This window comes from Hirundo rustica, chromosome 16 (genome assembly GCF_015227805.2).
Source record: "Hirundo rustica isolate bHirRus1 chromosome 16, bHirRus1.pri.v3, whole genome shotgun sequence".
Taxonomy (NCBI): Eukaryota; Metazoa; Chordata; class Aves; order Passeriformes; family Hirundinidae; genus Hirundo; species Hirundo rustica.
The window spans coordinates 1994020-2065120 of NC_053465.1; the positions used below are offsets into that span (position 1 = coordinate 1994020).

The 71101-nt window shown below is 48.1% G+C and overlaps 1 protein-coding gene across 1 annotated transcript; it reads right to left on the reverse strand.

Moving 5' to 3' along the window:
* Positions 1-19585: 19585 nt before the first annotated feature.
* BCAS1 (brain enriched myelin associated protein 1) lies at positions 19586-48415 on the reverse strand. Its single transcript, XM_040080292.2, has 10 exons — positions 48409-48415; positions 47250-47767; positions 42025-42177; positions 41407-41451; positions 39174-39314; positions 36261-36296; positions 35650-35850; positions 31130-31297; positions 24172-24420; positions 19586-20639 (listed from the first exon to the last, which is right to left on the reverse strand). Exons 1-10 carry the CDS (start codon positions 48413-48415, stop codon positions 20565-20567), a joined length of 1593 nt encoding a protein of 530 aa, XP_039936226.1. The 3' UTR covers positions 19586-20564.
* Between the last annotated feature and the right edge of the window lie 22686 nt (positions 48416-71101).

Consider the following 71101-nt stretch of genomic DNA (forward strand, 5'->3'; position numbering starts at 1 on the left):
TACATCAGTTTCTTTAATGCTTCCAGGGTAATTGCTAGCGAGACAATTATTTCTCTTGCCCAGCGATTCTCCCTCCCCTGGCGAGCACTGTTGTACTCAATGCTCAGAGCGTGATGTAATTATTCGGAGCTCATTAATAGACAATATTTCTTGGCCTTTCATTAAACCAGATCTGTGCATCTGTTTGCGTGTGAGCATATGAATCAGCAGCCGGGCAGTACAAAGTTTATATTATTTTTTTTCACTGTTTAGAGCAATATGAGCCTGGCACTCTTCAATAAACGGAGGAAACCTGACTCTGGCGGTGGGAGCAAACCTCTGTCTCTCAGCACATCTGCTCCACTTCGCTTTCCCACAAGTCAGGCAAGGACAATTATTCCCCAGCCTTGCAGGGAGCTCTGAGAATGTAGAGCTGGGCAATAATAAATTACTAATACTCTTTTTAAAGCCCTGCCAGGCAGTACTGAGCAGCGATAACACACGGTGATAAGGCCAGAGGGACGGTGCCTCTGCAGTCCCAGGGGCTTTTTGGGCCCAGCAGGGGAAGAGCTGTGGCAGAGTGGCGGAACCCTGGGCACTGAGAATTCCAGAGTTTCTGTGCTGCCAGGCACTGACCCCCAGGCAAACACTGCATTTGTGGAAAAGGTTCCCCAAAATCCAGTGACAGCGCTGGGATTGTGGGTGTGGGGTTTGGATAGAAGTGTGTGACAGCACACGGTGCAAAACTTAGAGTTTAAGGGTTTAGAATACAGTAATAGATATAAAGCAAGATGGAGGTTTTAGGGCAGAGGCTGAGTCCTCCTTTTTCACCATCTTCTTCATGGGTCTGGGTGGGATTTTGTAATTGGGTAGAAAAATCCACAGGTGGTTGGTTATTGGGTTAAAAGTAAAAATAATTTAGGTGTCATCTCATAATTGGACAATTTATCCTTAAACAGCCTTGAGGAGGAAGAGTTAGAGGCCGTTTTTCAATTTGCTAGCTGGAACTCACAGCTCATGAGACTGTAGCATAGATAAGAATTAATAAACATCTGAGCCCGAACACAAAACAACGTCTCTCGAGCATTTAATCCTGACTCTAACAGAAAAGAAGATAAAAAGCAACAGTGTCACCATCATTTGGGGGTGTCTTTTGCCAGCGGCACCCCTTTCCACCACAGGAGCTCTTTGAGAAGTCTTTCCAAGCGGACACCAAGAGCTCCTGGAGGGATCTGGGTGGGTGGAAGCAGCAGCGAGATGTTTCACCCCAGTGCGGCCACACTCCTGCTGGGGGATGCGAGGTTTGGACGAGGCTGAGGAGAACCACGCCAGAAAAGGCAAATCAGGGGAGTGCTCCCGTGGGTGACACGCACAGCATCAGCCACACAGGGAGCTCAGGGCACCTGCTGCACCCTGGAACACCAAACCAGCCTTGGCCCCTTGGCTCTGCAGGTCAGCAGGAACCTCATCCTGCCATTAAAGACAGTGTGCACCAATTTCTCTAAAACCTCATAGTCCTACTTTAGACAATTTACAGTTCTGAGCCCCTCCCAGCCTCTCTGCCCCATAAATCCAAGCCCTTTTTCAATTCAAGCAGCCAGAATGGTGGGAAAATCAGGGCTGGTGCTGAGCAGGGGAACTTTTCCTGGGTGTTCCACGTGGGAGCAGGATTTGCTGCCAGTAAGGAGAGAGAACAAGGTCCCACCTCCCTCTGCAGCCGGATCACTGCACAGAACTCTCTGAGTTTCCCCTGTACGGTTTTGCATGCAAGGGGCTGATAAAAATCTTCTCCTCCGGTTTCATGTTTGCCTGGTATTCTTGTGCAATGGCCAAACCTGTTTGGTTGCAGATCCCCCTGTCTTGGCCTGATTAATGTCCTCCTCTCTGGACCCCACGAGGGAATCTGGGAAGCTTTTGGTGCTTTTTAGGCCACTTGTTGCATTATCTGGGCTGTCATTCTCTATTTCAGCTCTGGGTTGCTCAAAACCCAGCGGTCTGTGCATTGCTTAAGGGTTTGCTCAGCTTCTCTGTTCTCCAGAGCAGCTTTTTTTGAATTGCTGCTGAGACCAATTTCAGGAATAATCAGCTGTTACAAGAGTTTAATGGAGATATCCCAAAGCCTGCTCAGCCAAAGATTCCGAGCCCTGTGCGTGCAGGGAACCAAGAAAAGCACAGCTGCTACAAACTCCAGACAATTTGGGCTTGTGAATTCCCTATCGACCTCCTGGCAGTGAACAGGAAAACTGGGACGTTTGTCCAGTTTTAAATGGAGACAGCACCCAGTACTGCAAAGAGCAAAATGTGCCGGCATCCCAGTGCCAGCGCGAGGCAGCGTGGCAGCAAAGTCTCTCCTGGGGGACAAAGTCACCCCCGGAGTGGTTGGGTATTCATTAATTCCCCACAACCAGATGAAAATAAGCTCAGCACAAAGTGAGTTACACCTGTCCTGTGGAGCTGCTGTGGCCTGGAGAGCCTGGGCACACGAGGCACGGAAAGGTGATTGAATGAAGCCACTTGGATGTGACATCCCCATAGAGACTGTTGCTGCAGCAACAAGACCTTTACTTCCTCAGTTCACCTAAAGGTAAATAATACCAGGAAAAAAGAGATTCTGCTCCCCAAGCCCTTGTGAGACGTCCAGGAAAGCACATTTCACCTGAGAAGAGCCCGGGGTGAGTGGTGGTGTGCACATCCAGCAGGTGTGCGGCACTGCAGGGCTGCAGTCACCTCCTTTTCCCTGATCCTGATTCTGAGGCAGCTCGTCATCCTCTCCATTACCCACCACCCCCTAAAAATAAATACCAGAGGAAAAGAAACCGGTGCATTTGGCTACAATGCACTATTTCGAATGGCTAACGGAGAAATGGGGGTGGGAAAATGAAAAGTGTATTTATCGCTGATTCTCACGATGAGATTTGACAGATAGCATTTGCCTCCAACCTTTCAAGCCAGAAGTGGAACAGATGTTCATGAAAAGCCAGTTAATTTCCTGCCATTTGTGAACTGATTAGAAACTGAAACATTAGCAGGCTGACACTTCTTTATTTTTAATCTTGCTCGTGTTTTGAAAGGAAAAGAGCCACCGGGAGCTAAGGTCTGGTTTTCAGACAGGAATAGCTGCACATTTTTATTTCCTCTTTTAACCCAAAACCTGGCTGTTAAGGAAATGGGGAAAAGCCAAGCTGAGGCTGCACAGGCAGTCACAGCTTGGTGCTGGTGCAGCTTTGCCAGGGAATGAGGAAGAGGAGGCTGAGCTTCCACACGCCCCTCGCTCTCGTTACAGCTGCTAAGTCCATGTTCAAAGGCTCTACAACCGGTTTCCAACAGGTAGTAAAGAGCCTGGTATGCCTGGACAGGCCACTGTCAAAAACGAGGCGTTCTGCCCCGCAGGGAGGAACGAGGAATGAGGAACTCTCCTGGCTTTTAGTTTTCAGCACTGTTGTCACTGAGCCTCTGCTTCAAGAGCTCCCAGACCAGAAATTCAGGCACAAATACAAATATGGGGGAAGCGGGGTTGATTCTATTCAAAATTGAATGATGGCTCCAGATCTAATTCAAGGAAACTACATTTATGGACTGCACTGAGCCACAGTGGGAGAACTTTAGGCGTGCATTATAAGTTATTTATACTTTCCTGCCCAAAGAAAGAGGATTTTACTTTCTCCAGTCAGATGGAGCACGTTATTCAAGAACAAAGCCCGGCAGAACGTTTCTGACAAAGCAAGGTTTTGTTGGGCAATCACGATTTGCCAAGCCTGGGACGTGTTGTTTAAAACATCCCGGGTTTGACGAGCAGGCACCGGGGCTGGGGCAGGTCCAGGGCTGGGGCAGCTGCTGGGCCACTGCAGCTCCTGCCTTTTCCCTGCTGTCCTTGTCAATATTCCTGCAGGGCCGTGGAGCTGCTCCGCAGGCAAATCGAAAAACTTCATCTTCCCGGGACACAAAGAGAGTTGGAAATGAGCGAGCAAACAAAAAAGGGAAAGGAAACCTTGGGAATTGCAACCCTCGCTTTTCAAGGCAACAGTGCTCAGGAGTGATTACAACCAAACCAAACAAGAGCTCTGTGTCTAAAACCAGGATTTAAGAGGAAAATCGGTCAGGAGAGATTCTGAACACTGGTCAATATTCTGCATATATATACACACATATATACATATACACATATACATATATATATACATACATACATACATACATACATACATACATACATATATATTTTTTTTTCCCCCAAGCTGCACTTACACCCAGTAAGTGAAAAGCACGAGATTTCAAGCATGGAACACAAACTTTGCCTATCAAGAGCCTGAGCAGCACGAACGTGCCCAGACAGAGGGTTCAGGGAGCAGTGGGCTGAGCCCGAGCTGTGTGCTCATGTGTTCTCACACGTGTGTGTGTGTGTGTGTGCACGAAGGCAGGGTACAGGAATGACAGAAACCCAAAGCTGGGGACAGCGGTGACAAAGTTCCCCGCTGAAAACCAGAAGTTCTGCTCCCTCCAGAAGCTCTCCCTCCGTCCCTCCCCCCGAGGAGCGCCTCTGGAGAGGTACGGCCGCTCTGCTGCCCGAGTTTCGCGTTTTAGTAACAGGTGGTTGGGTTAATCCCCAAAACCAGCGCGCACCACGCAAAGCCGGGCTGATTCTGAGCGCTGCTTTCGCTGCTCGGAATCAGCAACACGCCCAGCTTAAAGGTTATGAAACCTGCGCGGCGAAACTCTCCTGAGCAGCGGGGACGTTGCACAAACCATCTCCTGTGCGCCTCATCCCAAAGCTCCGGGACACACCTTCGCCAGGAGCCCATCCCCGGAACCCAGCCGGTGTCAGCAGCACCGCGCACACAGAATCAAAGCCGAGCAAAGTTCGAGTAACTGGCTCGCTGTCCTTATCTCCCGGAATTCAGCCCCCTTGCTAAAATGGCACAGTTCCCCTTTAAATCCCTTCCAAGTTTTCTTTACTTTTTAATTCCTTTCTTCTTCCTACTTCTGCCACCGCTCCTCTGCTTCCTCCCTCTCCTGGGGGAGGGGAAAGGGAAGAATAAATGCTTTGTTGTTGTTCCCTTCCCCCAGCCTGTGAAGTTTGCTTCTCGTTTCCTCCTTGGAAAAGAGCATTTCCTCCTGGAAAACAGCATTTCCTCATGGAAAACAGCATTTCCACCTGACAGTCCTGCAAACAAACATTTTTATCAGTGCCCAACACGCATTTGATTGGGGTTTTTCTTTTAAGGTTTCACTCATTATAAGGAGGTTATCACAAGGAAAGAACTACCTGGAAATTGCCATTTCCCACCATGTTTCTTGCTGTCCTATTATCCACAACTTTCATTCTGTCTCCTTTTCCTGCACAGGTTCATCACCACTGAGGGCAAGCACCTAGACTGGATTTATTCTGGCAATGAATTCTGAAAATAAATCAATACCTCCCCGTGGAAGCCGAGCTGGAAGCAGCTCATCACCAAATCTTGACCAAATTTCTCCGTCCCTGCTCAGCTCCTCGCTGCTGCCAGCTCACAATTTGCTCCCAAACAGCTTTTTATGGCCTCCTCTGGCTCATTTGGTCCAAAATCAGTGAACTTGAAGACAAAAGTGAGGAGGTTTGTGCCAGCCTGGCTCCTTTGTGGGGTTGGGACCATCCCGTGGTCCCCAGTCTGGGCAGGGGCTCCAAGGCATCCAGGATTGGGATTGGGAGCCTGGATCCAGCCAGGGCACTGCCCCACCCTCCCTGAGCACCCCAAAACTCCAGCCTGTGCCAGCCCTCCCCTCCCAAGAGCGTGATGAGCCCCAGGAAGCACTGGTGATGTTTTCCTGACAGAAACACAGCCCAAGCAGGGGATCCCACCTTTCCTAGGGCAGGCAAAGCCTCAGGAGATGGAATGATCTTTACTAGGCCAGCTGACAAATTGTTCTTCCTCTTTTTCCTTCCAGAGCGCACTAAAAAATGTGAATAAAAACCATTCTGGCTCTGGTGGCATGGCCTTTGTCCATCCATTTCATGATTTAAATTTGTGGAGAGTCAGAAAGAGATACCAAGTTATCCCGAGGTGAAAACACATCAGGTGTAAGCACAAGGACCTCAAATTAAATTTAGGGATTTTTTCCTAAATTTAGGGGTTTTATTGAAGTGTCTGCCCCCTATAATAACTGCTCTTTTAGGTAAATTGTGATTAAAGGCTTATCTGCTAATTGCTCCAGCCAGCAGGCCTGGATACCCACTGTAACCAGCAGAGAGACCTCAGAGCCGTGGTGCCTTCAGAACCAGTAAAGAACCTGCAGATTTGCCTCATTTACACCAAATCTGATCTGGATCCCTGACTCATCTCTGCCAGAAGCAGAGTGCTGACACGGGGTACCAGGAACTCCAGGCAGCAGGGGAGGAGGAGCATCCCTCACCTCTAAAAGGACAGCTCCAAATACACATCTTCCATAAACTGAAATATAAATTAGTCAGGTTTGAAAGGGTTTCAGCATTTCCAGTCTCAGGAAATCTCAGAGATCCTCCAAAGCACAGCCTCAAACTACAACCCTGACGTGCGAACTGCTGGGCAAAAGATACTTCAGAAAGGGATTCCTTCTCCAATTTATGCCAAATGTGGGACATTAAAACTTTTTCTTTGTGCTGGAAGCTCATATCTGCTAATGCAGAGTGGGCTTTTCAAACCCAGGTGAGTTTGAACTGCAGATAATGCTGGGAAATGATTTCTCAGCTACAGCTTAGGGTGGGACTGTGAAGGCTTTGGTCCAGCTTCTCCTGAAGGAGAAGAAAGCTTTTTTTAAAGCCACTGATTCCATGTGAGTTATTCTGCTGAGGTTACAGGCAACAAGTTAAGGACCCCAGTTGTCCCAGTGTAGCACACATCAATAACTCAATTAACTCAGTTATCCCAGTGTAATTTACATTAATAACTCAAGGATCCCAGTTACCCCGGTGTACCTACATTAACAACTCAAGGATCCCAGTTACCCCCAGTGTACCCCACATTAACAACCCAAGGATCCCAGTTATCCCAGTGTACCCCACATTAACAACTCAATTAACTCCCAGTTATCTCAATGTACTTTACATTAATAACTCAAGGATTCCAGTTATCCCAGTGTACCCCACATTAACAACTCAAGGATCCCAGTTATCCCAGTGTACCCCACATCAATAACTCAGCTGCTGGTGACAGCCATGGCTGCACTCCTGCTTTCCTCAGGCAGCTACGATTGCCCCAGCACCTAATTAATTAATTATGGCCATAACCAGGCAATTATGGATGTCACAGAGCGGCCGTGCAGCTCCCTGAGTGCTACCTGTGCTGAGAGCACACACCTGACTCTACAAGTGGAAATAAATTAATTTACGGCCCGTAGATCACATGTAGATCACAAATCGCTGCCTGTGCCTCCCCACGTTCCATCCTCAGCCACCGACAGGATTTCTGATTTGCACGGAACCCCCTCAGCACTTCCCACGGGGCTCCAGCTGTCCCGGGTGGGCGGCAGCGCTGGGGGAACCTCACACCGAGATGTTTCAGGGCTCGGGCAGGTCGCAGGCTGCTTGCCGAGGAGGCTCTGGAGAGAACAAGCAGCAGTTTTTCTTCAAAGCGCTGCGGTGATGCTCTCAGGTAAGCACGTTTCCTTCCCACCACGGGCTTTGTCCCTCTCAGCAGCAGCATTGTTTTAATTTCGTTCTGACTCTGAACAACGCCACATTCACAAAATTGACTTTCGTGTTATGGCACCGACCTCGTCTCTCCTGACCTTTTTGTCCCTTCTGCATTCGAAAGACAAAGGGAGAATGGACCGGGGAATATTATCTTTTCATATATATCAGGCATTCTCGTTTTTCCTCTCTCTTTTTAGTTTAAAAGCACTTCTGCGGTGCTTGCTTTGCATTTTTGTCAAAACGTGCGGAGTTACATTTTTTGTTTTAGTTGCATTATTTCTTTTTTCTTTCCCTGCCCTAAGCACCTCCGTTTTTGCAAGGATCAGTCTCTCATTTCCCCTTTATCATCGCACATTTCCCGGCACTCCTTGGCTTTTGTTCGCCCCACATCAGCTTTTATCCTGTGGGATCCCAGTAAAGGCGCCAAACGAAGCCCAGTGAGGCCCCACCAGTAACAAACAGGAGCTCCCTGGGGCAGGAACTGGGATGAAACCATCACAGGAACCCTGAGCAGAGATTACCAGACACAACCTCCAGCCTGAACTGTAAACCCTGGAAAACTCCAAAGTACCCCAAAAGAGCGAGCAGAGTGACCAGGGAAGTTTGGGAGGTGCTGAGCTGGAGCTGGGATAAGGTCTGGTTTTGCTGAGGCTGCAGAAGTTTATTTACCCAGAGCTGTGCAGAAATTGCTCTGAAAACATCTCGGAGGAGCTTTTCAATATCCTCCCTCCAGGATGAGAGAGAAAACAGAGGAGCTGGAATTCAGCACAAGGGTGAACCCTGCACTGCCACCCCCAGCTCCTCCCTGGGCTCCGAGTGGGATCCTGCATCCTAAACTTGGGATCACAAATACTAAACCAGGATCACAAACACTAAACGGGGATCACAAACCCTAAACTTGGATCCTGCATCCTGAACTGGGATCACAAATACTAAACCGAGATCACAAATCCTGAACTGGGATACTTCATCCTGAACCGGGATCACAAATCCTCAACCGGGATCACAAATCCTAAACTTGGATCCTGCATCCTAAACCAGGATCATGAATCCTGAACTGGGATCCTGCATCCTAAACTGGTGATCCTGCATCCTAAACCGGGATCCTGCATCCCAAACCGGGATTATTGGCTTCTTTGGGGTTTTCTCTCCACGTTTCTACGAGTGGGACGACAGGAAAATAAACCAAACCCAGAAAAGCGCTGAGCGCAGCTGCCGGGACAGAGCCCGAAGCATCCCAGAGATTAAATCCAGGTGCCCTCTGCTGGCACGGGCGAGAGGGATGGGGCTGAGATCGGGGCGGGAGGAGGGCGCGGGGCGGAGGGGAGCGATGCGGGACGGGGTTCGGAGGAAACTGTCACGGAAGGGACGGCTGGAAGGATGGAAGGGACGGCTGGAAGGATGGAAGGGATGGCTGGAAGGATGGAAGGGATGGCTGGAAGGATGGAAGGGATGGCTGGAAGGATGGAAGGGATGGCTGGAAGCAGGGAAGGGATGGCTGGAAGGATGGAAGGGATGGCTGGAAGCACGGAAGGGATGGCTGGAAGCACTGAAGGGATGGCTGGAAGGATGGAAGGGATGGCTGGAAGCACGGAAGGGATGGCTGGAAGCGTGGAAGGGATGGCTGGAAGGATGGAAGGGATGGCTGGAAGGATGGAAGGGATGGCTGGAAGGATGGAAGGGATGGCTGGAAGGATGGAAGGGATGGTTGGAAGCAGGGAAGGGATGGCTGGAAGGATGGAAGGGATGGCTGGAAGGATGGAAGGGACGGCTGGAAGCACGGAAGGGATGGCTGGAAGTAGGGAAGGGATGGCTGGAAGGATGGAAGGGATGGCTGGAAGGACGGAAGGGATGGCTGGAAGGATGGAAGGGACGGCTGGAAGCACGGAAGGGATGGCTGGAAGCAGGGAAGGGATGGCTGGAAGCACAGAAGGGATGGCTGGAAGGATGGAAGGGACGGCTGGAAGGATGGAAGGGATGGCTGGAAGGATGGAAGGGATGGCTGGAAGGACGGAAGGGATGGCTGGAAGGATGGAAGGGATGGCTGGAAGCACGGAAGGGACGGCTGGAAGCACGGAAGGGACGGCTGGAAGGATGGAAGGGATGGCTGGAAGGATGGAAGGGATGGCTGGAAGCACGGAAGGGACGGCTGGAAGCACGGAAGGGACGGCTGGAAGGATGGAAGGGATGGCTGGAAGGATGGAAGGGATGGCTGGAAGGATGGAAGGGATGGCTGGAAGGATGGAAGGGATGTCTGGAAGGATGGAAGGGATGGCTGGAAGGATGGAAGGGATGGCTGGAAGCTCCGCTGGGCCGGCAGAGCTGTCAGAGCCCGCGCTGCTGCTGAAATGCTCAGGACACGCCGAAGAACAAATTAAAGAATATTTTACCGTGTGAGAGCAGGACCAGGCGGGGCGTGGAAACTGCTTCTGGTTCGGGGGCGGGGAAAGGAGATAAGAAAACTCTTTTTGATGTAATGTCTGTGTTAGGACAGAATATCGCTCTATTTTTTTACATTTAAAAAAAAATTATTTTCGCCTTTTCAGTTTCTCCTTGGAGAAATCAGCTGTGGAGGCAAGGAAGAAGAAACCTTTCTGATTATTTAGCACTTCGTGTCGTTATTTTAGAGCTGAGTTGTGTAACAATGACATTGCCACACGAATCTGGTCCTGGAAGGAATTATATCATCTCTGCTTATGGGAACTGAGTCCCTGAGGTGCCAGGAATGCCGGGATGGAGAGCGCGTGCACACACTGACAAAACACTTGGTGGAAAATCCGTGTCAGGCAGGCATTTCTGCACAGAACAGAAATTTCTGCATAGAACATTCCTGCCCTGGTGGAAAAGCAGCATCTAGGATTTTATCGCTGACATTGAGTTAGCAGGATGAAGAAATTCTGTGTCAGACAGAACTGTAGGGAACTGAGATTTTATTGAGCTCAGTAACATTATCATAGATGATAGATTTATATTATAGAAATATGTTATAGATCAACTACAGTACCAACAGCAGGGCTACGGTTAAAAAAAAAAAAAGAAAAAAGAAAGAAGAAAACTTTGATAAACAGCATTGAGATTTTATTCAGCTAAGTGATCCATAGGATCCTCTCAACTGCCTTCATAAAGCTTAAATGAAACTAACATTAATATATATATAATATATGAGATATGAGATATCATGTATTATATATTATATATAATGTATCATGTATGATATATAATATATAATATATATTATATATTATATAATATATAATAGATAATATATAATAGATAATATATATTATATAATATATAATATATAATATATAATATATAATATATAATATATAATATATAATATATAATATATAATATATAATATATAATATATAATATATAATATATATTAACTGCAGTACCAACAGAGCTATGGTAAAAAAAGCAAAATTTAATTTTTTTTTTAAAAAAAGACAGCAAACTTTAATAAACAGAGTTGAGATTTCGTTGAGCTTAGTAATCCACACGATCCTCTCAAGTGCCTTTATAAACCTCAAACCAAACTAACATTATTATAGATTACAGATTTATATTATAGATATATAATATAGATTTACTGCAATACCAATGGCGGGGCTATGGTAAAAAAAAAAAAAAAAAAAAAAAAAAATCACAAATTTTTTTTAAAAAAAGCAGCAAACTTCACTAAACTGGTGGTTAAAAATAGATATAATTCTGGGGGGGTAATTTCCCAGTCGTGTAACAAGAGCAGTGACGTTTCTCAGAGTTTGTGCCGGGGATGGAGCCCAAAGAGTCCCGAGACAAAGGCGGCCGAGCTGGCCGGGACGGGGCTCAGCTGCGGCGGGGGAAGAGCTCGGGCAGTGCCAACATCGCCGGGGCTTGTGCCAGCAGGGAGGGGAGCAGCTGCCCCGCACAGCCTGCCCCGCGTCACCCCCTGCACCTCTGGGGCTGGGCCCTGCTCCCCGCGCAGAGCGGCAGCGGTGCCGCAGCTCCGCACGCCAGGGAACCCGGGAGCTGGCTGCGGGATTCGTCATCCCGGGAGATGATAGATGTGCAGGTAAATCTGCAGGTAAATGTGAAGTTAGATCTGCAGGTAAATGTGAAGTTAGATCTGCAGGTAAATTTGAAGTTAGATCTGCAGGTAAATTTGAAGTTAGATCTGCAGGTAAATTTGAAGTTCGATCTGCAGGTAAATTTGAAGTTAGATCTGCAGGTAAATTTGAAGTTCGATCTGCAGGTAAATTTGCAGGTAAATCTGCAGGTAAATTTGAAGTTAAGTTAAATCTGCAGGTAAATTTGCAGTTAAATCTGCAGGTAAATTTGAAGTTAAATCTGCAGGTAAATTTGAAGTTAAATCTGCAGGTAAATTTGAAGATAAGTTAAATCTGCAGGTAAATTTGCAGTTAAATCTGCAGGTAAATTTGCAGTTAAATCTGCAGGTAAATTTGAAGTTAGATCTGCAGGTAAATTTGAAGTTAAGTTAAATCTGCAGGTAAATTTGCAGTTAAATCTGCAGGTAAATTTGAATTTAAATCTGCAGGTAAATTTGAAGTTAAGTTAAATCTGCAGGTAAATTTGCAGCACCACTGCTTTTCTGTGCTCTGCAATTCCGCTGGATTCGGTTCGTGGAATCCTAGTGTGCACCCATTTAATGATTGTAAAAGCGAGGCACTTCTTGACATCTAAATCATCCTGCCACGCATCAAAACCTGCCTGAAAGAGTGACAAGACTTTGTGCGAGCCCAGGTTCACTCACTAGACTTTTTCATGAAAAAAAATGACAACTGCATTTTGCATTATTTTAGACCGGAATTTGTGAGAATCGTGCAGAATTCCAGGTGACCAGCACTGGAGCAGCCTAAAAAAAGCTTCAAATCTTGCTCATCTCTCTGATATAAAAATAAACCCGGGAGTTCCCCTGCTCACCAGCGGGCTCGGGGTCTCTCTCTGCCTGGAACACGTGCTGGTGTTTGATTTCTGCCTCTAATAGCGTCCATCTGTGACGGCTCTGCCCTGCCCATGTGCACGCACCGCGGCAGTAATCTGATTTCCAGCAGCCACCGTTGTTTTCTCCGCTTAGTCTCTGATACTCCACTGCCGACAACAGGTCCTGCAGCAGCTTGTGTGCAGCCCAGCTCAGGACACCTCCCTTGTGGCACCTTCGCTCTCCCACCTGAGCTGGGCTTTTCTGCAGGGCAGCAGCGCCAGCTTTTCCACACTCCTCATCACCTGGCCCAGCCTAAACCTCCCCGTGGGCCGGGTATTAAACCAGAAACAGCTCAGGACTGCTTCTGGTGATGGAAGATAAATGTGCAACAGGGAAAAAAGAAAAGGAAAGAGAAAGCAAAAAAGGAAAAGCCTGTCTTGCCTAAGCTTGGACACCTCTCAGCTGAACGGTGAATCAGGGCTCTGGTACCAGACCCGGCTTGTGGAGAAACAGCTGAGGTGTAATAAAGGAAATGACTTTATTAATTTCCTGGGAAAAGGAAAATTAAACAGTGGCCGAAGCTCTCTTATTGTCTCTATATCTCTGCCTTGAATGTTAAAAAAAACAAACCCAAGATGTCCAAGAAGGATAAATAAGTGTAGGAAGAATAAAGAATTCTCCTCCTGGAGGTGTCTGATTTGAAATCAGCACTGCATTAACTTGCAAAAACTGTTGATTTTTTTTTTTTTTTTTTCCTACAGATAGTTAAGAGCAAAATCTAAATTCAGGCTAACAACTGCAATAAAAATCTCACTTTAAATATCTGAGATGGCTGTTGGTGATTACAACCAGGCTGCTACGTTGGTTTTAACTATCTCAGATTGCAAATTGAGATTTTTCAGGAGTACTTTGTGTTCTCTTGTTGGCAGGGCAGAGCTCAGCTAAATGAATTAAGAAGTCGGATATAAAAAAGTGCTTAGATAAACGTGGTAGATACGTGGAGTCCAACAATAAACTGAGAACAGACAATATTCCACAAAGACAGTGATTTGTCCCCAAACTTCCAAATCCAGTTCCAAACGAACTCCATATTTTTCACCTTTCCTAGGAGCGAACAGTACAATTTCACAAAGAGCCAGTTAGGAGTAAATTCAAGGTGAAGAAGAAGTTGAAAAAGAGCTAGCAGTGTCAATTTGGGGTGACGGCCACAACATCTCACCTCCAAAGAATCTGTGTTTATAAAATATTCAATTCTTGGAGAAATTACAGGCAGCACCCCCCAAATTTGAAGCCTGCATAATCAGCAGTTGCTTAGGAAATTCTTGGCAGCCGTGTGCCCGTAAGAACAAAGCTACATCTGTGAACAACAAGCCTGAGGAACACGTTCTGCAAACCCCTAAATTCTATTTCCAGCCTCCAATACAGACATTTACAAGCAGCTCTGCCAGTAACCAGCAGTAATTTTAGTGCAATGTTTGTTTCCAAGTTCTTGAAAGCACCTAGTCTGTGTAAAGGGCTGGGAATAGCAACTACCATCTTTACCCTGTCTGCAGCAATCACATCTCTCCCCCCCTCAAAGCTCAAAAAACGAGGCACAGACTGGAGGGAAAGTGAGGAATTTTTTTTTTCTGAATTCTTCCCCTTTCAGCATATGGTTCAGTTTCAGGGTTTTTTTTTTTCCCAAGCTAGAACAATGTGCTGTTACAGGAGACAAGATGATGAATGCCTCGTTTTGGGCTCAGTTAAAACAAACAACTTTCTCTAAAAGCACATGCTTCGTCTCAAAGTGACGTTCGGTAAAAGCCTCGGTGTCCGTATTACGTTACATCACTGCAGGTCAGCTCCGTGACTGACACACAGCACCAGGGGGAAAAAAAGGAGATTTCCCTTAACCCTCCCCTTGCCACAGCCCCTGTGTGCTCTGAGCACAGAATCCAGGTTCCTTTTACACCGTTTCTTAACCTCTTTGCACTTATTAATGCAGTTTCAAACTTAAGAGATGCTGAGAAATTTGCTTGTCGAGAATTAATCAAACAGAGGCAATCCCCCACCAAGATCAACCCAAGAAGGAGTATTCCACAATTTCCTTCACCAAGAAAGCTTTTCTGATGCTGATGTGCCAAAATCCATCTTTTTTTTTCACGCCAAATTTCTCAATTCCAGCCCCGTTCGGGTCTCTCAGAGGCCTTAGTGTCACTTCCCCTCCTTCCCAGCACATTTTACAGGGAAAGACAACTTTAGAAACTTGTTATTCGTGTGCTAAATGTTCCCCTGCACTTCCAGGCTCCACTAAAGTCACATTTTAGCTTTGCCATTCACCTTTAAATATATTTAAGGGAGTCAAAGGTGTTGGTGCTTTCAGGGTTGAATTAAGTGGCCACGGGCACATTTTGGCTTCCAGCAAAAAGGAGGGAGAGCAGAGGGATGAGCTGGGGTGCAGGTGGGCAGCACCTCCAAAGGGTGGGGATGGAGGCAAGGAACTGCACAGCACTGCCAGGGGAACCACAGGGGAATCATCCCGTAAACCACAGGGAAATCGTCCCACAAAGCACACAGGAATCATCCCATAAACCACGGGGGATTCACCCCACAAACTGCAGGGGAATCACCCCACAGACTCCAGGGGAATCACCCCATAAATTCCATGGGGTTCACCCCAAAAACCACAGGGGAATTATCCCAGAAACCACAGGGGAACCACCCCACAAACCACAGGGCATTCACCCCACAAACTACAGAGGGTTCACCCCACAAACCACAGGGGATTCGAACTACAGGAGAATCACCCCACAAACTACAAGGGATTCACCCCACAGGCTCCAGGGGAATCACCCCATAAATTCCATGGGGTTCACCCCACAAACCACAGGGGATTCACCCCACAAACTCCAAAGAAAGCTGGAGCCATAAAACCTTATCAAGGGCTCCTGTCTCCTTGGGAAAGCCACAAAAGGACCGAAAAGGCACCCAACACACAAATCCACCCCGGAGCTGGCTGGGCACAGCTCTTACCTGCTCCTGGGAAAAGCCAGCCCCTCGTGCAGCAGCCCCTGGGAGCTCTGCCCCGCTCCCATCCCTTTCAGAGGACCAAACGTCCTCATCACCTCCCAAATGAACCCAACTGGGCTGACCCCAGAGCAGTCCTTAACCCCTTCTGGCACCTGCAGACCCCCTCAGCAGATTGACACGGGCACAATCCCATTTTTACTTGGCACTTTTACTGCGGTAGGACTGTGTGGAGGCAACGGAGGGGGAGAAGAGAGCAAAAAAAAATTATTTTCAAGCGTAGTCACAATGGCAATAAAAGCCTTTGCATGGGTTTAGTCTCGCTGGAATTAAATTTGTGTGGCTGTGTGTCTGGCAGGGCTGCCCCACTCGCTTCTGGAAGCACCAAAATCCGTCTGGTGCGGCCCAGTCCTGGGTTCTTGGGGTAAAGAGGATTTCTTCCATAACATCTAAGACTGGTTCTGCTCCGTGACTGGGGTTGTGAATATTGATGCAGCATTTTGTGGCAATAAACACGGAGCAATAAAGTAATCCAGCCATGATTACTGAATTTGATGAAGGGTTCCTGAACAAGGCATTTACAATTACATGCCTTTTTGATATGTGAAGAGGTGGTTAAAAATAAAATTTAAAAAAAAAAAATAGAAAAAACGATTGCTTCAGCTCAAATTTACAAGCAAAACTTTCACAAGAAATTCTTTTCCTTCACTCGTGGCAGCCATTGCCAGGGCTCAAAACTTCAGGGAGAAAACTTCCTGTGATGACAGAGTCCCAGAATTCCGGGCTACTTCAGTTTCATTCACCAAAGTAATAAAATTTCAGCCTATACCAGCTCAAATCTATTTCTCCAATGGACTCGAAAATGCTGACAGCAAAAAAAGCGAGAACTCTGCAGCTTGATCCCCACTTCCCTTCTGTGTTCCAAACAACTCCAGTGAAGTAACCACAAACATCCCTGAAATTGGTGAACAAAGATGAGTCTGCAAAATTCCACTTGTGTTTCGAACGCCGTTGTGCGCAGGGTCTGCCCTTATCATCCCCTGGGTGATAAGAGTAGAGGACCTTGCTGTGTGTAAAGGTGGGTGAAGGGGCACTGCTGGGTTCTGCTTCACCTGCTCGCTCTGGGATGCGATAAAGAAGGAATTTGGACTTTGTCCCTTTCCGGTTTAAAGTCAAACCTCGGGTGTTTCCTGTGCGGGAGGTTCTTTCCTCTGCCCTTCAGCAGGTGACAGATTTAATAGGAAATGATGAAGTAAAAGCAAAGAGGGGTGATAAGAGGTTTATTCTTCTCCGAGGCTTTTGGTGATTTGTTTTCAGAAAGTGGCACTTCTTTAAGGAATTTGTGTGCATCTTCAGCCTCCGTCAGGGCTGCTGCAGAGTTTCCTGTTTTTGTGTTCTCAGAACTGCTGAGCTGCTCAAGCTGCCAGTAAAGCCCAGGGTGTGTTATCCAGAAGAGGTGGAGTCTATAACAAATCCAGATTCTTCACTGATGTTCTCAGAGTGTGTGACAGTGCAGAATTCAGAGCTATCCCACCTCCGGCCTCACCACGGGGTCAGTGCCCACAGCCCACCCCCTCTGTGTTTATCTCCTGTCGCATCATCCTTCCATGCAGGAAACCGTGGATTTTCTCACATGAGTGGCTTTAAAGCCAGCTGTAAACATTTACATCTGAAAAAGGCATTGAGGTGCTCCCGAAACACGATGTGGGTGCAGAGCTGGGGAACACAGACCCTGGAAATCGGGTCCTGGCTCTGTGTGAGCAGACTCAGCTCCTAAAGGGAAGGATCTCCAACTCCCAAGGGGCAGGATTCCCTCCTCAGAGGGCAGACACGGGCCTGGCACGGTCAGCAGGGAGGGACTTGGTGCTTTCTAGGCACTCTCAGAGGGGTTTATGGCTCTGCAGCCCTCCCTGGGAATGCAGAGTGGGAGCTGGGCAGGATGGACGCCTGGCACAGAGAACCTCCCTGGGACCCTGCTCTTCCTGAGGGGCAAATAAACCTCTGTGCGCTCTAAGTCAGCATTTTGTACACCAAAACTTGCGGGTTTTGGATCCATTCCCTTTTATGTTTATCAGATGCTTAAAATCCTCCCCAAATTCCCACGCCCTGAGATCCCTGACCGGTGCGGTCTGCTCCAGTTGTGCTCCGAACATCCCGCGTGTAAAACCAGAGCGCATTTGTTAACAACGGGCTCTAAACGCCGTGTATCGCCTTTGGCTGCTCTTTTCCTTTGTCCTGGGCCTCAGCCTCTTCCAAAGCTTTGATTTCCAAATGACTTGTTAATCTTTCCTGGGCCCGGAGATGAAAGCTGCACTTTAATGTTAGACCACGGAAACTCGGCTGAAGCCGGGATGCTTCTCCTAAGACCTTTCTTCCTCTTGGGGCTCCACATGTGGCTGCTTTATGGGAAGGCTGAGTGGCTTCTCCGGAGCTGCTGGTGCTGCCACGAGCAGGAGGAACCAACCAAAACCCAACATTTTCTGCGCGGGGGCAGCGCCAGCTCTCAGCGTTATTTCATTCCATCCGCAACGAGAGCCCCGTGCCACGGAGGGCACCCACAGCCACGATGCTTGCACAAACGGAACAACACAAAACAAGCACAAACGGAACAACACAAAACAAGCACAAATGGAACAACACAAAACAAGCACAAAACAAGCACAAACTCTTGCTTGCTGCTCTGCCAAGAGCATTTCCTGACTCCTCAAATCCGCCCCTTTGCCAGGTGCTGGGGGCAGAGCAGGTGGGAACGCAGCGTGCCCTCAGCATGGGCCTGCTCCCAGAGTGGGAGAGCTCCTCTCCTCCAGAGAAGGCCTGGTCTGTCCAAAATAAAAGATTAGTTAATATCTACACAGTCTATAATGCAGTAATAGATCTCTAGATTCTATATTTTCAGCCTGGAAAAGAGAAGCTTTGCAATGACCTCAGTGTGGCCTAAAGGAGCTGCAGGAAAGATGGAGAGAGGATTTCCAAGGGATGGAGGGGCAGGATACAGGGAATGGCTTCAAACTGACAGAGGGGAGGTTTGGGTGGGATGGTGGGGAGGAATTCCTGGTTGTGAGGGTGGGGAGGGGCTGGGATGGAATTCCCAGAGCAGCTGTGTCTGGCCCTGGATCCCTGGAAGTGCCCAAGGCCGGGTTGGACATCCTGGGATAGGGGAAGGTGTCCCTGCCACGGCAGGGATGGAATGGAATGAGCTTTAATGTCCCTTCCAACCCAAACCCTCTGTGACTCTGCGCTAATATAATTGACCGTAATCATAATTTTCATTTGAAAATCACTGAAATACCCTTTCTGAGGTGCCCAGAGCAGTATGAAATCAGCAGATCACACTCCTTGTCCCTGTGCTCTGAGAACAGCCCCGTCTCACGTCTGGCACTCCCACACCCCTGTGGAACCACGGGGTTTGTCTCCCTGACTGCGCTTTATTCAATTCAATCTCATGTCATGTAGACAAAGCCGAATTTTATTTCTTTCTTTGTGTGGAGCAAAGCTGGGTATAACAACTCCAATCCTTCTTTCACACTGGGGGTGCACAGGAGTCACTGGTCCTGCCCAGATGGACAAGGAGGGGCCGTGGATCAGGCTGGAAGCCTGCGAGCAATCACCACGGACTGATTTCCCTTTGCAAGGCATGGGAATGCCAGGGAGGGGAGCAGAAAGTGCCATTGGTGCTAAAGAACCTTTGCTCTGTGCCCTCTGCACAGAACCAGCAGCAAGTCCTTGCTGGGCACCTCAAACATGCAGGTTTGCAGAACCCAGAGCAAAAATCCCACTGAACTGCAGGGGCTTTTGACCTCTGTGCCCTCTGATCAGCTAGAAACAAAATTCTGCAGAATTTACACAATTCTCCCTCGCCTTCCAGGTGTAATCTTCGCTCAGATGAAGAGAGAAGAACAGCTCTTCCCTCCACAGGCAAGGTTTGTCCATGCTGATTTATGCCTTAATGTCACATCAATCACCAGAGCACAGGCACGTAAATAACAAACTTTGTTTGAAAATTGAAGCAGCAACAGATTTTTTTTTGTTTGTTTGTTTCAAAGGATAAGTATTAGTTTATTTAAAGATAAGGATGTCAAAATATACAGTATTGTATCGTTAAGATCAGAGTGGATTAAAATGCCAGGCCCACGGCTCCCTGTACAGGCTAGGATTGAACGAACAGAAACCTTAATTTTCCATAGAATTTATTAACTACAGTTATTACAGGAGTCTTGTGAAGCAGAGAGCTGCTTTGGGCAGCTTTGATTTTGGTTTTTATTAGGATTAATTACAATTATGGACATAAACAGGTACCAGGAGGAGTAACTAATAAGTTTCCTACGACCTAAGGAACATTAATTCCCGGCTGGCAAGGCGCAGCCCGGCGTTAGGGACGTGGCTGCCCTCTTGTGTCCTATTAGAACCTTAAATAGCTTTTAATTTGTTATCCCATCGCCCGGCCGAGAGAGGAGCTGCCTCGATCACGTCAAGCCTTTGCATTTTAGCGTTTTAATTTACATTAATAACCGGCAGGAAGCAGGATTTGATCACCACGGGTTCTGTCGGACCGAAGGGTTCGGCTCTGATTTCAGCTCTATCGAAACCCCCCCAGAAGTGACTCGGCTGTTACTCCATGAAGCAGAAGGTTTTTCCGGGGGGATTTGTGCTTCTCCTGGCTGCCTTCGAGCTCTCCAAAGCGGAGGATTCGCCGCCCGTGCCTCGCCGCCCCTCCTTTGTCACTTGCTTTGTTTTTCTGCCGCGCACTGAATTCTCTGCCACCCTCGCACCTGACTCACCCTCCCCTCTCCACGCTCCCAGCCATCCGCACCACCTCGCTTCCAGCACATTTCTTGGGGAATCCTTAGAGCCGCCTTCTCCAGGTGAGGAACAAACCCTGCCAACCATGCCCCGGTGTTCGCTTCGGCCTCAGGCGTTTGCTGGCAGCCTCGGGAAGGAAAAGGAGCCGTTTGTGCTGCCAGGAGCTCCCAGAGAGCTGCTGAGCCTCCCTCCAGCAGCCGCGGCTGGGCGCTACTTGGATTTGCCAGCGGGGAGGATGGACACGGGGTCTGTCTGCACCTCTGCGTCCGACATCCTCTTGGAGCCCTGCGGAACGAGGGAGACGCCTTCAGAAACATTTCCAAGTATTTCAGAATGGCCAGGTCTGGAACTGCGGCTCAGGCTTTTGCTACCAGATATTTCCCACTGATTTAATCTCCCAGCCTCCCTTCGTTTGCCCTTCATTTAATATGAGCGGATATACGAGCACCATCCGCATCATGAGAACCGCACAAAGCTCCTGCCCGTGACTCTGCCTAAATGTGGGGGTTATTTTAACATAATTGTCTCAATCGGCGTGGAAACAATTGTTTTCAGGAACTGGGCTCACATACCAGAGCCAGGCTGCTGTGTGTCTGTAGTATTGGAGTTTTGGCATCACTTTCTTTAAAATTTCCCTGCCCTAAACGCTTCACTGCAACCCTGCTAAGAGTCCTTGGAGCATGATGAATGGTGTATTATAGCCAGCCCTGCTCTGCTCTAGGTTAAAGGAACATTAAATACTTTTATGCATGACAGGTATTCGACAGTGTTTGAGTGATAAAGGTTTTTTTACACTGCAAACCTAATTCTGGGTTTGGAACCGCTCCAAGACACTAATCCAGCTTAGATGAAGGAAATGTATAGCTCTAACTATATCGACTACATTTTTCACGAGCTGATAAAAACTTGGCTCTGGTTTAAGGTGCTTGACCTGATTTTGCTGGCCTTGAAGCTGCCAAAACTTCGGCGAAACGGAGCCACAAACAGTGTTTGAGGTCACTTCTACCACTGCGGGGTGTCGGTGCCGTTTGGAGCCCAAATCACGCCTTGCTAAGCACAAAATGCAGCATGACAAAGCCAAAGGTGACTCTGTGCTTTCCCCGGGATAGGAGCCGGGCAGAATAATGTGTGAATTGTCCTCTCCTGGAAACCTGAGTCACCACTTCAGGACGATGCTGTGTTACACGCGGAGAGTGAAAGGTCTCGACTTCCTCATCCCCTTCAGGGAAGTAAAAACAGCAAGGTTTTTACACTGATAAGGCTCCACCTCACTGATCTTCTTTTAATGTTTCACCTTGGAGCATCTAAGTATGAAAAAGAGCAGCCAAAAATCATAATGGACTGAAAAATCCCATCTAAAACTGATTGTAACCTTGTGCAGCTCAGCTGGCTGCAGTGGTTTTGCTTCTGTTTCCCCTGATGTTGAGTTTAGAGGATGCTCTAGAGCAGAATAAAATAAATAAAATAAATAAAATAAATAAAATAAATAAAATTAAAAGGGTTTGGCCATTTACAGCTAGCAGCAAATCCATCATTTATCCATCAACCAATACTAAGTGAGCTGCTCATTCCAAATTTAGCCAGAAACCCTAAGAACCTCCACATCAGGTGAAGATTTCCCACGTCACAGGAGTGATGGGGTCTGCCAGCTCCAGCTCCTGTCTGAGCATGGTGAAGCCACTTCTAAACTGATCTAGGGAATAAAATGATACAATTTGCCTTTCTTCCTATAAAAGGGTGGAGGGAGGAGACAGGAGAGGAGGCTCCTTGGAGATAATTCCCATTTTGCCTCGCTGAGCACCCATTTTGCAGAGGTCACTTTATTTGCTCACTGCAGGCTCCTGCTGCACCCATTTTCAAGGTGGCTGCTGATTACAGCAGGAAGATCAGACTGGCCCATGATTCTCGTTGAACTGGAATTTCCAAGCCCGGTGTGAAAGAAAGAACTTTGTTCTGCCTTTTTTTAACAGAAAAATTCCAGCTCTGCCCTGGGATTCAGGAGCTCACAGCTTCGTGACAGTGAAGCTGGAATGTGCTGGTTTGGGCAGAGGATTTTAAAGTGCACACAAAGAAAAGTCGAGGTACTGGAGTATTTTTTTTCCCCAGATTTTGCTCAGGAGAAGCCTGGGTCAGTGCAGCACACACTCTGATCAGAATAAATCCAAATACTTTCCACGTGCTGAGCTCTCCCAGCTCCTGACAGCTGCACTATGAGTTATTCCAGCTCAGGAAACAATGCTATTCATCTTTTTCCCCCTTTTCTTTTTCTTTCTAATCTAATCTTTGGAAGACTCCCTAAATACATTTGCTACAGCTTATAAATTAATCTCTTTTACCATAGGAACAACCTTATCTATGCTCAAACCCTGCAGCCAGGCAGTGATGTTGTTTGCTTGCATAAGCATCTCCAGTTGTAGCCAAAATTTCAGCATTTGTAGCCAAAATTCCAGCATTTTTAGCCCAGCTGGGAGCAGAGGCTGCAGCTGCAGTGTTTTAATCTGCATTCCTGCACTGTGGCACCCTCCTGCTCTGTGCCATTCCCAGGGGAATCAGGATCCAGGAGAGGATGGTGTTAAAATACAGAATAGGAGTTGTTCTGTGAGCACAGGCTGGGTGAGTTGCTGGATCCCCTTCAATGTCTCCTGCTCCCATTTTATCAACAAAAAGCTGATTTTTTTTTTCCTGCTGAATTGTTCCCAGACAATTGAGCTGTTATCTTGAGATGCTGGCATTGGTTGGTGTGTGTGATCTAATACTTTCAGATCAACAATTACACTTTCTGATCACCTAGGGAGATGAGGAGATCATTTTATTTTTTTTTAGCATTGCAGAATGAATTTCTTAGCTCTTGAGGATATTGAAAACAGGTAATAATTTTCCATGGGAGTTTTCCCACACGCAGATCTCATTGTTATGTGGTTTGCTGCCACTTTGAAGCACAATAAACTGATCAAATCAGCTTTACTGTTGTCAAAACCTCATTTTTTAAAAGAGTTAATGGGAAAGGGAAGCTGCAAGAGCACTCTCTATAATTGCAGCAGAAGATAAGGGACTGCACAGCCAAACTGAGATGAGCAGAAAAAAAAATAAATCCTACAGAACATCTCTACTTCCCCTCCACTGATTCTGATTTATTCTTCAAGTAGTCTTTTTACCTCTCACAATCTCCTCCCTTGATCTAAAAGCTGTTCTTACCCTTTCGATCTGAGCCGCCTTTCCTGTCTCTCTCTGTGTCTTTCAATAATTTTGGAAGTGTTTCCTCACTCCTTCACATCTCCCTTCCTGGAAGAATTCTAAATTTGCGTCTTTCGTTAAACTCCGCGCAGGAGTTTTGGTTTGGATCACCTCCCTTGGTTTGGACCCTGCAGGGTTTGGTTTTGCAGGGATTTTGTCTGTACCACCACGGAGGCAGGCAGGTTCCTCTGGTACATCAGCACCATCTCCACCTTCCCTTCGTGAGCGCCCTGTCATTTGTAGGAACACTGAGCCAAGGCACGAACTCCAAACCCAGAACAATTCCATCTCTCCCTGGGCAAACCATCCCTGCCTCAGTCATCACCCCGAGGCCTGAACTTTCCTCCCGTTCCCAAAACTTGCTGTTCTTTGGCATACCAAGGCCTGATTGTTCCTCCTTTCCCAAAACCTTGCTGTTCTTTGACACCCCAAGGCCTGAATTTTCCTTCCTTTCCCAAACCCTGGTGTCCTTCAGCATCCCAAGCCCGGCTGGTGAAGCTGACGCGCGAATCCCCCACGGATCAGAGCCCGCGTGCTTCAACCCGCTGGAAAACGGCGAAGAAAGGAAGAGAAATGAACGTACGAGGCCTTTGAAGAACCCTCCCAGGGACTGCCTCTTCTCTGTCTTCTTGTAGGAGGCTTCCTTGGCGTCTCCGCCGTTCTGGATGGAGTCGGGCTCCGCTGCCGCCTGCTCCCGGGGCTCCGGCTGCTCCTTCCCCTTCTGCTTGCCCAGCTCCACCGCGGATTTCTTGTCTTTGGAGCCCTCTTTGCTCCTCTGGCCCCCAGGGTCGCTCTCAGATGGGGCAAGAGGCTTCTCTGTGGCGTTTAAAGTCTGCGGCGGTTTCAAACAGGGGGTATTTTTAGCGGGGGGATAGGAAGGGTTCAGGAGATCCATAAAAATTTTTTTAAAAAATAGCGAAAGGCCGCCTGGCAGGGAGGGACCCTGCTGCCCAGCAGGTTTTCATTTACAGAGGTTGGGGTGAGCTCCTGCAGTGTTGGCTCAGGGAAGGGCTCCCAGGGAGCCGCTGGAATTCCGTGAGCAAAGACTGCGAGGTGGAACCACCCCTGAGAGGAACAACTGCGCTGCTGCTGGAGCTGCTCGAGGAGGCAGAGAACAGGCACGGAAAATCCCGCTGAAACATCTCCAGGGTTTGTGCCCCAAGCACGGGAAGCACCCAAAAAGTGCAAGGAAAAGATTCGAGAGCGGACAAAAACAAAGAGACCCCGTAAAGTAGAGGATGAAAACAAATTCCCTGTGAACAAGCAACACTCCACCCAAAATTCAGCAACACAGGGTTTGGCTGTGGAAGGCCAGAACATCACAGAAAACTCTGTACAAGTGCAAAGGAAGAGACAGGAAATCTTCCAAAAAACCACAGTCACAAAGCACCTGTCTAGAGTAAAGGGGAAGGCTCTGGAACTCAGAGAAGTTCAGGATATATCTGAAGTTCACACAATAAAAATCCTATCTGACAAACAAAGGCTCAGGCAGTGAAATTGCCACTATTTGGAAAGCAGTAAATGAGGGTGGTTTTGCCAGGAAAACTGTTTGCAAATAGGATTTTCCTTTTTTTCTTATTAAAAAAAAAAAAAAAAGACCCATATGGCTTTATTTATTACCATCATTAAAACAGCACAAATTTACCATGTTGAAAAGCTGGAAATCTCACATCTGCCCCAAGGCCATGGCCCGAGCTTAATGCTGTGTATTTTTCCAGCTTTGGGAATTTTACTATTAGTCTTGAAATATTTGGTGTTCTTCTGAAGGCCTGGGGTTGTGTGCTCGCACGCCAAGCTTAGCTTTCATTCAAAACAAAAACATTTTTAGATCTCATGATTTCAGAAAACCCTGAAAACAGAAACTCTAGAGAAAAAGAATGCAAATACACTTCTTGTAGTTAAAAATAAAAAAAATGTTCAAGCCTGTCTCATTTTGGGGAAACAAGAATGAGAGGGGACAACAATCTTACTGCTTGCCTTTTTTACTCTATTCACCTCCTCTCGCTACCCAATCTAAAAAAAGTTCCATATTTAAATCACAGAACCCATTTAATACATTCAGGCTTGACCAGGAGACTCAACTCCTCCACTATATATGAGCTTTTGGAATGATTTCTTTATCCAAAGACAGATATATGTGGGTAAATATTTCCTCAACACCTGGATTTCTGTGCTCTTAGATTTTAAAAATTCCAGTCAGCAGCTTGTCTTTGTGCAGGAGAACACGGAGGGGATCAGTAGATTTATGGTTCATCACGGTTTATATTTTATATTTTAGTTTATATAGTTTATAGTCCATCAAAGCAGACTCAGTGGGGTCAGAGGAGAGCAGAGGTTTGGCTGGGGCTGCACAGACACCACACACCTCCCCTGTGTCCTGTCACCTGGGAAATGACCCTTGGCAGTGCCCAGGGCATGCGGGAGCTCTCCCAGCACAAGGATGGACAAAAAAGAATCTGATGTTGTCTCTGTCTCAGTTAAACCCTGGGAGCTCTGAGCCGCTGCCCCAGCAGTTGGTTCCCAAGACCTTTCTCACTGATTTGCCTCAGCTCACCTCTGAAATGATTCTTGGGTGAGATTGCAAACGCTTACCTTGGCTGCAGCAGCAGCCACGGCTCTGGGACTGAGCCCAGGCACAGCCGAGTTCAGAGGGGCCAGGAGAGCCTGGAACCCTCAGGAACACCCTGGGAAATCTGTGGCTTTGCTCTGTGGGCGTAAAATTAGAGTTTTCCTCCCCACACGTGCCCGAGACAGCGCCGCAGCCAAAGCACAGCGCTCCCCATGGCTGAGAGCAGGTGGGGCCTTTGATGTCAGGTGGACAAAACACTTCTTAAAAAATATTCATAATTCATTTTCCAGGCAAAAAAAAAAACCAAAAAAAAACCCAAAAAAAAACCAAGAACCCAAACCCTATCAAAGAATCTCTTGGAGGTGTTTCATATTAACCTCGAAAGACAGGAAATTGGCATATTTGATATGGACGGGAGCAGCTCAGGAAATGCAGAGCGAGGCCTGGGAAAAATGAAAGACGTTAACGCTCCTTGCTCCAAAGGGAAGCTGCTCCCGGCGGTTTGCGTTGCCTCCCTCAGCGCCAGCGGTGCCACTGAAGTAAAAAAAGAAAAAGGGACGGCATTTTCCCCGTTATCTTACTGGAGACCTTGGCCCAAGGCTGATTTTTAAGCCCAGGATTTCTGCGGGTTTTGGAGCGGTGCTGAAGTTTCTGGAGGGCACAGAGGGGCAGGGATGGGACGGGGAGAAGGATCGCGGCATTCCAGAGACACTACAGCATAGTTAAAGGAAATCTTTTCAAATCCCTAAAAAAGGAAGAAGTCAGCAGCAGATCCTGTTTTCCTTGGGCTCCTCTGTGGAATAAAACTGTTCTAATTTACACCAGGGCAAGGCAGAGAAGGAGGAAGAACAACAAACTGATTTACAAAAGTGGAAGGAAGCTGGCTGCTCGTTAAAACATTAAAATAAATGAGCTGGCTGCTCATTTATTAATAAAATAAAGTCGATCCAGGGCTGAAACTTTTGGTGCCTTACCCAGATCACAAAAGTCTTGTATGAAATAAGAATTAAGTGTCACAAGACAAGGCCCTTCTATATTTAGGATGCTTTTAGAGACATAATTCATAAAATTTAACCTTGGTGTCATCAGACGTTGTGAAAAGAGGAAGAGGGGGATATAATTTTACAGCTGTTTAAAAAAGGAAATTCTGAAATGTCAGTTTTGAATGCAACTTCAGTTTTCCTCTGAAAGGAAACTGTCTATAGACAGAACCTTGTTTTATTTCTCATTACTGAGAGATTAATTATTCTGGACGTCTTCCCTTGCAGCAGATGAGGGTTTGGCTCTCAAATTAACAGAATTTATGTTGATGATGAAAGTATTATTTTCATAAAGCATTTTGAAAACCATGAAGAATAGAATGCAAATACCACACCCAAAGGTTGGGTTTAGATTTTATGAACACATGACAAAAGAAACAAAAACAGAACAAGAAACGAACATTTTCATGGCTTTTGTTACATCGCTCTGAACAGTTTTCATTCTCACTTTCATTTCCCTCTTGTAGAGTTTCCACCAAAATGATTCTTTCCTCAGAAGACAAGCAAATCAACAAAGTAAAAATAATTCTGTGTGTATTTAGTTCCACTGCCTGGGCCAATGTACTTGCAGAAAGCCAAAAAGCAGCAAGATAGAGGAAGAAGACTGAACATAAACCCACTAATTATTTTAAGAAAAGGAACACACCCGGAAAAATTTTTTTTAAAAAAAGTTGATTCTTTCTTTCTTTAAAATATTAATATTATGAACAGATGAAAGAAACAGACTTGAAGCTCAGTGAATGTAGCACTTCTCTCTCAATGACTTTTACATTTTAAGAGGTTGAGCTTTGTGGAAGGAGGTGACAAGAACCCAACACCAGAGGATGAAAAAGTCCAGGCCAGAAACAAAAACTCCACTTACGTGGTGTCTGGGGCTGGGACCATCTCCCACTTCTGAACTGGGGCTCCCTCCGTCGCCCTTGACTGACTAAAATAACAAAGGGTCCTGTTTGAGGCATTCAGACAGGGTGAAAACTCTCAGGAGTCCAGGTCTGAAGGCACTTCAGCAACTTTGGAGATATCCCCATCTCCGGGGTGGATTTTGCTGCTTCTGTTCTCTGGGACTGCCTCTTGCCCGTCAGGTTTCACATCAAGGCCTGAGCAGGGATCATTTCAGCCACTAAACCTCACACTGCTGCAGCCCTGCTGCTGGAATTTTCTAGGAAAGAGTTTTCCTTGCTTTTCAGAGCCAAATCTGTCCTACAAGACCTGGCGGGACTTGCTCTCTATTTATCCACTCTACTAAGTCCATGTACTGTGGGTAATTAAACCCCACTCAGCTTTAGAGATGTTTTTTATATTTTGTCAACAACCTCCATTTAGTCCTGATTTTTGCTTTCCAGTTTATTCCTGCAGTCCTTAAACATCTAAATAATAATTCTCCTTGATTCCCGCTCTTCCCAGCCAGGACAATCCAAGTAAAGCCTGAGGCAGCAGCACTGGAAGGTCACTCAGAGCAAACCCTGACTCTGAAATATCTTTTTAAGGTAAAATCCCCTGTTTCCATCTAGATTTGAACGTGAGGAACTCCCGTTTGACCAAACTGAGTAAATAGTTCAAGCTTTGTGGGAATTAGGTTAAGCTTAAGTTACAATTAGTGCCACAAAAGAGACAACAGGAATGAGCATTTGTGTTTAAAATCCTGTTGCAGAGTTCATTGTTTTCTCCTGGGTGCCGCAGAAGGCACAGAGCTCAGCAGCAAGGCGCAAAATAAACTCCAGGATTTCAGAGTGCCTGAATTTAAATGTCATTTTTCATTGCAAGGAGTTAGATGAAAACAATGAAAGGATGTGACTTTTGCTCTAAATTTATCTCAGGCAGAATTGCGGTTTGCTGCAGCCCCACATTTGTAACGTGAAGCACAACAGCACCAGCCTGCTCCCACAGACGGGGTTACTGCAGCTCGGACCCCGAGTTTCCTATAAACCCACAAAAATCGATACTTGGCAGCAGCAGGAGGGAAAATGAAACCACTCCATGACAATTCACGGCGTTTGTGGGGAAAATCCTGTCCCTGGAAGGTGCCAGTGCTGAGCCTGGCACGTGTTTGTGCTCCTGGGGCTTTATCTGCGCAGGAGGGGAGGAAGCACAGTGCGGTCTGTGCTGGAGACAAACCCGGTCCAGAGCGCATGAAGACGGGTTGTGATAAGATCTGCTCTGCATTTCTGCGTTAGCAAGTCCTCAAGTGCCTTTAGAAACACAAAACTCTGCTCTAACAGCAATCAGTGTTGCCTTTTCCCCTATGAACACCCCAAACCCAGACAAAAACCGCCCTGCTTTAGCCAACCTCTCTAATTCACCTCCTATTTTTACTATTATTGTTAATATTTTTAACCCAAAATAACAGAGTAAAGACCTTGAGGTCTAGACAAAGCTCCCTCTTGCTGCCAGCGAGACGAGGGTGAAACAATCCCAAGGATTTCTCTCCAGAGCGCTGCTGACCTTTTATCCTTGTCTCTGGTCACTGGGGCTTGCTGCTGGCCAAGGCTTCCCAAAAAGTTCCCTGCAGCGAGCAGGGTGGATTGGGATGTTTCCAAACGGAGGAGGGTGGGGACAGCCAGAGCCCTGCTACGTTTTCATGAAGGGTTGTGACAACATAAAATAGTCATTTATTCGAAATGTCATTTATTGCCTAGAACTTTGCTTGTGTGGGGAAGCAGGGCAGCACAGGGACCGCAGATGATTTGGGAACAATCTTCCTCTGGGCAGCAGGATCAGATTCTACTTTCTGCCTTTCCTTTTCTTCACAGATGGAAGGAGCGACTGCCTCCTTTCCTTTCACGTGCCAGTTTACCTAACCCACACAAACTGCCAGGAAAAACGTGTGCCACTAAAAATTCAACTCCCCGGAGCCGGTGCAGGACAGGACCCAGCACAGGGAGGCCTGGCAGGGCCGTGGCCAGCGGGAGATGGATTTGGAGGGGGTTTGGAGATGGGTTCCTCCAGGAGAAGCCCACCGGGGGATGGGTTTGTGAAGAGGAGCATCCTCGGTGTCGCGACCCCTGGGGCTCCCTGGGCCACCTGGGCGGGGAAAGGGCCGCCGGAGCCCTCGGGACGTTCCGGGAGGAGCCGCGAGAGGGAGATGAAGGACGGGGAATGAGCGGGGGGATGCGGGGAGAACTCCCAGCTGCGCATACCTGAGCATCGAGCATCCCTGAGCATCCCTGAGCATCCCTGAGCATCCCTGAGCATCCCTGAACACCGCTCATCCCTGAGCACCGCTTATCCCTGAGCATCTCTGAGCATCCCTGAACACCTCTCATCTCTGAGCATCCCTGAGCATCCCTGAGCATCCCTGAGCATCCCTGAACACCGCTAAACCCTGAGCATCCCTGAACATTCCTGAGCATCCCTGAGCATCCCTGAACACCGCTCATCCCTGAGCACTGCTTATCCCTGAACACCGCTCATCCCTGAGCATCCCTGAGCATCCCTGAACACCGCTCATCCCTGAGCACTGCTTATCCCTGAACACCGCTCATCCCTGAGCATCCCTGAGCATCCCTGAACACCGCTCATCCCTGAGCACTGCTTATCCCTGAACACCGCTCATCCCTGAGCATCCCTGAGCATCCCTAAGCATCCCTGAACACCCCTGAACACCGCTCATCCCTGAGCACCGCTTATCCCTGAGCATCCCTGAGCATCCCTGAACACCGCTAATCCCTGAGCATCGAGCATCCCTGAGCATTCCTGAGCATCCCTGAGCATCCCTGAACACCTCTCATCCCTGAGCATCCCTGAGCATCCCTGAGCATCCTCATCCCTGAACTCTTCTCATCCCTGAACACCGCTCATCCCTGAGCATCCCTGAACATCCCTGAGCATCGCTCATCCCTGATCCTCCCTCCGCCCTCCCAGACAAAGGCTAAGTGTTTTCCCAGCCTCTTCCCCCAGCCCTCTGAGATTCCAAAGGGAAAAGCTGCTCTTACCAGCTTAAAAAACTTCCTGAGGTTTGCCTTGGGCGTTTTGCTCTCCGGCCCTCGCGGTTTCACCTCGGCGCTTTCCGCGCTCTTGCTCTCGTCCCTGTCGGGAGCCGCCGCCTCGGGAGCCGCCTCTGCCTTCTCATTGCTCACGGCCTCTGCTTCTTCCGAGGAGTTCTGGGGTTGGCAAAGGAAGTGGAAAAGACATTCAGACTAATCTGTGAGGAGCTGGGTGATTTTTAAAAAAATTTACAATCAAAGAGGGCGTAAAACCTTCCTCAGCTTCCCTGTGCTGTTTGTGCTGCTCAGGAACTGGATTAACACCAACTAAAAAGAAGTAATAAAGTGTTAAAGTCCCACCAGTTTATATAAATGAAGGAAATAACTTTTTTTGAGTTGTTGGTTCCCAGTCACAAGAATCTAGCTTTGATTACAGTGTGAAAAGAATGAGAGTGAAATTACACACAGCAGTGCATGTCCTGAGGAGATGAGGCTAAAGTAAATCCAGTAAATATGAGAAAAATCATGGGAATCAGGAATTTGCACTCAAAAGCAGAAATAAGATTATTTAAAACATACTTTGGACACTATTGTTTGCTGAAATTAATTAATTAATTAATTGCCTTGGACACTTCCAGAGATGGGGCAGACGCAGTGTATCTGGGAATCTGTCTCAGGACCTCACCTCCCTCACAGGGAAAAATCCACCCCTAACACCCCGTCTAAACTTCCCCTGTGTCAGTTTGAACCCATTCCCTTGTCCTGTCACTTGTTTATTCTTATTTGTCACCACATCCTTTTATTTGGACTCTGCCACTATTATTGTGGGCAATGACATTCCCTGTTCCCCTTTACAGCCGTTTTTCTGAGTGCTGTTGCCATCTCCCTCTCTGAGCAAGTGAAATCCCAATTTATTCAGCCCTTCCTACAGAAGCCATCCAATATATTTATTTGATATCCTACTACACTTTTGAGTTCTATCAAATTTTTGGGTTGCAGGCAACTCCACATTCAGGAAGGGGACCCACCACAGACCCCTGCAGCAGCAGGAGAGATTTTGCTTTGTTCCTGACTCCTCTTTTGTGGAAGAAACAACATTTTTGGGGGTGGGGCAGCAGGGAGAATAATGACGAGGGAATAAATATTCCTTACCCCCTGCTGCCTGGGATGGCTGCAGCACATCCCACTTCCCCGTGGAACTGTAGATTTAATTTATATTTATGAACAGCTTTGAGATAATCAATCTATAATAATTTTACTCTGGATCTCTGCCTATTCACACATCCATATCATCAGTTCCCCATCTATGTGCTGGAAGGAAATGATCCAGGGCAGATCAGGAAACAGGGGCTCAGCAAAGAGGAGCTCGGGGATCTCATCTCTCCGATGGGGCAGGTGGGGATCACGCTGCTGAATCCCAAAGGAGCTTTGGCTCTGCCCTGGAAATGGGGGCACAACCAACAAAAAGCACCCCGGGACCAAATGCCAACCTCCAAGAAGCGCTGCCCAGTTAAATGAGGGTTAGTCAGCTGTTCAGAGATTGGGTTGTTTGGAGTATCAGGGATTTATTCCACATTTCTTCAGGAAATTCTTCTGCAGGACGAGGGGGAATGGCATCACACCGAAAGAAGGGAAATGTAGGTTGGATATACAGAGGAAATTCCACCCTGTGAGGGGGCTGAGGGCCTGGCACAGTTTCCCAGAGGAGCTGTGGCTGCTCCTGGATCCCTGGAAGTGTCCCAGGGCTTGGAGCACCTGGGGACAGCGAGAGGTGTCCCTGCCATGGCAGGGGTGGCCCTGGATGGGCTTTGAGGTCCCTCAACCCAAACCATTCTGGGATTCCCTGTTCTGCCTCACCCAGTAATTAACCGGTTTGCTGTGCGCACATCAGTAAAAAGAACACAATTTTCCTGCAGTTTCACAGCAAGAGCGGCTTAAAATTCAAGTTTTTTAAGCAAACACATCTGCTTTTAAAGACAGATTCCAGAGCAGTCGAAATAATGCTGCCTTGATCACCTTCCACCCTGGCCTGGCCTGCTTTGATCAGATAAATGTGAAGCATCATGTTTCTCTGCCCTGATCAGATATCTACCAGGCTTTGAAAGCAGCCTTCCAACACAAATACTGGAAATTGCCCTCTGTAATTCCCTATTAGTATTCCTTCTGAAAAAAAAAAAAAAAATAAATAGAGTAAAAAAATAAATAAAATGCTGGCACAGCAAATATTTGTGTAACAGTCCTGAAAATTCTCGTGAAGACTGATCAGGAAATGGGGCAAATACAAAGAGGCTCCCAGCTGAGAAGCTGAATAAGGAATTTTTCATTTTCCCGTTCCATATTTATTCATCTGCTGGCAGAGCAGCGGCATTTACTGCCACGTGTTGACAGGCACTTCATTAGCTGCACTTTGAAGTGAGAGCTCATCAGAAGATGGGTATTTAAGAGGCTGCCTGCAAAGAGGAGCTGGAGCTGAATCCAGGATGCGTTGAGTGTTGTGGTTGCTGTTTGTGAGTTCAAAAGCAAAGCTGCTCCTGACTCTGAGATCTCCACCTATTTGAGCCCGGATTCTCTGTCCTAGCAAAAGGACAGTGCATTAAATGTGCCAGAAAAACACAAATTCACTGCAGAACCCGCCACAGAATCTTCAAACCAAGCTGAGCTGGAGGCCAACCTGTTCTCTTTTGGGGTTTTTTGTACATCTCTCTTAGTTTTCTTTAGTTTCGAGCTGACTGGGTCATCAGGGTCTTTCACCAAAGGAAATATAAAATATTATTCTCTACCAAGAAAACTAACCAAAGCCACATCAGTCTTCTACAGGTAAAGGATTCAAAGCTCAAACAGGCAGAGGTTTTTGTTTTGTTCTGTTTTTTTAATTCTTAGGACCAAATTCAGTTCTCTACTGTACTTTTCTGGAGGGAATTTCTGCAAAAACATTTGGTCTCAGCACGATCTCAGAGCCAGTAAGTTCTAACCAAGCAGAAAGGAGATCCATGGACAAAGTTCAGATTTCCACAAGCTGTTGTAATTCAGTGAACTTGTGTAAATGCCTTAACCAGCCCTTGATGGTTTGGGATGCAACAAAATCTGCTTGGAGTGGCAGAGAATTCCCTACAAAACTTTCTATCCCCTGGCACCAAGAGCTGAGGGGGATGCAGGAGAAATTAAACCCGGCATTATCAGCTAACAGAAACAAAAGACAATTCTGGTCCAAGGTTTATACCCTGAGGTGCTGGAGACCCCAGAACTGAAGATTTTTACAGGGTTTGAGGTGCTCAGGGAAGGCACCAAGCCCTATTTTATTTCTGAGATTTGGGGAGCTGGTGTGGGCAGAGCCTACATTGCACAGTAATAAAAACCTCCATAATTAATTTGGGTAAAAATTTCAAAATCAGACTTCGAAATCTTACCAAAAGCTTATCAGATTATTTTAAACCAACCATCACCACTGATTTCTACCCCACAGGAGTGATTTTCACTATTTCTCTGCAAGAAAATTTCCCCTTCTTGCATGTTTTTTTTTTCTTATTTTTTTTAAAGACCTTGATACTTCATTATGAAATTCCTGATTTCAGACCGGATTTATTGCTGTTTTATGCTGAAACTACACACAGCAGCCTGCCAGAAGGGCTCTTCTCTCCCTTATTTCATCCTGATGTTCAGCACACATCCTGCTTCCCAAGACTACTCAGAGCAGGAGGCTTCTGTAGCAATAACAACTACAGAAAAAACCTCCCTCTCCTTCTTCTTCCCAACTTTCCTCTCATTCCAAGCACCTGATCCACGGTTCCCCAGGAAATTCAGTCCCAAGTGACAAATGCTTGAACCTTTGATCACTTTCAAGCATGTTTACTTTGTAAATATCTAAACACCTTCGTTTTTTAAACAGAAATAAAATATCCAAACTGCATCTCCCGTGGGAAAACACAGCTAAAGGGGCAGCAGCCACTCAGGGGCACCTGGGTGTCTGGAAGCAGCAAATTTCTGGGATTTGAGCTTGAGCAGAAGCCCTGAAAAGCAGTTATTCAACATCCAGTGACTCAGTAAAGTTTCATCCAGCTCTTCCATGAAAAATGATGAATAAATTTCAGATTATAAACCGTAAGGATCTTGGAAACAGGAGCGTTGGTTTTAGAGTTTGACTAAAATCATTGTTTAACCCGAGGAACACTGTGTCTTCCTAAGCAATTGAGACCCCAAACTTCAAGTCACAGAACATTTTCTGCTGAGTGACAATTGACCCACCTGATCCCAGCTTTCCAGACTTTTAAAGCAAAGAAACGAAATGAGGTTTTAGAGCTTTATCTCTATCCATGATAAAGTTTAGTAAAGAACACTGTGATCCATGGGGGATATTTAACACAAGCCTTGAACTGAGAGAGAACAACATTCCTGATCCCATAAAAACAAGAAAAATACCCCGGATAAATTCATGGCCCTGACGCTTCACACGCGGTGGGTTTGGCTGGTTTGCTGCACCTTGGCTTTATCTCCGATCCCTGCAGGGATTGCCCAGCTCCCAGCTCCAGTACCTTTTTCCAGAAGAGCTTGCTCAGGGGCAGAGGGGTGGCCGAGCCCTTGTCCTTGGTGGCCTCCCGGGGGGGTTCACTGGTCACTCCCTGCGGAGGGGCCGCGGTCTCGGGCGCTTTCGGGTTCTGCTTGGCCGGCGGCTCTTGGGAGGGAGGGACATTTCTGTCTGCTTTTACACAGGTGACAGCAGGTTGCTCAGGGCTCTGGGAGTCAAAAGGACAGGGATATTGTGGAGAACAAATCCAGCACGCTCACCTAGGGCAGGTGAGCACCTCCTCTCCTCATTCAGCTGCATTTCTTCCCTTCCATCCCTGTCCTTTCACCCCTACCCTTCCATCCCTGCCCTTCCATCCCTGACCTTCCAGCCCTGTCCTTCCATCCCTGTCCTTCCATCCCTGCCCTTCCATCCCTCCCCTTCCATCCCTGCCCTTCCATCCCTCCCTTCCATCCCTGTCCTTCCATCCCTGCCCTTCCATCCCTTCCCCTCCATCCCTGCCCTTCCACAGCAAACCCAGAACCCCAATAAAGAAATCTAAACACTTAGAGGCTGAAGATGCCAGTGAGAATTCCCTTTTTCCTGCATTGCACAGTTAATTCAACCCCTCCTACTCACTTTGGTGTTGGTTGTCTGCTGGGTTTCTTTCGTGGCCTGAAGGGGAACAAAACACAAAGATGAGTCTGTCTGAGGCACTGCAGTTCCACTGGCCAGGAATTGTCCTTGTCACCAATAATTTTATTTTTAGCGAATGTGTGTGTGAGCCCTGGCTCCTGCAGCCATGGAAACTGATTCCTGGATGAGTGGAGGGAATTCCATGTCTTATCCTTGTACCTGCACCAGCCTGGTGCTGCACTCCTTGTGCTTGTAGTCCTCAACTAGTTCTTTAAAAATTGTGTATTTATATGTGTCTTGCCATATTCACGTTCCCATCCAGCTCGGGTAAGTCATTACAGAGAATTTAAAGGCATGAACAGATTTTTCCTGTGTCCGCAGCTTCCAGCGCTCACGGACGCCAGAGCCGGGAGTTTTCCACGGGAACACCATCGCCAGGGATGTGCTCCCGTCACCTCCCAGCAGGAGGCCCGGATATCTGGGCTCCTAAACGCAGGCAGCCCAGGAAATCCTGGAAACCAGGGCACGGAGCATCCCTGCCTCTGGAAGTGGGGCGGGAGCTGCAGCTCTGCAGGCGCTGGGGGTGGGTTCCGCCCATCCTCTCCCATCTTTGCGCACCAGGTGGGATTTCCTCCACTAAAAGCGTTCAGTGATGGGGCTCCTGATTTCATCAGAGCACACAGACCCAGGAGGAGCCAGGCAAATTCCTCCTTGGCCAGGGACGTCACCCTGCATCTCTTACCCCTCACCCAGCAGAGCTCACACTGAAGAACTGCCTGAGCTGTACAAAACAAAACAACAAAGCAAACAAACAAAAATCCAGCGCAGCCTGAGGCCAGGTTCCAGCAGCCTGGCGCAGACTTTGGGAAGTTCTGGACAGAACAGGTGAGATATTTAGCAGGGCAGGTGAGATTTTTTTCAGGGGAGTTATTTTGCAGGAGGCAAGAACTTTATCTTTTTTTTTTTTTTGCGGTCAGCTCTGACAAACAACATCCAGCACGGGAGGTGAGAACAAGGTGAGGACGGCTTCAGCATTAGTGCTGGAAGTGAGGGATTCACCCTTCCCTTCCAGGGAGAACTCCATAAATCAGCTCAGTCATACAGCAAAACGTAGGTGGAACGAAGGGAAATATGCGTGGATGGGAGGAGCAGCTCGAGCTGCCTCAAAGCTGGGATTTTGGAACACAGGAGCCTGGAAAACAGTGTCTGTGTTAACTCCCAGGCAGCCTAAGCTGGATTCGGGTAGAGAAGTGTATTTTGGACACGCAGAGAAAGCGCTGTCAGAGGAGACAGTCGAGGGTTTAAACACAAAGAGATCTACTGAAAGGATCATTTCAAATAAAGGAATTGCTTATCTTTCCGTCCAATTCGTACAGCGGGGAAAGTACTGCAAATTTAAAAGTATAAATGATATTTTTGTTTATTTATTTTATTAGAAGTGGTAGCTCCAGGGCCTGCTTGTCACATCACTGCTCTGAGTTGAATTCCTACTTTTAATCAGCCTTAAAATCAAAATGTTGACACCATTTTAACCCCTCTCCTTGATTCCTAATAGGTCATAAATGATATCTCAGCTCCTGCTTCTGTATTTGGGATGTGGAAACAAAACTGTGAAAATAAACGTAGAAAGGAGGAAAAGCTATTTTAGAAGTGATATTTTATAAAAAATATTTTGCTGGTGTAAAAACTTACTGCTCTTGCATTCCTTCAAGATAAGTATCATCATTCCATACAAAAAATTCTTTAAACTTCCGTTAAGTATTCCAAGGAATTTTCTTACTACAACTTATTACAAGATTAAATGTTGGAACTAAATCTTAAAAAATGCCAGGCAGGCTTGGGTTTTACCAGGAAGCCTTAACTCATTATGAACAAGTAATAAATATTTTAATTTTATATAAGAAATGAAGCCTAGATCTCATATTTAAGCTTTTGGCAAGAACTGTATGCTTTAATTCATTTGGAATATTATTATTCCTTCAGCAATATGCAGATGACATTTTTTTTTTTTTCCCCCACAAAAATCAGGGTAGTGGAAAGAACATTTTTGATTTTAAAATGTATTTAAAATGCCCTTGATTATAAAGCCCCCTACTCACCAGAAATTCCACGTGGGTGTCTGGAGGGAGAATTAAATATTTATTATGTTCCTCCCCCACTGGAAGGGTCTCTGCTTCTGCATTCTCTGGGTTAAAAAGCTGCAATTCTCTGCTTCCCTGCCATGATTATCTTCAGAGAGTGCAGAAATCCCCAAATATAGAGCTTGATATGAAAAGGTTTTGGTGATTTCTGGGTTTTAACAAAAAAGCTCACATCCTCCGAAACAGCCATTTGCTTGACTGTGCCTTTTAAGCACTTTAAAGTACCCATCAAACCCAGATTTTGTTCTGTTTCAAACTAAAGCAGGACTAAAATGAATTAATTTTCTTGTTTGCAGGGAGAAATCCCTATTTCTGCAGGAAATTCCGTGTTCCAGCCTCCTCCATGCTGTATCAGATGCCCCCAAAATGCCAATTTTAGCCAAGTTCTGGCGCCCATTAATGACAGAAAACCTGAGCTGAGGCTGGGCTGAGCTCCCAAACCTCTGTTCACCTCTCCACAGTTCATTGTTTGTCAGCACCTCTGATTTTATTTGGGTTTTAGTGGCCAGGGGGGTTTAGTCCGTGTTAGTAACCGGGGAATTGTTACAGGAATTGCTCCAGGAGTTGCTGCAGAACCCTGAGCTCACAGAGGGCCCAAGGAGAGGAACGGGGGGTTTCCATCCCCCCGGCACAGAAATGCTCCCAGGGGATCTCTGGAGCTCTGCACATCTGGCCAGATGTGGGGGAAGAACTCCTCTCTCTCTCTCTCTCTCTCTGTGCCAGCAGCCAGCTGTGATTTCTCAGGGTTCTGCTCCTCCTGGAGCTTCGTACCGACCTTGTGCCTAAAGAGTTTGCTAAAGGTGCCATGGCCCAGCCTGGGGCTCTCTGCCTTCTTTTTCTTGGCTCCTTTGGAGGGGGATTCTGCCGCTGCCTTCGGGCCAGGTTGCCCCCCAGGGCCCTTCTCCGCCTTGGAGCCCTTGTGCACAACAGCAGGTGCAGGTGAGTGTTTATTGCAGGTATTTGCTTTATCAAAGACGTCATTCCATCGCTCACACACGTGGGGTTAAAGGAAAATATTCCCTCTTAGCCCTGGACCAACCGTGTTTGGTTATTTTTTTCCTGATTTCTCAGCTCTCTTCAGTTTCTTACACATGAGCAGCAAAATAAAAGCCGAGGCAACCCACCTGATTCCAAATCAAACCACGGCTTTCCGTCTAAAGTCTCCACTAAACTGAAACCTAAATCCCACCAACTTCTGTCTTTTCAAGTCATGAAGAAGCAATTGAGGATTTATGATTTTAAACCAAGCAAATATAGAAATCTTTGGAGGAACCTTCAGTCTTTTTACTGCAGCATAATAGGGACTTTAAAAAGTTTCATGTAATGGATTATTTAGAAAAAGGGCAGTGTGCATATTCATGATATACACTGCCTAAGATATTTCAAGCTTGCATTAATGTCCTTGAAATTAATTACTTAATTGTTCGAGGTCTCGGGCTTTAAAGCAGGAAGATGCCTTTGATTGCCTGGCACGGAGGAGGACGAGGGATTATCCCTTACCGATCCTCACAGCAAAATCGACCCTCTTCCCTGCAAACCCCTCCCGATTCCCCAGCGCAGAGCGACGCAGGGTGAGCTCAGGGTGAGCCGCAGGAGGCTCAGGTCAGCCATTTGGGGCAGACCTTGTCCAAACAAGCCCTGGGTTTGTCGGAAGCGTCCGGGGAGGTGTGAGGGCTGGGGCACAGAGGAGGGACGGGCACCGAGGGTGTGCCCGGCTGCTGGCAGCGCACACGGCCCAGCCGCTGGTTAGAGCCGGAGCCAGCGCTGATAAGAGCCCCATCCTACAAAAACAGAATGTTCTTCCCCCCGAGAGGGTGCTGGAGCCCTCCCCAGAGATTGGCCCCTGCTCCAAACCTTCCCGAGCCCCAGGAGCGCTTGGACAACGCTCTCGGTGGGATTGGTGGGGGTCTGTGCAGGGCCAGGGGCTGGAGGATCCTTGGGATCCCTCCCACGATTCTATGATACGAAGGCGCAGCAGCCACCCAACAGCCCCATGGCACGCAGAAAATCGTCACTTTGAAGACAAATTGGGGGTTTTTTTTGCGGAAAAAAAAAATCATTATTTCTTATCAGCCAAAAAATCTGCAGCTTTTCTACCTGGAAGCTAATAAAACAACCTTCTAAAGGTATTTCCCCTCTATTAAATGCCGTATCAGATAAAGGAATTCCCAGTAAAAGAGAACTCCCACCTAATCTCCTGTAAGGAGTTTGCACATCCTGCAAGTCACCTGGATTTGTTTGCCCTGCCAGGTGTGTCAGCAAAGCAAACCCACCCCGAATATTCGTGTCCAAATTACAGCAGCAGTCACCTGGCGCAGGGGCAGGTGACAGAGTCAGGGGTGGAAATGGGGCTGTTTCCATCCCAACCGGATCGTTTCCATCCCAACCGGATTGTTCACCACCTCTGGGAAGAGCTGCAAGTTTCCCAGGGCCCTTTAATATCTGCATTTTCTGCATAGCTTGGAAATCCTCACCCAATTTGATGATTTTCTGAGTTATTCAGAATTAAATCCCCCACGTACCCACCAAGTTTGGTGCAAAGACTGATCACTGAATAGGGCAAAGGAAGAAAAAAATAGGAGAAAACCCCCAAAATATTATGATTTTGGCTAATATCTGCATGGAAAAAAATAATTTTATTTTTAGGGTTTTAGTCTTTGTTTCTTAATAAATATTTTTCAAATCAGGAGGAAAAGTGATCTATGAGCAAACAGAATTTTTTGGTGGACTCAAAATTTTCACTGAAATTTTAGATCAAGGACAAGTCAGAGAAATAACCAAAGTGTCACCAATCATCACCAATCTTGCGGAAAACACAACAGATTTTGATTGTAAGAGATGACATTAGGAATTGCACTGTTCAGTCTCCTCCTTTTCAATTTATCCAGGGGAAAAGTACTTGAAATTACTTTAAATTATGACATCAGTTGGAGGAAAAAACCAACAAAATGGAGAGGAAATCCCTGTGTGAAAAACACCGAATGAGCATTTAACAAGGAACTGCCTACCTTGTCTTCAGAATCACTTTTGGCTTCAGCTTTGCTTGGGGAGACCTTAAAATTTGAGAAATTAAATTAAATTAAATTAATTAATTAAAAATTTTGAGAAAAAGCAGTCACTCAACCCAGCCTTTCACAGGATCAAAAAGATACGTTTGAAATCAGCGGGTTTTTCTTTGCACAAAGAGAAAATACAAACATTGCTTCCCTCCAGCGGGAAAATTTATAATGCAAATATTCCTTGAGAGCAACGTAATGGCTAAAATGAAAAAAAATCTGGATCGAATATTTACTGTTTAAGCTTACAGTCAATTAATAAGAAAGGACTTTTAGAGGTGGTACAAAAGGAATATCAAGCAGAAAGTCTTTGAGACAGTTAAAGATCTGCGAGTATCCGTGCAGAAGGGGAGTTTGCAGAGCAGGTGGTGCTCGCTGCATCGTTTCACCTCATCCTTCCAGCACGGAGAACATCTCACATTTCACATTTATTTATACATTTTTACGCTATTTATAGAATTCTTTCAGTCCCACATTTTTACCTCACTTAGACAATTTTTTTTCAGTCCCACGGGGGATTTTTGGAAGCAGTTGAAACACGAAGGGACGGAAAGGAAAGGCAGAACTCACCAGTGTTTTGAGGAAGCTCATGACTGAGCCCTGTCCTGCAGCAGCTGCCTGGGGACTGTCCTGTGCCTGTGCCCTCGCAGGTGCCGCAGCAGCCGGGCCCTGTTCACCTGCAGAGTGCTGCCCAAGCTCCTTTTGGCTGCACTCATCTATCTCCTAAAAAAAAAAAAATAAAAGGGCAGAGATTGCTGGGTGCCAGCTTGCCTGATTCCCGGTGGAATGCGAAAGTGACTTTTGTGACTTGCTCGGAGTCACAACAGCAATTCCAACCATTCCTGCCCAGCCCACGGGCTCGGAACAATCCAGCATTTATCCCTCTCCTTCCCCTGGCTCCTCAGACATTCAGCACTTGCGTTGTTCTCAGCCACAGCAAACACAGGGCGAGTCCCAAACTCCACTTTTCTCTTTTCGAGGCTGAACTTGGGGAAAAAAATGGGAGCAAATGCTGAGATTTTGGCCTCTGCCAGCCACCGCACAAAGATGACTTCTGATTCTCTATTTTGCCATTCCAGGAATAATTTTTATCTATCAAACACAATCGTGACACACATTAAAAGAAGGGAAAAGGCAACAAATCAAAGTAATTCCCCTTAGCCAGATGGAGCTGCCTCTTCTCTTCATGGAATTACGGTTCCCAGAGCCCCAAAAGGTTTTCCAAGCACTCACAAGTAGGTAATACAAAGGTATTTGTTTTCTGTTTAGACACCTGGACAAGGGTCAGGTTCTAAAAAACCACTTCTTGAACCAGTTTTAGAGAGTTTGGCACCTCTCACGCTGAATTTACCTTCCGTTTGGCCACCTTTGTCTTGAGCCTGCACAGGAAAACTCAACACAAATGTTGTGCAGCAATGAGTGACATCAAAGAGCGCCTAAATTACATCAAAGGGTTTTTTCCTAACTGGTCCATCATAGCTCAGTGATTTTTTTGGTGGGAAAAACCAGAATAAAACATTCTAAAGAACCTTTCCCTGTGCTGGGTGATTAGAATAGCGCAGTAACTTTATAATATGGATTTCTTTATGTCACCAGTGGAAGGAACTGACTTTGAACACTTTAAAACTTCAAAGGGATCAGGGCAGCTGGGTGTGGGGTGGGCAGTGCACACGGAACATGGGGGGTTAAAGCACCCACTGAAATGCCAGAAGGGACTCGTGTGTAGCTCCCCACCCACCGAGCTGTCCGTGCTGGCCCAGGAAGGAGCAGAGCAGCGCTGGAACGCTCAGCAGCCTGCTCGAGGGTCTCACACACGCTCCGGGCAGCTGCCAGCCCCGGCGCGTTCCCCGGAACAATCTGTGCCATGCGGGACACGCGGGGGCATCCACAGAGCTCTGAGCACGGGAAACGCTGGCTCTGCTCCAGGTGCTAAAGGGACAACCGGGGCAGGAGGAGGAGGAGGAGGAGGAGGAGGAGGAGGAGGCTGATGCATTGCTAAACAAAACCAGCTTCACAGCCCGAGTGCTCGGTGCCATCAAACTCTTCAGTGCTGGATGTTATCAAGAAAAATAAACAGGTTTTTGGTGTTTTGTTTTTTGTTTTTTGTTTTTTGTTTGTTTGTTTGTTTGTTTGTTTTGTTTTGTTTTGTTTTTGTTTTTGTTTTTGTTTTTTTAATTATAGACAAGATCTGGCTTTGGAATGTGTTTCAGGAGAGAGCTGCACGCAGCTCTTTCCAGCACCTCCGGCTCATCCAGGACATCTCCCTGAAGATGTCACGCTGAGCAGAAAGCCACTGCAGATCCTGAGGATTGAGGCCATCCCCAAATCCCTGAACTCCGACTTCAGAGCTCAGATGTGCCCCATTTGATGCCCCCATTCCAATGGACACTTTAACCCCCTGCGTTTTGTTGGAATACACGGAGTATATCCACCCCACACCCAGCTGCCCTGATCCCTCTGAACTTTTAAAGCATTTAAAGTCAATTCCTTCCACTGGTGGCATAAAGAAATCCATATTATAAAATCATTGTGCTATTTTAACCAGCCAGCACAGGGAAATGTTCTTTAGAACGTTTTTATTCTGATTTTTCCCACCAAAAATGACCCTGCCCTGCTGGAGGATCCCTCTCTGTGATTCCCAAGCCCCAGGTTGCCCTTGGCCACAGAGAACCACTCAAATGTGACCTCGGGGAGGGGCTCTGATCCATCCATGGGAATATTCCTGCAGGCAGAGCACAGGCTCGGGCCATCAGCACAGAAATGAGGCACAGAGAATGCACAGCCCTACAGGATCACGTTTGCAGGGGCGCAGAATCACCACAAAAGCCTCTGTGGCTGCTCCCTGCTCAAAGCCCCGGGGGTAAATAATGAAAGAAACCCCAGGAATAACAGAATATCAGTATTAGGAGTTAATAGATGCCATGTAAATGTTCCATTCATCTCTTTGAGAAGCTAAATTTGGGGGTAATAAACACCTTAAATATACTGTAGTTTCAGTTCAGTCATCAGGGAAGAAAAAAAAAACCCAAACATATCAAAAGAATGTATTCCTGCCAGCACTTTTGTTTGCATGAATCATGGCTCAGTGAAACATTTCAGGCATATAATTTATCTTTTCTTTGGCTTACATAGTAAATGCTTCATGAATTCATGAATTCTGCCCTTGTTTTAATTATGCTGCGCTCTGAATGTAGTTTTGTAGACCACAAAAATAAAGAGTGGCTCAGCAAACACAGAATGTTTGTGCAGCTCTTAAGCTACAACTGTGGAGCCTCTCTCTTACTCACCAGCAACGCTGTTTGTTTTGTCTTGGCACTCGGTGCAGGGAAACTTTGCTTTTAGCATTTACAGATACTACAAGCCATAATCCACAAACAAAAAAAAAAAAAAAAAAAAAAAGAGACAGAGCGAGAGAGAGAGAGAAAAAAAAAAAAAAGGAGCTGTTGGCAGCGATATCTTGATTTTTAGTACGATTATTTGGTAACAGTTTGTAGTTCCTACAGTAACAGTAATTAAATTAGGCTTGGTCATTCTCCCATCCAACGGGAGAATTGGAACTTCAGCGGGAACAGAAGGCGACTGTGCTGCAAGGCAGAGCCGCAGCCTTTGTTTTAGGGATTGAGTTAAATCTGGCAACACAATGCAGCGTTTAGCTGATGTGTTTTCCCCAGAAAAGGTGCTTAACTCTTCTCTGCCCCCACCATTCACTCATTTCCGTGTCTGAAGAACCAAAGACAAAAAATTCTAGCCCAAAAATTGAAGCATAAGGTTAAAATTCCTCTCCCTGTGATCCAGATCTGTCATTTACTTACAGCGAGCCCCGATTTTCTCCTCAAAGATTTCCACGGTGCAGCTTTAAGCACACACCTAAGAGATGCAGAGGTATTTTTGATACCCAGACCTGTCCCCAGGAGTGTTCCTGGGTTCCCAAAAGCTGCTGGGATCCTGCAGACGCTCCCAGACAGACCCAACGGCACCCACGGCTCAGCAGTGCCTGGGATTTCCTGGTTATTCCCATCAGGGACCTCCAGGATGTGGATGGGTCCAAGAGGACTGGAGCAGAACTGCAAAGCAGTAGGAATGAATTAATCCAGGTGTTATTGATCTAATAAAGCTTGATCTGGATGAGCAGTGCTTCCCTGTTTGGGAGAATTGTTTCGATTCCGTTCTGTCCCGGCTCATGCTCGTACAGCGCTGCCTCACCTGAGCTTTCAACAGGACTGTTGGCTCCCAGCGAGGTTTAACTCTGAATTTTAGTTAAAACTGCTCCAAACTGTTCTTTCCTTAGACTTTCACACCCCTCCTTCAGCAGCAGCAGCTGTTTCCTTTCCCCCTCTGTAAATGAAAGCAGTGTCGCTGCAGCCACAGTGAAATAGGAAACGAGAGTTTGGCATTTGGTGGGAAAAGAGACAATTCCTGCAAGCCACGGGGGAGACTCGCTGTGTGTGACAGTCAAAAATATCTGCAGGAATTCGGGGTGTTGAAAAGCTCCATTCTAGGAGGCTGAACACAGAAGTGCCAGTGTGCCCTGAACAGAGGATTCATTTCAAAGGATCCTCCTCGTTCTGCTTAGGTGCTGAATGCCTTTACGGATTCTTTAATCTAAAACACCAGTGATGGGAGCACTCCTGAAGGGCAGGGCTGAAAAATGAGACTGTAATTTTTCTTAAAAATGAACCGTCAGGAAAATATTACAAGGGGTAAATGTATACAAGAAACATGATCTTCAAATTTGAGAAGGTCTAAGACAGATAAGAAAAAGATTAAAAGCATTTTGGAGCACCTTGGAATGCTGGCAGTGTAAGGAGTGAGTATCTCATGAGTTAAATTCAACACTACCCAAGGCATCAGTGACCACAGTTTTATTTGTAAGACTGAATTGGCCAATAAAAGCTGTTGTTGAAACGGTATTTACACATTGGTTTTCCCCTCCTGTTCCTGACAATAGGCTGGGTTTCAATTTGATCACCAGTTCCTGTATTCCATCTCTCCAGCAGAGTTGAGTTACACCATTAGTCCCTTTCAGAGGATGGGCTTTTTCTGTTGTTAATTCCCTGAAAATTAATTTTACAATACCCTTGCTGAGATCAGACTCAGCAGGACGAGCAAAATCTAAATTCATATTAACTTTCAGCTCCTTTGACCAGCGTGCCCTTTCAGTTAAGATCCATAGTTTCTTCTATATATCACATCCTCATCCTGTAAAATCCTTTCTCATGAACCCCTTTCCTTGACCAAAACATCACAATAAGCTGGAGTACAAAAATCATTGCTGCATAATATTCCTTCTTTGGAATATTCCTTTCCCTGTTTTGATGGATAGGGTATCCAGCCTTTGCTGCTATAGAAGCAGGACCGTTTTAAAAATGGCACCAAACATGCCAAAGATCTTTTAGAAAACCATCCCGTGTCAAGCTCCGAGGTCCTAAAGCACAAAGAAAGAGTTTCAGGTGTTTTTGCTTTCTTCTGCAGCGGGCAGCTGTTCCTCCTGGTAGTGGGAGCTGTGTTGTCCAACCCTTTCAGGGAATTATAAATGAAATTAAACTGGAGGTCAGGATGGGGCCATGAGACAGAGCTTCGCTCCTTGGCCACAGGTTCATCTTCCACCCCTCTGTCCAGCCGCCCCTGGGGTCATTTTAAGCAGTGATTTATTCCCACCCCTACACGGAGTTATCCCGTCCTAACGCGGCAGGGGTTTAAGGGTCCCCGCATTATCCCACTCTGCCACCATTCCCAGGAGGCTCCATCAGCGGACACGAAACGACATTTAACGGACATTGAAGGGCGCCACTTGCCTTGCCCGGCAGGACCCCGTTGGGCGCGCCGGCCGCGATGCTCCCGTTGGGAACGTCCTGCCCCTGCCTTCCCTCCCGAGGGTCGCCTCGTGTCCTTCCCTTGCCCTTCTCCAGCTTGAAGATCCTGTCGAAGAGCGTCACTTCTTTGGCCTTTGGGGCGGCCGCATCCCGTCCCTCGGGTGTCCCTGCGAGCTCGGTGTCGCACAGCGGGGCCTGGCCCAGGCTTTGCCGGCTTTCCTCCCGGGCCGCCGCCGCCCCGCGCCCCTCCGTGCCCTCACTGGGGGCTTTGTTCGGCCCGGGGGCAGCGAGGCTGTCCTGTGCCGGGGCCGGAGGCGCCGCCGGCTCCTCGGAACGCCCTGGCACAGCCCAGGGAAAGGCCAGCAGGGAGCGGGGCCTGGCAGCTGGCACGGCCCCGCTGGCAGCGCTCCCGCGGCTCTGCCCGCCCGCCCGGGCACCGGGGCTCCGCTCCGCCGAGCACACGGCACCGTCATCCCGGCCGGCAGCCGCCCTGGCATCCCCTGCAACACAGGGAGAAAGGGAATTATCCCATCAGAGCCTGCCCTGGCATCCCCTGCAACACAGGGAGAAAGGGAATTATCCCATCAGAACCCGCCCTGGCATCCACTGTAACACAGGGAGAAAGGGAATTATCCCATCAGAACCCGCCCTGGCATCCACTGTAACACAGGGAGAAAGGGAATTATCCCATCAGAGCCCGCCCTGGCATCCCCTGCAACACAGGGAGAAAGGGAATTATCCCAAAATATCCCTCAGCAATGCAGCAGTGTTATCCCAGCCAGAACCCACCCTGGCATCCCCTGGAACTCTGGGAGAAAGGGAATTATCCCATCAGAACCCGCCCTGGCATCCCCTGAAACTCAGGGAGAAAGGGAATTATCCCTCAGAAATGCAGCAGCATTATCCCAGCCAGAATCCACCCTGGCATCCCCTGGAACACAGGGAGAAAGGGAATTATCCCCAATTATCCCTCAGCAACGTGGCACCATCAGTCGTGGCTGCTCGCCCTTTGCTGAGCTGCTTCTGACAGGTGGAAGAGCAAACTTGGGAACGCTTGGTGCTGCTGCTCATCCCCCACGGCTGATTTTGGCTCCCCTGCCACCCCTCACTGAAATCAGTGTGAATTTTTCCCTCTGCTCACCCCCCATGGCTGATTTTGGCTCCCCTGCCACCCCTCACTGAAATCAGTGCGAATTTTTCCCTCTGCTCATCCCCCATGGCTGATTTTGGCTCCCCTGCCACCCCTCACTGAAATCAGTGTGAATTTTTCCCTCTGCTCACCCCCCACGGCTGATTTTGGCTCCCCTGCCACCCCTCACTGAAATCAGTGTGAGTTTTTCCCTCTGCTCATCCCCCACGGCTGATTTTGGCTCCCCTGCCACCCCTCACTGAAATCAGTGTGAATTTTACCCCCTGCACAATCCCCTCACCCTGTCAAAGCCAGCTCCCTGCCCCGTTTGGCACTACTCAGCCCAGTGGACAGCAAATTAAAATGGTGACGTGCAAAACCAAACCACCCCAGTAAAACTGGAGATGATTATATATCAATATATCAATAGATCAATATATCACCCTCTCCTCTGTCACAGCTAAAGAAACACCGAGAATGGAACACACCAGGATTGATCCCATTTCCTGGCTCCTACCTGCACTTCTCCTTTGCCTGTGGGTTATTTTAAGCCTGATTTGAATGCTGATAAATCACATCCCAGCCAGGTTTCTTACCCTTACATTTCACGTTTCTCCTCTTTACCCGCAAACCGTGGCTCAGAATCACATTTCCTCCCCCCAAAATCCGCACAAATCCTTCCGCGCGTACACACGCGGCCATCACGCCTCAGATGCAAAAAACCCCTTTGATTTAAAAGTATATTTTGTGATTTTATCAAACACAGTGGAGGGGAAAACCCCTGGGATGGGATTCACAGACAGGAAAAGGCAGCTCCTGCTTTACACAAGACAAAAGGAAAATAATCTTGCTTGGATCTGTTTTGTGGCTGGGAGGCAGAACCAGAGACGATGTGGTGTGAAACCCCAACAAGAAAGGGTCTTGTCGAGAGGTAAATTTACAGCTCCCCCCGAGCTTCAGCTGCTCTTCCCTGCTTGGACTGGAATATGGATCTGATTTCCCTGTCAGTCATCGCCACATTTCAGGGATGAATTTAGATCTATTTAATTAGAACCGTGGAGAACTGACAGGCTCACACCGACTTGCTGAATTAGAATGGGGAAATTGTCAGTTTCGATGCAAAATCGAAATTATTTCAAATTATAATTGTAATAGTCTAGTCAATATTATGCCTTTCACATTTTTCTCTAAGGGAAAGAAAGCCCCAGATACCAAAAAACCTGACTGAAACATGTCTTCCACGCAGCACAAACCTTCAGTTTGAAATTCTTTGAGATTAGGAAGAAGGAGCAATTTTAGATCCCAGCTTTCAAAGGTACCCCTTGGCTTTTCACAGCACAATTCCTCCAGTTTCCCACTTCCCCAGGGATCCAGGGGCAGCCACAGCTGCTCTGGGCACCCTGTGCCAGGGCCTCAGCACCCTCACAGGGAGGGATTTTTTCCTAAAATCCAATCTAAACCTATTTTCTTTCTGTTTGAACCCATTCCTCTTGTCCTGTCCCTCCATCCCTTGGAAATCCTCTCTCTCATTTTCCCCCTGGCTCCTCCAGGCCAGGCTGAGCTCACCCCTAATCTTCTCCTGTCCAGGTGAACAATCCCAGCCTCTCCTCCCAGCAGAGCTGCTCCATCCCTGGGATCACCCTTGGAGCCTCCTCTGGGCTCTCTGCGGCAGCTCCAGGTGCTGCCCGTGCTGGGGATGCAGTGGGGCAGTGCTGGGATGTGCCAGCATCAGCTCCAGGGACTTCACCCAAACTTCTGCCAGCCCAGAGGGAGAGCTGACACCGTGACAGCAGCCACAGCTGCCCCCAGCACCCCACAGCCGCCAGGACCTGGCTCCCAACTCCTCCCTTTGGATCATCTTTAAAGTGCCTTTTGTTCCCTCTTTCTATTTTGGGCAGAGTGGCCAGAGCTCCTGAGCACCACCTGGCCAGGCAAAGAGATTTCCAGTTCCTGGGCATACAGGAATGTATTTATTTATTTTTTTTTCCCTGGATTCTGCTGTTCCTGTAAGGAAGCAACTCCACTGGCAGAAATCCTTGGCCAGCAATATCCTCCTGTGATATTCCATGAGCGCCAGTTTCAATTTCAGCATCCTGACAGGCGCAGCAAAAGTACAAATTACAGCTACTCCAGCATCTCTTTAGACGCTCAGCTGGGGCCACTGAGGATCAGCTGTAGTTTCCTGAGCCCCCTGTAGTAATGTTTGAAAGAGAACTTCTAATTACAGCTGGAAACTTGGGAAGGAAGCAAAAATCAAAGACTCTTCCCCAGCTAAAGGAAGGATAAACAATATCCATCAGAAAATAATTGTAAGAGATGCTGGACTTCTGCTTTCTGTAACAGATAACAAACGAACCACAGGAAAAGTCCGGCACAAAACGAGGGACAGAAGCTCAGCGTTACGAAAACCAGCGGAACGAGGAGCAGCTCAGGAACCTAGGGAGCTCCTTTTATCTCTGACTGTCATGGGAGGAACGGGAGCCCTGGCAAATGTCACTGGCCTGGGCTCTGCTGTGTGTGAGCTGCGTCAGGACAGCTCCAGCCGCTGCCAGCAAAGTCTGCTCAGGCAGAGGCAGAGCAGATCCCACCACCAGAGCTGGGCTGCACCAACCCCCACGGCAAGCTCAGGGAGAAAACCTTCAAATTCCAGTATTTGGGTGGAAAGCATGCAATGTTTTTGTTTTTGAAGTCACACAAGTGCCTTCCCCCCCCCCCCCCCCCCCCACCCCAGATTTATTCCTCAATCCAGAGGCAGAATATTAAAGATAAGCAAACACCCCCCCCAAATTCTAGGCCAGGTCTTGGAGCAGATCAAAGCTGCTCATTGTGACTGAGGTTAAAAGCTGCTCTGAAATGAAAATCGATGCACAATTTACGGACTGCATTTCAGCCTGCTCCCGCTCTCGGGCATTTGCCTTTCAACTCCTTAACAAAAGGCAGTCACACTCCAGAAGGTTTGTGTCTCTTTCCCCTTCCCTTCACCCACGTGTGTCAAAAAGGAAATTTCGTGGCTACACAAAATTTCTTCTGTGAGAACACACTCAAGAAGGTTTGTTGGTTTTTTTTTTTTCCCCTGGAATTTGGCAAATTAGGCCAATATTTTTTCCTTGACTTAAGAAGAAAATAGAGAAGATCAATGGTTAATGCAATATCACAGAATCATGGAATGATTTGGGTTGGAAGGGACCTTAAAGCTCATCCCATTCCTTTATTTTGAGTACAAGCCAGCCACAAACAAATATTTTGCTTAGCCATGGAAATTAGAGCCACACAGCACTTTCTTCTCCCCTGGTGTTCAGATAACCGCGGAGAAAACATTTTAATGGCCATGAAGAAACCATTGAAGGCTACAAGACAACATTTGGCACCAGGAATTCCAGCAGCGCAGGGCAGCGCAGGGTACAACAGCCCTGGGTGAATTTCTGCAGCAAATACTAATCCAAAAATAATCATTCCTCCTTCCTTAAAAAAAAGAACACACCAATATCCTTTTGCCATCTTACTCCACTATTCCATGCATTTTTTTTTTTTTTTCTTTCCAAGAATCCTTTTGTTTCACTAATTTAACTTGCATTGTTATTTACCTACAGATCTCCAGGAATTAATGGAAATAGAGGGAGAGCAGCCAGCAGCAAGAATAGCGACGATCATTCTCTGAAAACATCCCTGCAATACTTCACATTTCAGGCTCTCTGGGCACGCTGCAATCAGGATTTCTATTGGGTTCTGGCTGCTAGCAGGATTTGCTGAATGGGATTTATCCTCTGCGACAAAGGAGCTGCCTCTTCGCTCAACTTTTGTCCTTTGTAATCTTTTTAACTCCTTTGTAATTCCTTCTAGGCGCAAGTCGTCCTTTCAATCTGCCCGGAATCCCCAAACCCCACACGGAATTGTTCCTGTCTTGTCCTCCTGCTGCAGTTCTGCTCTGTGCAGTGCAAATCAGAGACAGAAAACTCCAGTTCCATCCTCCCCCCTTCACCTGTTGCTCACCGAGTGCTTTTATTAATGAAAGGACAAAAAAGTTCCCCTTTTCCAGCTCTGGCTCCCCCCAAAATCCTCACTTTTTGCCCCAAAACCACTCTTTATTGCAGTATTTCATTTTAGAAATACTACCATGTTTTCCATTTTAATGACTTCTATCGCTTTTATTTCTCCAAGACCTGGATTGCAATGCACAGCCATGGAGATTTCAATAGTATCTCAACGCTTTAAACTGCTTTTCAAACAGGAAAAAAAAAAAAAAAAAAAGTCCAAATACAAGAAACATCGACACAGAAACGTCTAATTTTTCAACTTGCTACTTAAACTGATTTAGCAATTGCATTAATTAGGTAATCCATTTAAGTAAAGCAGTCCCATATGCTTCGTTTTACCTACGAGGAATAAAATGTACGTGTATTTTCTAGGTCTTCAGGCAGTGTAAATCATCTGGCTTTTATTTCCTCCTCAGAACTCTGCTGATTTACACCAGAAAAAGCACACAGAGAGAGGCTTTGCTGGTAGGCAACTGCTTAAAGCGACTTATGGTGGGATGGCACCGGGAAATTCGGGCCATGGAACAGGAACTGAGCTGTTAGCAGAACCATCTGCAGATCCCCACGCCGGCCTTTGATTACTTTAACTTAAATTCAGATTTTTTTCACGTGCCTGTGACAGACCGAGGGGGTTCTCCTAACAACAAATCACGAAGGATTCTTCTCAGCCTTGAATTATGAAGTATTTTCTTTCCTTATAGGGCTGCAGAGGAGTTGTTGGGTTTTTATTTATATTTCTGAAGAGAAAAGGCATTGCAGTGACAAGGAGAGTGGCCGAGTTTCAGAGCAGCAAAGGTCCCAAAACCAATGAGGAGTGGAAGGAAGAAATTGATGAGGTGCTGGAAAGCAAGAAGAGCCCCGTGCCTGTGGATGAGAGTGATGCCCTGGAATATGGGGAGAGAACTACTTGGAAACGACTCCTTAGCCCTCAGGCCATGCAGCTCCCGGCAGGATTTGGGGGTGGCAGCGCTGGGAGAGGGGCTCAGGTCCAGCTGCGCCCCGGGGTGCTCACCCGCAAACCCCCCCGAGCCCACCCAGACTGGGCTGAAATGGGATGAACCCGGGGAACGATGCTCTACTCACACCCCACCCGCTGCTCCACGCTCACAGCTCGTCCAGAAAAGGGACAGAATTTGTCTAATTAGTGCGCAGGGAAAGAATGAATTGCTGTGCTTTCTCTACAATTCAAGCTCAGGAGCCGGATTTTGTTAAATGTTGTTGAACAGCTTAGTTTTGTTATGAAACTGGAGGTTTTAGGCGGACCCTGCTCTCTTCAGGAGGGGCTGCAAGCTCCAAAATGAGAGCAGGGATGTTTCCTGTACATTAAATACTCACTAAGGCCCAGCTCAGGGTCAGAAGGGGCCAAACGTTAATTCTGCTGCAACAACTTCTCTGCAGCTTTGATATCCGCCCCTTTCTGGTGTTTTTCCCACCCAATCGCTATTTTTAAATTAAAACCAGGTGAGAAATATGTCCCTATATATATTTAATTGTTAATAAGTAACTGCTCAGTATCTTTCAAGTCAAAGCAAAGCCCCTGTTCAAGAACGACCAGGAGAGAGAGAGAATAAGATGGAAATGTTCAGATTGATGAGGATTCTATCATGAATATTTCTACAATTTCAGTTGTTGGAAATTGCTGCTGAAGAGATCAGAAATATGGGTTCATATAAAACAATGCAGAGGTGGTTTCTAAGACTTTATCATCCTTTTATCCACTTTATCATGGATAAGAACACGAAGCCAGGACAGGGATTTTTTAGCCCTTTCCAACACATGAAGGGTTCTCTCCTTGTGAAACATTTCCTGACATCCCCCAGAAACCCCAAACCTCCCTAAGAGTCCATGACCCCCTGCTGCATTTTGTCCTTTCCAAGAGCCTGAATTCGGGCTCCTCGCGGCAGCAATTCCCCCGAGGCTTGTTGGAGACAGGAATTCCCCCAGGAATTCCCCCAGAGCCTGGGCAGAGTTTGTCACACCCCTGGCAGGGAGCAGCCCCAAAGCAGCCGCGGCTGATGATGCTCCACACAAATCCCTGCCCTCTGTAAATCCACGTTTTGGGGACCAGGGCAGAATCAAATCCCCAGAATTATCAACTAGCATCCAGAGAATTTGGGAAAGAACTCCTTCTTTTTCTTTTTGCTGTGTTTAAACTTTCCAGTGTCTGTGGAAATGCTTTTACAGACAAGAGCTGGGGCATGGGCGCATCCCCTAATTCAAAACTATGCATCAATATTTATTGTGCCTTCAGTTCAATAAAGACTTCCAACCCCCTTCCCAGTCCGTACCTTCACCACTCGCTGCCAGGGGAGGGTTCTGAGCAAACACCACAGATCCGTTTTGAATTCCGTCGGGAGACTCGGAGAGAGGCTGAAATGACAAAGAGCGGAGTTTTTAGGACACCAGAATTGCACTGGCAGCAGCCAGGGGAGGTGGGAGAGGGGCTGCTCACCTGGTAACTCTTCACCCTGCAGGTGTTGTCATCCTCAGCTTCCTCGGGCACGCTCGGGCTGTTCCCCATAGCTCCTGGGAGCCGGAGGACAGAAAAACCCAAATAACCCTTTCTGTCGTGAATATGGGACGGGCTGCCCTGAAATCCCTGAAATCCCACCTGCCTGCCCAAGGCGCCCAGCCAGCCTGACACAAACCCATGGTGCTCAGGGCTCACCGCTGCCCCCCAAAAACGGCGCAAAGCAACAAACTCTTCTTGTTTGGAGGTAGAACTGGCTGCAGCCCCAGCCGCAGCGCTCCCCGGGGCTCAGCGCAGAGCAGCGCCCAGCCAGCAGCAGAACCAGGATGAAATCTGTGCACGAGGTGCAACAGCTCCTGTGGTTTTGTTGGGTTTTATTGAATAAAAGGCAGAGAGAAGGAAAAGGGGCAGCACGGGAAGGCAGCACTCGTGGGAACTCTGAACTGCAGCCTGTGGGCGAATTCACATAAATCTCCTGCGGGGCTGTTTTGTTTTTCTCTTCTTTTCCTCTTAATTTCAAATCCATTTGGGGACTTTTCTTTTCTTTCCCCCTTCATTTCAAATACGTTTATGTGCCCTCTGAGCTTGCTGTGTGAATTCTTCGGGGCCAAACATCCCTTAAAAAAGGGCGGAAGGGCAAAGCAGACCCAAGCCCAGGGGGGAGCTCCTGTTGACTTAGGACATAAAGGTGTGTTTGCTGTTAGAGCACCCAAACACAAAAAGGGGAATAAACAAAGGGAAACTCTCCCGAGCCACACCTGGAGAGAGGGAGGTGCCCAAGGAGAGGAGGCTGGAGCTGTGCTCGTCCTTTGGGATGTCCTGCACAGCCACCACGGCTACCAAAGTTATTATTGCTCTGCTTCCTGCCGGTGTGAATGGGTGAAGCTGCAAAGAATGGAGGGGAACACCTCCTTCAAATGACTTTTAATTAAATTTTAATGAAATAACCGCTGCTATCAGAGAAAAAGGAAAACAGTTTTAGTAAATCACATTCCCTAGGATTGGAATGGGAGAGCAGGGTCAGCTCTCAGCCCCAAAGCACGGCTCTGCCCTGACTGCTGGGTTTTATCTCCTCAGCTGACATTCCCAGGATCCAGCAGAAGTTCTGGTTTGGGGTGAGGAACAGCCAGTGCCTCCCCGTGGATGCACTGAGACCTCTTGTCCTTGCTCTGGGACTGTTTCCTGGCAACTTCCAGGGTTTTCTAATGGCAGGAGATGAAAACAAGATTCCAACCCCGCTGCTCAATGGTAAATTCGGTGTCTGCTCGAATCTGGAGGATTTGCTTTTGTCCTGCACTCCCAAGGACTGGCTTGTGCCAGCACACAACTCAGGCAGAGGACGGGATATTTGCAGGTTTGCTTCCTTTCTCGCACATGCTGTAAAATCTGTGCGGGCAGGGAGAAGCAAAGTCCTCTTTTTTAAAAAAAATCCAGTGATTTGTAGCTGATTCTCAGCCCCTGCGGCTTCCTGTTGATTCAGATTTCCTCGCACCGAGTGAGTTGTCTGGAGCTGATGCAGAGCAGGGGCCGCAGGCTCTGATCCCTGGCAGGTTTTGCTCCGGGGCAGCTCAGCTATTCCCTAAAATCCAGTTTATAATTCCCGCAGAAATAAAACACACACAGCGGCCGTGAGGAATTTCCAAACATTTTCACTCACAAGAACTCCCTCAACGAAAGATGGAGATGAATGGGAGGGGGATTTTTTTTTTGTTAGAACTGGGGAAAACTTGGGAAATGGGATCCCAAACCACCAAACTCTGTTCTCTGCTGTGCACATGGAGCAGAGCAGCTGTGGATGCCCCATCCCTGGCAGTGCCCAAGGCCGGGTTGGACGCTGGGGATTGGAGCAGCCTGGGGCTGTGGAAGGTGTCCCTGCCCCTGGCTGGGGTGGGCTTTAGGGTCCCTCCCACCCCAAACCCATCTCTGATATAGAAAACACCCATTTGTGCGACTTCTGCGCTATTTTAAAGAAAAATGACAGGTCACTGCCACCTACAGACAGATGTGAGCGGCGGCAGTGATGGCACAGCCAGAAACTGCCGCCGGGACAGAGGCTGGCGGCGTTTCCCGCTGCCCAGCGGGTGATGTCCCAGCCCTGCCAGCGCAGCTCCGAGCAGCTCCTGCAGCTGACTGTCCCCTGTGCGGCTCCAGAGCTGTGCGAAGCAGCGCCCCCAGCCCTGGCATTCCCATGGGGTGGTTTTGCTTTTCCCAGGGTGCTCAGGCCTCTGGGAAAAGCAAACTGGGAGAATGGATCTGACCTCTTGTATGGTCACATCCGTTTTTCTCTCGGGGTTGTTTTGTTTTGTTTGTTTGGTTTTTGGGGTTTTTTTCCCTCATTTTTTTCTCATATTTTTTTTCTCGTTTTCCCCTCATTTGTCTCTCATTTGTCTCTCATTTTCCCCTCATTTTTCTCTCGTGTTTCTCTCCTGACGTACCACGTCATGAAGCTGAGGTTATCCAACGTGAGGGCAAAGAGGTTTTCTGGAGAACAAAGGGGGCTCTCCCGATGTGTTTGTGAATTAGATAATCAGAGAATTGCAGAGGAATTTGGTGGGAAGGGCCCTCTGGAGATCCCCCAGCCCAAGCCCTGCCCAGGCAGGGCCACCTGCAGCAGGTGACACAGGAACTCATCCAGGAGGGTTTGGATGTGTCCACAGAGGGAGATCCACAGCCTGGAGCCGTTCCAGGGCTCTGTGGGAAGAGATTCCTCCTCCCATCGTGAGAGAAAATTGGACAACTTTTATAGGAGAAGACAAATTTTCAGGACTGAGAGGGAAAATCCTGATTCTGATACCAGAACATTCTCCAAAAAGAGAGGAAAGCCCTCAAAAGCTGGGAGGAGCTGGAGTAATTCCTATCCTTAGGCTTCTTCCTAGGTTCAGGCATTTCACCAAGCCCCAAGGGTATTGTCCTTGTGGGAGCTCCCTCAGGCCAGCTGGAATCCAGCCTGGCTGGTTCCGAAGGGAACACGAACTGCCAGCTTCTGCAGCTCTGAAACAATCCCTTCCCCAAATTACGCTTCGCTGCTGCCATTGTAATGCAGAAAATAATTCAAAAGGAAAATGAATGTATATTTAATTGGTTTTAATGGTAGGTGAACCGTTAACGTGCCAAGTTCAAGGCTTGGGAAAATCCTCCTTTTTTGCTCTCTCAAAAATCGTTGGTTTGGTCCTGGCAGAATGGTAAAAGCTTTGAAAATCTGGGAGGAAATTTCAGCAAAATCTACGATGTGCTGTGTGCTGCTAACGGCAGCCAAGCCTCACCTTCCTGAGGCATTGACCAGCCTGGAATATTGCAATCACCCGCTTCCATTAATGCCAAAACCCCACAGTTAACCCCTCCCTAAAACTCACCATATGCTGGATTTAAACATCACACAAAACAACCCATCTCCCTGCCCTTGGAGCCCTGGCGAGCTCGAGGACACGTCCCGGTGGAAAAGCAGAATTTTCAGCTCTGCTTGACGCGGAGGCGAAGAAAGGGCAGAGAGGAGCAGAGAGTTCAGAAATTGTGCTTACCTGGAGCGCAGCTCTGCCTTGTCCTGCGGGAGAGGAGCCTGGGACACGTGCAGGGAGTGAGGAGAGCAGGGCCAGGTGGCTCCGAGCCCTGGCACAGCACAGGGCGCACCAGGGCCAGCAGAAGGGACGGGAGGAGGAAGGCTTGGGATGAGTCACCTACAGCAAACAAGAAACACCCAAGAGCACCTCGGACCCAGCCTGGCAGGGGCTGGGCGCCCAGGACACGCTGAGTTACAGTCCTCCAGGCTCTTGGGACAGCTGGATACGACTCTTTCAGCCACTCCACGCTGCAGCCAAGTGGGAAAAGTAAAATAGTTCAAACATTCACGCCCTGGGCTCTCAGGGAGGGGAAAGTGCCACGATGTCACCAGGTGAGGGTTCGATCCCAGAGGGGCAGGGGAAAAGGCTCTGCTCTCCTCCCACTGCGGGGAGAAATTCACAGCAGGGGCTTTAGAGCCCAGACAGAGAAAACCAGACCTGCAGGAGCTCCCAAGATCCTCCAGCAGGAGAGCACAGGCAGGAGAGCTGGAGAAGAGCAGCAAAAAGCGAAAAAGCGAATGCACAAAAATGCTTTTGCAAGAACAAAACCCAGGAAAAGCCAAACCTGGGGCAGCAGAGCTGCACGTCGGGGAAGGGAGGGTAGGAAGGATGGGAAGGAAGGGATGAGCGTGAAGGGTAGGAAGGACAGGAGGGATGGGAAGGAGTTACCTGGGGGAGAGGGGCAGCCTCTGGGAGCTGGAGCTGGTCCAGGTGAGGAGCTGCTCACCCAGCCCCAACAGCTCTGCCCCTGTCCCTGTCCCTGTCCCCGTCCCTGCTCTGCCCCACAGTCAGCCCAGGGAGTGCTCACAAACACTGGGTGCAAACACAGCCAGGGTGGAGCAGCCCCGTGCCCCTCCCCAGCCCTCTCCAGGTGTTTTCTGTTCTCAGCTCTCCGGCCACCCAAACCCACTCCAAGGCACTTGTGGATGCCAGGCTCTGGGGCAGCCCCTCACCGCACGGTCTGGGATTGGTGACATTGTGCTGGGCGCACACAGACCCCTTCCCGACGCGGACTTTTCCCAAAATGCAGAAAAAACCCAAAGTTCTTTTGCTGGCACGACTGTTTGCTGTTGCCAACGCGGTTCCTAATCCCTCTGCAAAGTGTGCAGACTGACTAAGTGCTGATATTTTGGAGGCATTGTCACGATCTGCTGCTCCCTCAGGTGAGTCACGGCGCCCACGCTCGCACCGGGGGTGTCTGCAGCAGGGAGAGCTTTCTGCTCGCAGGCTTCGCAGCAACAAAACTTTGCAAAATGAGGCTTCCACAGGCAGCCAAAATACCCAGAAAAAAATTCCCGGAGTTAGGGTTTGAAAGGAGCACCCTGGCAATGCCCAGGATCTGTTTCCTGGCTGATTTGCTTCCATCCTCCAGCTGGCACTTTTATTTCGGGGTTGCTTTATGGGTTTGGGCATAATTCTGTCGTTAACCATGACAAAGAAAGGAAAACAGATTTGTCACCAGGGCTGTGCTGGCTGTGGAGGGTGTCAGGTGTTTCAGGGATGATGGGGAACCTGCAAGCGTGGAAACAGAGCAGGAATCTGCATCCAGACCTGGGTCAAGTGTCTTTCTCATCTTCTCCTTGGTGTAAATCCCTGCCTGCTGCAAGCTCGGGTGAAATCCCATGAGTCCAGTCTCAAAATGCCATCCAGAGACAGGTTATGATTTGGGAATGGTGTCAGGATGTGATCTGGGAATGGTGTCAGGATGTGATCTGGGAATGGTGTCAGGATGTGATTTGGGAATGGTGTCAGGATGTGATCTGGGAATGGTGTCAGGATGTGATTTGGGAATGGTGTCAGGATGTGATCTGGGAATGGTGTCAGGATGTGATCTGGGAATGGTGTCAGGATGTGATCTGGGAATGGTGTCAGGATGTGATCTGGGAATGGTGTCAGGATATGATTTGGGAATGGTGTCAGGATGTGATCTGGGAATGGTGTCAGGATGTGATTTGGGAATGGTGTCAGGATGTGATCTGGGAATGGTGTCAGATATGATCTGGGAATGGTGTCAGGATGTGATCTGGGAATGGTGTCAGGATGTGATCTGGGAATGGTGTCAGGATGTGATCTGGGAATGGTGTCAGGATGTCATCTGGGAATGGTGTCAGGATGTCATCTGGGAATGGTTTCTGGATCGTTCATGTGGTGCTGGAAGCAGAGTTTACCCCTGGGCTGGGGCACAGGATCCCAGCCCGGCTGTGGATCAACTCACCCAGGCACTAATGCCAGGCTGATTGCCTTCTTGATTTTTATTTTGTGGTTAAAATATTATCATGAAGTGATTTTGAGACGCAGGATGTAAATATTTAACTCCAGAAGTGCTTCATTTCTGTAAGAGAATGTAATTAAATTCACTATAAGTTTGCACCATATTTTGCCTTCCATGGATCTATTTGCTCCTAAAATGTCTTCAAATTCAGCTTTAAAACCTTAATATTCATCATGAAGGGAATAATTTGGGCTATCATGTCTTTCACCTGTGACTATAAGGATAACAGCGCTCCTTTTTGTCAAAAAAAAAAAGGCTTTTCCTTGACCTGAGCCATCCCAGTGAGCTTTATCCTGATCAACGTTTCCCAGTTGTGTGGACAATGAACCATCCGTTCTTTCAGGTGTCTTTTAACTCTTCAATATTGTTTTCCAGTAGTTTCAAAGCCATCCGATGTTATCATCAAGGACCAGAGGGGCACTCGGTGAGTTTTGTTTTGCCAAAATTGGAATTATTTAACTGGGTGGCAGGCACGGAAAATCTTCTCCAAAGCACAAGAAACTGCTGCTTTCACGATTTTTCAGCACTCAAAATGCTATTTTTTTTTTCTTTCTAAAAATCTCCAACCAAGCTGTCACCAAATAAATCTTCCTCCCCTGCAGGAAATGCTCAGCTCGTGCATCTGACAGCTGCATAAACACTTCCTGCTCACTAATGGCACAGAGCTCCCAACAATTATCAATGATTAACCAGCTTCTTTTATTACTGTCCAGAACGAGAGCCAAGAGCACTCAAATATTGACAGGCGAGGAGCAGATGACTCCTGGTCTATATTTGCATCTGCTTTTGCCACACGTGGGCTGGAGAGGGGCTGGGTTTGAGGTGAGGGTTTCCATCTGGCTGCTGCTGCCGTGGTTTATCCGGCAGAGCTCGAGGGACGAGCAGCAAAACCCCAACCCCAGCAGCACGAGGGAGGGAGGAACCTGCAGGGGGGCAGCTGAGCAAAAAGCAAAATTAGGAATAACTGCGGTGGAGTTCTGACAGTCTGGAACAAAACAGAAATGGGGTTTTGACTCAGCTTTGGGGTTCTGACTCAGCTTTGGGGTTCTGACTCAGCTTTGGGTTTTTGCTCCGAAGAGGATAGGTTGGGTTGAATCAGGGATTCTTTCAGATGAGAGAGCCCAAACATTTGCATGGATTGATGGATCCTGGATCCCCGGCAGGGAGAGCTGGGGGAGCTGCCAGAATCCCAGCCCCCAGGCCTCTGAGATCCACAGGGTTTGGTTCTTCACACGGAACCTGCATCCCCCAAACGCTCTGGGGGTCACACTGCCAGTTCAACCCACTCAGAGCAGGTTTCCAAAACATCCAGGGCAGTGCAGCGACTGGTGCTGTCACACAGCATGGGGCAGACCCTAAAGCAAGGGGCTGGCACCCCTAAATTCCTGGGATCCATGACAAAATCCGTAATCCTCGGGACAGACACGAGCTGGGGTGCAGAGGTGGAGTCACCCCACCACCACAAACACCCTCCTGGCCGGGGGAGCAGGCGCTGCTTTGAGCTGGAAACGGAAAGCACGTCTGAACTCACGCAAACCTGAAAAGCCTGGCCGGGGCTTCCAGGGAAAACTGGTTCTGCTCAAGTTCTGCTCAAGTTCTGCTCAAGTTCTGCTCAAGTTCTAAGCTTTACTGGACGTGTCTCCCTTGCAGCTGGTGGCTCCAGGTGGTTCCCCAGCGCTGTGCTTCCAGCCAGTCGGATTTCCCCGCTGCCTCCAGTTCCCGCTGTCGGATCTGCCTTGCGTTTCACCAGCGTGGTCTGAGTGGGTAATGAAAAGGAGAGAATAATTGCTCTGGGGAAGCAGCACCATCCCTAATTATTCCCGTGCTGCCCGTGCCTCTCAGCAGGCGCTGGGTGAGGCTGCAGCGCGTTCCTGTGGCTCTGCAGCAGCTCCACCAAACCCGGAGGAATCCCTGCAGATCCTCACTGGGGAGGCAGCAGCAGCCTCTGGTTCACGCTCTCAATGGGAAACATTCCCTCATTCTGCTTCCCAGAGGTGCCTGAACAGCCTTTTTAGGTGATGTTTCAGCCTCAGAGTTTCTGCAGACCGTGAATCACAGTGCTGATGTGGGAAGGGAGCTGCTGACCTGATCGTCTCTTCTTCCCCCATCACAAAAATCGCCCAGGTTCCTGCTGCCGCTGGGCTTTTATTTTTAAAGGGGGAGGATTACAGACTCTACACCAGCTATTTCTCCACGTGGGAGCTTCTAGAACAGATAAAAGGTTCCTGTGTCAGGATTGAGACAGAGAGTTATTGTGGACGTGGTGCCTCAGTGGGTGGAACAGGCATTTCAACCACAATCATTCTCCTGTAGGAGCATTTCAAGTCCCTATCAAACATGCAGCGATGATAACAATACTATGTCAAATATTCACTTCCTTCATGCAGCTTCTGCACAGCCTGGCTCACGACTTTCCCCAGCTGGCTCAGCTTTGAACCCCCTGGCTCTGCTTTCCCCTGTCAGTGCTTCACCCTTCCCAAGCCTGAAATTTGGACAATTTGAGGAGCTGCAGCTACTAAAAAGAGAAAGAAGTGAAAAAATTCTTCTTGTAAACTGTGTGTTTGACTCTTGCCTTTAGGGAGGAGGTAGCAGGGTCATGAGCATGGGCCTGCAGCAGGGTGATGATTTCTGGGGGGTGTTGGACCCGCGTGGGTCGGGTCTAGGATGTTCTCCTGTCCTGAGGAGGGGCCAGGAGCTGAGCCTGCCCTGGTGGGAGGTGCAGAGCTGGGAACAGCAGAGTCCCCACAGCCAGGGGTGTCCTGGCAGGTCCCTGGTGCCAGCTGGACCCGGGTGAAGCCATGTCCACACTCCTGCCCTTTTCAGGGGCTGGTTTGAGACCTCTGCTTCCCCACCCTCGTGGCTTTGGGCTGAGGGAAAAGTCCAAACTTTCTTCTCTTTTCGTTGGACTTCTCCCGAGAAAAGGCGTGGATGCCCTGGGGCACCTTGTCCTGATGCTCCCTGCTCACCTGGGAGAAGCCTCCCTGCAATTCCAGCTGGGAATTCCTGGAGCACAGGGTGTTACAGCTCCTCTTCAGCACAGGAGAGGCCCCCTCGGGTCCCTGCAGGATCAGGGCAGATGGAGCCAATGTTTCTCCCTGGAAAAAACAGGATTTGCTAAACTTCTGCTGCGTGGAAAGGCAAGGATGGATTCCCTGATCCTCTGAAGGGATAAAAGCTTTGCAGCTCCGGGAGTGTCGCTGTAGGACACGAAAGAAAGACGAGAGACTCCAAGAATTTCAGAAGGCAAAGAGCACAGAGAAGGCTTTATGGTCCCATTACCACTTTTTGTAAGGTGTTCTGACTTTATTGTCCAATTGCCACCTTTTGTAAGGTGTTCTGATACAGACCTGACATAACTGGTGAACAGGAACAACACCTCTCTAACCCCATGGGTGAAACCAGAGAAACAGCAGAACACCACCTGGAGAAAGGTGGTTTTGGGAAGGATACTTGTTTGCCAAGATTGTTTTGAGAAGAAGCTTTCTCTGGAACTTTTCCTTTGGGAACAGTCAGCACTGCCAGCAGGCTGAAATCCCTTCAGACTTAGAAACATCAGCCCCACACGGGAGGGCATTAATCCTTAATTAAAGCATTAATTAAGAGGCTGTGAGGGATGGGAATTGGATATCATCCTATTGCTGCCGCTGGAATATCAGACAGGAGCTGTCCCTTCCCCTTTCTGAGCACAGCCGAGCTCCGTGCCGGGTTACTCAGCAGTGCTGAGAGCCCGAGCTTTATTCCAGGAGAATTCCAGCCTTCCCTGAGCACCCCTGTCCTGTCCTTCAGCACAGCTCCCCGGCGGCAGCGCCACGGCAGCAGCGCGTCCTCGGGTGACACCAGGGCGGCAGGAACAAATGGGAATTTTGGGCAGAGCTGGGAGACTGTTTCTGTCCCATCTGGGGTGCCAGTTGTTTCTGTCCCATCTGGGGTGCCAGTTGTTTCTGTCCCATCTGGGGTGCCAGTTGTTTCTGTCCCATCTCAGGGACGGCAGTTGTCGCGGGCTCCTTTTCAGGAGCTTAAATTCCCCGGCATTCAGGTGGTTTTAGAGTCCTGGCCCTCTGCAAAGCTCTGTGCCAAACGCAGGAAAAGACGGAGTCTTCAAGGTTACATGCTTCGTTTATTAGTTCTTATCTTACAATTTTCTCGGTGTCCAAAAGATGTTTGCCGCGGCTCGGACATCTGGTGACTCCTCCTGTCTCTGGGCTGTCCTTATCTTTTATACTAATTGCTGCGTATTCTCTATTTACTATTTCTTACCAATGTCTATCACTAATACTAAAAAGGTCATCTTTACTCTGACCCAATCCTCACTAACTACTTTGTGCCAACGTCACTGCAGAAATGGAGTGAGGGAACAAGAAGGAAGAAGAAGGAGACAACGACCCAAATTCTCCATCCTGCTCCATTCACTCCAATGCCAAGAATCCCAAACTCACTGTTTTTTCACCCTGTGATATACTAAACTACTATTTTTACACTCTTGTGGCCTGCAATGCTTCCTGCAGTGCAAGAAGCCTCTCCCACGGACTGAAATCAAATCCAGTGTCTCTCTGAGCCCTGGGCTCTGGGCTGGGGTCCCAGACCCCCCTGCCCAGGTCCCTGACCCTCCAGGGCAACCAAAGGAATGCCCTGGACTCCAACAGGAGACCTGGGAATCCTCCTGGCTCGTGAAACCGCTTGTTTCATGTAAAAAAGATTAAAATAAAATGAATGTTGCCCCTGGGGGTTTTGTTGTTTTATCGATTCAGCGGTGCCGGGCTTTGAATGCGTTTAGGAGCATTTTGATAAGTGTGGGCTTAAAAAAATATAATTATCTGGGTGAGAAAATTGTCAATATTGGGAAAAGAAGCGAAGGGGAGATATCAAATATTCAGAATTCATCCAGCCTGACTTAAGTCACTGGCAGTAAAATCAGTAATACCCAAACCCAGCGATATTCTCCAGTTTTGAAGGGGGTAACATTGCCAGGTAGGAACTTTGTGACCCAGTTAAATATTTAAAAGTGTAAATCCTCAAAAGCAGAAGTGGCAGCTGTGCTTAAGAAGGTGAGGAACCAAAAACCTCATTTTAACTCATCACATCTGAACTCAAAATGGGTAAAAAAAAAAATTAAAAATTGGAAGTTTTTTAGGGCTGATGCAGCTTGGAGCAGTTGCTCCTGGATTCAACCCCAAATATCTCTTTTTGAGCCTTAAATGGAGAAGATTCACCTCCTCTGAGTGCAGCTCTGCAGCAGTGACCCTCCTGAGCAGGACCTGACCTCTCCTCCGTGGCCAAGGCTTGGGAATTTCACTTCCCATGTAACATTTAATTCCTCCCTTTATTTCACCCACTTGTAAAATGCAGTTACAGCTTTAAATCTGACCACGTTCTCGGGGTCAGCTGGCAGCGACGGCCGGGGAGGCTGAGGGATGCTCAGGAAAGCTTCGGGAAGCTCAGGGAAGCGCAGGGATGTTCCGGGAAATTCTGGGATGCTCAAGGAGGCGCAGGGATGTTCTGGGAAGCTCAAGGATACCCATGGAAGTTCCGGGATGCCCGACACTCCGTCAGCAGGTGGCGGCGTTAAGCCGCGCTCAAGAAGGAGATGAATTCTTTCTTCCCTTCCCTTCCCTTCCCTTCCCTTCCCTTCCCTTCCCTTCCCTTCCCTTCCCTTCCCTTCCCTTCCCTTCCCTTCCCTTCCCTTCCCTTCCCTTCCCTTCCCTTCCCTTCCCTTCCCTTCCCTTCCCTTCCCTTCCCTTCCCTTCCCTTCCCGTCCCCTTCCCCTTCCCTTCCCCTTCCCTTTCCCTTCCCCTTCCCCTTCCCCCTTCCCCTTCCCCTTCCCTTCCCCTTCCCCTTCCCCTTCCCCTTCCCCTGAATTGATCTATCTACAATTTTTTTTTTTTTGTAATTTTTATTTACAATTCTTATTTACAATTTTATTTGCAATTTTTAGTTACAATTTTAGTTACGGTTTTATTTACAGTTTTCGATCCCACGCCTTTGTTCGCTGCCGTGGCGCCAGCCCAGCGCTCCGGCACCCGTCCTGCCCGAAGGAATGCCCGCAGTCCGTGGGAGCTCTGGCTGGGAATTCCCCAGTGAATTTGGGGTGAGCTGCGCCTGGCGTTACTCCTGGAAGGAGCCGGGGCTGTCTGAGATGGAAATGAGGGTTTTGGGGCCGGGCTGGTTTGCTCAGAGCGCGGGAGGAGCCCGCAGGGAGAGGCTGCCCAGGGTTTGTGCCGGGCGATGGGAAGGAGATGGAGAAGCGGCCATCGGCGTTTCCCATGGGTGCTGCCGTGACTCACGGGGAGCGCCCGGAGCTCGCTGCCCGCCCGCAATTTCACTTTCCCCATCCGCCCGATTGCCAAAGTCACCCTCGCGGGTCATGGAGCCGGGAATCACAACCAGCGCCGCTCAGGGACGCGGGGTTTGGGATTTAATCTCTGCAGCTCTCCCCAGATCCAGCAGTGACCTCACTCCCCTGCTTTATACCTGATAAACGGAGGGTTTGTCGCTCTGGTCACTGCTCCTCCTCCTGCCACACCTGTCTCCTTCACGACTTTACACCTCACGCTCTTGGGCTTGACATTTTCCTTTCCTCAAATGCTGCTCTTCAAATTCCTCTTTCAAACGCTGGTGAACGCAGTGGCCAAGCCCTGGCAAAGCCACAGAACGTGGAGAAATCAAATATTTCAGACACCTCCAAAGGACATTGGCTGCCGCCTGAAAAAAACCCCATAAATCTGGGGGGATAACAACAGTCCCTGCTGCTGTGCTTTTGAAGTAGCGTTAAATAAAATGTTTTAGCACTTAAGAAAATCTCTTAGCGGAGATTCAGAGACCCCTAATAAGGAGCAATGGGTCTGGTGTCTGCTGAAACCACCCTTCTCCTGCCTTGCTTTGGAAGTCCTGGGTCACTCCTGGAGCCAGCAGGATCCCTGGCTCACCCAGGTCTCACCTGGAATAGCAACGCCACCGATTGTTCAATAACTTAGATGGCATCCAGGTAACTGGAGGAAAGGAGATTCCCAGAAACCAACCACGTTCCTTCACATTATTTCTACCAAGTGAGATTATTGCATCCACCAAAATTTCCATCATTGCAGCCAGCATCGGCTTTGTCCATGATTTGGTCTTTCCTTCTAATCCACATTCAGTTTCCTGGAGGATTTGACAGGTTCCAATCCGAGCACGTGGAATTCCAGCCTCCTCAGCTCATCCTGCAGGGATGGCTTTGGAAGATTCTCTCCAGATGTGTTTGGTCTGGCTCAGAGCTGTCCCTGTGTTTATCTTTGTGCAATTGCTCTGCCTTCTGTTTATGAATTCGGGATTAGGGGGAGCTCCAGGGAAGTCTGGTTAAACCCAGCAGATTTCTCTGAACCGTGGGATTTGCATCATTTCCCCAGCAGAAACCCCCTCCCAGCCCGTGTGCTGGCCCCACACCAAACGCCAACTGGAATATCAGATCCAGGGTTATCGGAAACACGGGTCTGGGCTGCCCAAAATCCCTCTGGGACTTCACACCTCGCTACAAGTGGGTCAAGATCCACTTGGCAACTGCTACAGGGGAGTTTGAAGCTGATTTTGCCTCACCTGCCCTCAAATCCAAGGCTCAGCAGGGGCTTGGACATTATTTACTCAACTCCTTCTAGCATCTGTGCCCTGCAACTTCCAGGGCTGGAAAATGCTCCCTGCCCTGCCTTTTCCTCCCTGGGAGAAGGTGCCATAGGATAACCAACCTCAGTTTTAATTTTCTGACCCTTTTCCTCCCTGGGAGAAGGTGCCACAGGATAACCAACCTCAGTTTTAATTTTCTGACCCTTTTCCTCCCTGGGAGAAGGTGCCACAGGATAACCAACCTCAGTTTTAATTTTCTGACCCTTTTCCTCCCTGGGAGAAGGTGCCACAAGATAACCGACCTCAGCTTTAATTTTCTGAGCATTTGGGACTCAAAATGAGGCGCTCTCAAGCAGCCTTGAGCCTTCCAAGCCTTTCCAGGCACCTCCAGCCGCTTCCCCGCTCCTGCCAGGGAGTTTTCTGTCTGTTCTCTCCTGCCTTCAGCCAAGGACAAACCTGGCTGATGAGCTGCACCTGTCTGTGCACGTTTGTGCAGCTCAGACTGGAAGTGACATTTCTACTCTTTAATTGCCTGCTTTGGAAAACAAAAAGGAATCTTTTCAAGCCCTCTGGGTTTCCTCCATGCTGCTACAACACCGACTGTTGCTCCTGCGTTGTTAAAACAGACGGGCTGTGGTGGCTGAGGGGAGAGTTTGGCTGCACCAGGGCTGCTCTTGTCATGACAGACTCATTGTTTTTAGCATCTTGAGTGAAATCCAGCCATGAAAATAAAATGTGGGTATCAACAGGTAAAGGACATACTCAGACATCCTTTAAAAAATTAGGTTATCCTTGTTATTATCCTTTAAATAAAGAGATACAACCAAGAGAAGTTGATTTGAACATTGATATCTGGGTAATTAGGAGCAGCTTAAACATTTCTTTAGCTATCAGATTTCTCTCTTTAGAGAGAACCAGCTGTTATGATTGACTCCTACTCCAGCTTCACCTCTTTGTTCCCATTTTGAACAAAAAAACCCCCAATTTAGGTATGAAAAACCATCTGAAGGTGCCTCTTGTGCAGGCAGAGGTGGAGGGGAGGTAAATGCCAGCACATGACTCAGGCTGTGTCTCAGCCCCACAACTGCCACTCTTTGCTCTGAGCCAGTCTCATTCTAAAGTTAGCTTTATATTTTAATTTTTTTTTTTCCCCCTCGTTGAGTTTTTGTGCTGTTAAATTTGTTCCCTGGGGTCAGAGAGTCCGCGCTGGTGTTTTCAGGTGCGGTTAATGATTTAAGGTGACTCATATGTCAGGGCTCACTCACTGGGGCCTCACAACAAACCCAGCAGTGACTCAGGAAGGGTTTTTTTATCATCTATCATCGTGCCGAGATGATGTGTGCTCGCTGAATTCTAGAAGAAAGAGGAGTAATAGATATTTTAGTGGTTTTTATGGGGGTTTTTTTTGGTGCTCCTACTATCTGTTTGTGGCCCTGTGAGGGGATTAGCTGGCCCTCGTCAGGGATAACCCGCACGGCGCAGAAAGGAGCAGGCTCCGTGCTCCTGCTGCAGGGCTGGGTTGACAGAGGACACCGTGGTTAATGTTTTTGCAGCTGGCATGTGACTCCCAGAGGGGACGCAGCGGGGACAGGGGAAGGACCGCCGGGGTTGCCGAGTGCGGGAGGCAGGATCCTTCCAGGTCTCGTGTGAACACCTCCAAAGCCCAGGGAGAGGAGCCCACCCGTTTTAGTCAGCTCTGGAAAGCACCTTCTGCGTGCACGGAGAGGAACAGGGAGAACGAAGGGCAGAATCACAGCACCGGGGTGGGGTGGGCTGCGAGGGACATCAAAGCTCAGCCATCCATCCATGGATGGGACGGGGACATCTTCCACTGTCCAGGGTGCTCCAACCCAGCCTTGGGCACTTCCAGGGGTGGGGCAGCCACAGCTTCTCTGGGAATTCCATCCCAGACCCTGGCCCCTTTCAAGGAGAGGAATCCCTTCCCAGCGGTGCTGAGCAGGGGTCACGGAGGGAATGATTTCCAGAATGATTACAGATGGCACTGTCCCCTGCTAGGGGCAGACACGGCGTCAACAGAAGCTGAGGTTTTGGTCAAAAATAAAGAATGAGCTTGAAGCGTTGAGTCAGAACAGAAATCCCGCAGGGAGATTGTGGGCTCATTCCATAAAATGAGATTTCTTCAGCAAGTTTTAGTAACAGCCTGAATATTCTGTTCCATAAACGTCACTTTTTGGAATGCTGGTGAGAGACAGGGACTATGGCAGGGGGGGGTTGGCTTTTTTTTGTGGGGGTTTTTGTTGTTGTAGTTGTTGTTTTGTTTTGGGGTGTTTTTTTTGCTTTTTTGGTTTTTTTGTGTTTTTTTGTTGTTGTTGTTGTTGGGTGTTTGTTTGTTTGTGTGGGGGGGTTGTTTGTTTGTTTTTGGTTTGGGGGGGGTTTTGTTTGGTTGTTTTTTTCCGTTTTTTTCTTCCTCCCGGGGGGGGAAAAAAAAAATTGGCTGGGAATTCTAAAAGCATCTTTATTATATTTGTGTGTCCTGCCAGTTTCACATGAAAACACTTCCGAAGGGCGATCCTGACGCTTCCCTGACTCCGGATTTTGGGGAGTTATTTATAACTGCCAGGAAGTTCTGCACGTACCACTGGTCCGGGTCATGTGTCGTGGAGGTCAGCGTGCGATGAACTCCTCAGGTAACGGAGTCCAGTAGACAATTATTGCCTGATGCCTCCGTTTTCTATTTGGATCATTTGACCTTTTAATTGAGCACTTAACCCGAAAGTTTACACAGTCTGAGGCCGCTCTCAGACAAGGGAAAAAACCC

Coding starts and splice junctions, on each gene's coding strand:
- BCAS1 (XM_040080292.2), bottom strand. Junction 39,315..41,406: donor AAAGTGATTCTGAAGACAAG/GTAGGCAGTTCC, acceptor GTTGTGCACAAG/GGCTCCAAGGCGGAGAAGGG. Junction 36,297..39,173: donor GCAAACTCTTTAGGCACAAG/GTCGGTACGAAG, acceptor GTTCCCCTTCAG/GCCACGAAAGAAACCCAGCA.